The 72,089-nt window shown below is 35.7% G+C and overlaps 4 protein-coding genes across 10 annotated transcripts; 1 reads left to right on the plus strand and 3 right to left on the minus strand.

Annotated features, from left to right (window-relative positions):
* Positions 1-7,587: 7,587 nt before the first annotated feature.
* LOC115987472 (interactor of constitutive active ROPs 4-like) lies at positions 7,588-14,963 on the minus strand. Of its 6 annotated transcripts, none has more exons than XM_031111017.1 (3): positions 14,641-14,963; positions 9,736-9,812; positions 7,588-8,961 (listed from the first exon to the last, which is right to left on the minus strand). In XM_031111017.1, the coding sequence occupies exons 2-3, from the start codon at positions 9,747-9,749 to the stop codon at positions 7,821-7,823; spliced, it is 1,155 nt and encodes a 384-aa protein (XP_030966877.1). In that variant the 5' UTR covers positions 9,750-9,812; positions 14,641-14,963; the 3' UTR covers positions 7,588-7,820. The 6 variants fall into 6 exon arrangements, with proteins under 6 accessions (XP_030966877.1, XP_030966878.1, XP_030966884.1 ...); XM_031111018.1 differs by lacking the exon at positions 14,641-14,963 and adding an exon at positions 10,288-10,417; XM_031111024.1 differs by lacking the exon at positions 14,641-14,963 and adding an exon at positions 10,189-10,209.
* A 12,727-nt stretch (positions 14,964-27,690) lies between these two features.
* Positions 27,691-46,814, minus strand: LOC115986361 (E3 ubiquitin-protein ligase DA2L). 2 transcript variants are annotated; one of them, XM_031109264.1, is made up of 9 exons: positions 46,420-46,814; positions 44,888-45,086; positions 44,381-44,432; positions 44,252-44,297; positions 44,096-44,177; positions 43,835-43,979; positions 43,634-43,748; positions 35,689-35,755; positions 27,691-28,852 (listed from the first exon to the last, which is right to left on the minus strand). In XM_031109264.1, the coding sequence occupies exons 2-9, from the start codon at positions 45,077-45,079 to the stop codon at positions 28,307-28,309; spliced, it is 1,245 nt and encodes a 414-aa protein (XP_030965124.1). In that variant the 5' UTR covers positions 45,080-45,086; positions 46,420-46,814; the 3' UTR covers positions 27,691-28,306. The 2 variants fall into 2 exon arrangements, with proteins under 2 accessions (XP_030965124.1, XP_030965123.1); XM_031109263.1 differs by having other exon boundaries at positions 44,888-45,090; positions 46,420-46,800.
* Positions 46,815-60,405: 13,591 nt separating this feature from the next.
* On the minus strand, positions 60,406-62,154 carry LOC115985716. The gene is made up of 2 exons (XM_031108629.1): positions 61,843-62,154; positions 60,406-60,927 (listed from the first exon to the last, which is right to left on the minus strand). The coding sequence occupies exons 1-2, from the start codon at positions 62,152-62,154 to the stop codon at positions 60,406-60,408; spliced, it is 834 nt and encodes a 277-aa protein (XP_030964489.1).
* Positions 62,155-70,333: 8,179 nt separating this feature from the next.
* On the plus strand, positions 70,334-71,730 carry LOC115985717. The gene is made up of 2 exons (XM_031108630.1): positions 70,334-71,273; positions 71,315-71,730. The coding sequence occupies exons 1-2, from the start codon at positions 70,334-70,336 to the stop codon at positions 71,728-71,730; spliced, it is 1,356 nt and encodes a 451-aa protein (XP_030964490.1).
* The last annotated feature ends 359 nt before the right edge of the window (positions 71,731-72,089 follow it).

Here is a 72,089-nt window from a genome sequence, read left to right on the forward strand (position 1 = left end):
TGAGACAGATTAGTGCATGCTCTATCCTATGCTAGCTCAATCCCAATCGATATATCTTGTTCTTATTTTAAAAATATTTTTAAAAAAAACCTAAGGAGAATTAAATAGCAATATTCTGATTGCCCATTTGAAAGTGAGAGAACCATGCCCATTGAGATAGCCAAATACTTATCCTTCTCTTTACTCTCCCTTTCACCATTGCAATATCAACGAAAGAGAATATTGTAACCATCACTATATACACCATTCTTGAGGGTTGAGAGTTGACTGGAGTTGGAAATCATTAGAAAAATATCATAAATTTAAGGAGACTTGGTTGCTTCTGGTTGGCAGCTCAACTTGTGGATCCGGCAACTAGATTGAGAAAAGACTCAACATAGTCAGTTGCTAGTTGAAAATTGAAATGATCCACTGGATCGTTTTAGTGTTGGTGATACAGAGAGGTTTTTCTGCCCGGTTCTTGAGTTTTGCTCTTCGATAACACATCCGATGTTAGCTTGTGATTTGCTTATTTGCCCTACCCAATTTTATATGCTTTAGATGTTTATATTTAAGTCCATGCAGTATTGAATTAGTTAATCACTTATATTTGGGATAAATTGATGATATACCATAAAAAAGTGATTAAGCCCTAAAATTAGAATTTAGGGTGCAAATCATTATCTAGGTTGTTAAGTAATCTCTCAAATATTTTCTACATTTAAGAAACCAGCCTTTCTTTTCTCCCTCATTTCATTAACATCACTAATTGCTTAGAAGATTTTGGTCTTCCATGCTTTTTGAATAATCATTCTTTCTTTCTTAAATTTTTCCACAGGTCAAGTTTGTGCCTAACCCGGAACCAACCCAATCACTTCAAGTCCGTAAGATCTAGACCCACCACCGACCAGTAGGAATAGTTAGTTCGAGTGGGTCATGCCTTCACAAGTAGTGGTCGGTCCTTGGTCAGAGTCAGGCTAGATAAAGTAGTTTCTAATGACGTTGAGATGGATGCAAGTCACTTAATATTAGGTAGACCTTGGTAGTATGATGAAGCTACTTATAGGTGTAAGGACAATGTATATATATTCTTTAAGAATAGCAAAAAAAAAAATTATCCTTGGTCCTATTAAGGAAGGCAATGTACCCAAAGCTTCTAAAGAGGAAGGGAAATCATCTCTTCGCATTGTCAACAGTGAGGATAGGTTTGATAAGGAAGCTAGGGAGTTGAAACAGCTTTAGGTCATAGTGGTGACAGATGGGGAACCAAAGAAAGTTGCTGAGATACTTGTAATTCAACCATTGATCAATGAATTTGAAGAGCTTTTTCCAGATAAATTGCCTGCTTGCAGGTTTACTACCAATACGTGACATCCAAAACTACATTGATCTAGTTCATGGAGCTAATCTGCCACACTACCGAATGAATCCTCAAGAGGGTCAGATTCTGCAGTGATAGGTAGATAAGCTTCTGAGTAAAGGACAAGTTAGGGAAAGTATGAGTCCATGTGCAATACCAGCATTATTAAACCTAAAGAATTATAGGAATTGGCACATGTGTATGGATAAGTCAACCCATCAACAAGATTACAATTAGGTATGGATTCCCTATTTCCTGATTAGATGATATGTTTGATATGTTGAGTATGCCCAAATGCTACACTAAGCTGGATCTCAAGAGTTGGTATCTTTAGATTCAAATTTGATGTAGGATAGAATCTACTATTCAATTTTTGTAATTATATAATTTTGGTATTTTTATGTAATTTTTGTTATTTTAGGTTTAGATTATTTATTTCCTTGTTTTTAGGTGCCTTTAATGATTTTTAGGTCAAATTTGGTTCTTGTTATGGTTAGGTATTAATTAAGACTTATTTTAGAATATATTTTCTTGTCTGTCAAGTTTTACAAAGCCCCTTAAATAGGTCCCTAAGTCTGTAAATGTTTTTTTGAGAGATTATTATTAATAAAATTTAGAGTTTTTCTCAAACTTTTCTCTGGTGAATTCTAGACCTATCACCTTATGGATTCAAGAAATCCCTTATGGATTCGAGGTTTACTACCAGAAACTAACAGTTTAGTTTCTAATTCATCAAAGAGAGCATTGTGTGTGCTTTCTTCAAGCTTCTGTGACATCAATTGTAATCAAAGCCTTGACTTACCCTGGTCTAATGGCTAATCGGCATGACAGTAACCACTACAACAACAACAACGAAGTTGAAGATGCAGCTCTCACTACAGCTGAGTTCCACCAATTTCGTGAAGAGAGACAGCAAAATATGCATGAAATTCGGCAAGTGTTGCTACTCATTTTGCTAGGAAATCATATCACAACAATAATGATCAACATATTCAAAAACATGCTTCTAACTACAAGAAAAATACATTCCTTGATGGAGATATGTGTAAGTTGGATTTTATTGACTAGCTTCTTGATTTGGAAGAGTATTTTAATTTTTGGAAGATTTGTGATGAAGAAAATCTACAACTTGCATCTAATATATTGGGCGATGAAGTAGAGGAATGGTGGGAAGACAAACAGAAAGCGTCAAGATAAACATCCAGTTTGATCTTGGCAAAGAATGAAAAGGGTATTAATTGATTTATGGTTTCCTAATGACTATTATGATATACTAGATTACACAAGTGTTTATTATAAATCTATAAATTCATATGAAAAACAATATGTTCAAAACATAAAGGTCAACCACAAAACCAAAATTATCACAGCCAAGTCCATATGTTAAGAAAAGACAAGTTTGAGAGTTGACAAGATGCAGCCAGTTTCTAAAGAAAATTTTGAAGTGGTTAAAAAAGATCAAGATTTGCAACAAGTTGTTGAATTGAAGGTTGAAGATACCACTTGTAAAAAATTTGATGAAGAGGTCAAAGAAAAGAAGGTTGAATTGATTGTGGATAATTACAAAAATCAAGAGATGGTAATTATTGAGAATATCATGGAAGATTCAATTGAAGTCAAATATGAGGATGAGTCCACAACTCACAATCCCCAAGTTTTGGTTGATTTGTTGAAGATGACTACACAATATGTTGATTTTCTTGGAGTAGAAAATTTTAATTTTCATATCAACTCTTTGTTGATTGATGTTGCAATTAAAATGAAGGCCAATGAGAAAAACTTTTATGGTGTATTTCAAAACTTGAACAAGCTACTACAGCATTCAAAGTATTCAAATTATTTGTTTATTTGGAGCAGAAGATTTCAAATCTCGACTATCAACTCGAAGACAAGTTTGTTTCAAGTGGAAGGGTCTAATGTAGGACAAAATCTACTATTTAAATTTTGTAATTATATAATTTTGGTATTTTTATGTAATTTTTATTATTTAAGGTTTAGGTTATTTATTTCCATGTTTTTTGGGTGCTTTTAATGCTTTTGAGGTCAAATTTGGTTCATATTATGGTTAGGTATGAATTAGGACTTATTTTAGAATATATTTTCTTATTTATTAAGTTTTATGGAGCTCTTAATCGGGCCATAAGTCTATAAATTTTTTTTGAGAGATTCTTATTAATAAAATTAAATAGTAGATTTTGGGGATGAGTGGAAGACAACATTCAAGACAATTGAAAGGTTGTATAAATAGATGGTAATGCCTTTTGGATTGTCCAATGCTCCCAGCACTTTTATGAGTCTTATGAATCAAGTATTAAAACCATTTATTTTGAAGTTTGTGGTAGTTATTTTGATGGTATCATGATTTACAATAAGACGTAACCAGCCTACTATAATTATTTGCATGCAATACTGAAGGTGTTGTAGGCCAATAAGTTGTACATCAACTTGAAGAAGTGCAACTTCTTGACTACTAAGTTGTTGTCCTTAGGGTATGTGATTAGTGTTGATGGGATTCATGTTGATAAAGACAAGGTTCGTTCAGTCAGGGAGTGGCCAACTCCAAAGACAGTGAGTGGTGTACGAAGCTTTCATGGCCTAGCAACCTTCTACATGAAGTTTATCCGAGATTTTAGTAGCATAATGGCTCCCATTACTGAATGTCTAAAGAAGGAAAGTTTCTCATGGGAAAAGAGGCATAGCCAAGTTTTGCTTTGATCAATGAGAAGTTGAGCACTGCTTCAGTTTTGGCCTTGCCCAACTTTGAGAATGTATCTCAGGTTAAATGTGAAGCCTCTGTGATTGGGATATAAGCTGTTCTTTCACAAGACAAAAAAACTAGTAGAATTTTTTACTAAGAAAGTTTGTGAGGCTCAGAGAAAATGGTCAATGTATAAGATAGAGTTCTCTGTTGTATTATGAACTCTTAAGCATTGTGATCATTAATAAGAATTGGGATCTCTTTGTGATTCACAAGCCTGGTGTCACTAATAAAGAGGCAGACATGCTCAGGAGATGAACATATCTGCTAGTCAAACTATGTGTGGAAGTTGTAGGGTTTGACTACCTCAAGGAACTGTATGAAAAAGATGAGGAATTTGGAAATATTTGGGGTAAGTGCCAACAAACTCTTACTAATGTGGAGAGCATGTACATCTAGGATGGTTCTCTCTTTTGAGGTAATCCCAAAAGTTCATTAAGAGAGCAGATTATTAGGGAGCTACAGGGTGGAAGTTCAAGTGGACATATAGGTAGGGACAAGATGATAGCACTTGTGGAAGAAAGGCCAATCTTAGAACACTGGTTTTTAAATACTATTACTGGTTCCACAAGCACCATAGGAGGACCTATCTATAGATTTCATAATGGGTTTCTCTTGAACCCAACAAGGTATTGATTTTATTTTTGTTGTGGTTGACAGGTATTCGAAGATATCCCACTTCATAGCATGCAGGAAAACCTAAGATACTACTCGAGTAGCTTATGTGTACTTTGAAAAAGTTGTGCATTTGCATGGAGTGCCAAAGTCCATCACCTCTAATTGAGATGCCAAGTTCCTCAATCACTTCTGGAGGACCTTGTGGAAGTATTTCGACACTTCCTTGAATTATAGCAGCACCAATTATCCTTAGACAGATGGCCAAACAGAAGTGGTTAACCGCACTTTGGGAATTCTTATCCGGTATATATTTCAAGGGAGAAACTCAAGCAATGGGATCTTGCCTTGTCACAAGTAAAGTTTGCCTACGATAGTATAGTTAGCAAAAGCACTAGTAAATCCCCCTTTGTCATTGTCTATTGTGTGCCCCCAAAACACATTTTGGAACTTGGTCCCTGTATTTGAGCTTCCAAGAGTGAGTCAAGATGCAGAGAATATGGTTGACTATATTCAAGCCATTTAAAAGAAGGTGAGGTAGAAACTTGAAGCTTCGAATGCCAAATGCAAGGAAGCTACTGATAAGAAGTGAAGTGAAAAGATCCTGAGTGTTGGGGATTTAGTATTAGTCTACCATCGAAATGAGAGGTTTCCTATTGGTACCTACAACAAATTGAAGGATGGGAAGTATAGGCCGTTTCAGATTACTAAAAAGAACAACAACAATGCTTACATGGTACATCATCCACCGAACATGAATATTTCTTCTACCTTTAATGTTGCTAACTTACTTGAGTATCATCCTCCTAATTAATGCGCCAGGTAGTGGGAACTCAGGGTTAAGTTCTTTCCAAGTGGGGGGAACTGATATAAAACAAAAAACCATGGCCTTCTTGGAACAGCAAGGGTGCCCGAAATCGCGACACAAGGCAAAAAGGTACTAGTAGAAATCATCGTGGCGACAGTGTAGGAAGTACATAAAATTTGGCTCACTGAAGGAAAACGATCTTCTGATCAAATATCATGGCTTTGCCAAGTGGTGTGCCTTAATTTTGGCGAATTCCTTCGTTTAGGCTCCGAAAACAATGGTTTTGCTGTTTTTAGTCATTTTGGTTTCTTTAATAACTTTTTGCTTAAAAGTTAGAATAAGGCTACGTTTGTTTTTGGGAGACCCTTAAAGTGTGTATTTTATGATTTTGCATTTAACTTAATTCTTCCATTTTTTGGTAAAATTTGATATTTTACTACATAATCTCATGATTAGTGCAAATTATGGTTTTGAACGGTTTCTTAGTCGTCTTAGGGTTTTATCTTTTTAGTATTTATATGTTTTGTAACATCCAGAGGCAAAGGAGATTATTATTAATAAAATTCGGACTTTTGTCTATTGTTTTCTCAAGTGGATTCTAGATTTATCACATTGTGGATTCAAAGGACCCCTCATGGATTCGAGCTTTACTACCAGGAACTAGAAGTTTAGTTTCTATTTTATCAAATAGAGCATCATGTGTGCTTTCTTTAGGCTTCCACGATATTAGTTGGTATTAGAGCCTTGCCTTACCCTAGTCACCAGTGAGACAGTAACCACCGCAATGACGATGACGAAGTTGATGACCTATCCCTCACTAGGGCTGAGTTCCACGAATTTCACGAGGAAATTCAACAATTACGTGATAAGAGCCAACATTTTCTTGAAGAGAATCAGCAAGAACTGTGCAAAATTCACTAAGAAATTGCTGCCCTTCTTGCTCGAAACCCTAATCATAATGATGAAGAGTAATGTGATAACCAAAGTGCATGGCCCTCCCCATGGCAGTCCAAAAAATCAATGTAGTCCCCGGAGATCGCTGTAGTCCCATAAGGGATTTTGGTCGTAATTATCAAGATCAGAGAGATTATCGTATGAAGATAGAATTACCATCCTTTAGATTAATTGTACATGGCAAATAAATGCATGGTTTATCCTTTAATTTATGTGCTTTTAATTAAGTTTTGTGCAATCCTTTTATATTTTCTCTTGTGGGTAGAGGTGTTAAGATGCTAACTTCCTAGTTATATTAAATTAGAAACGAATTAATCCATGCATGAGTATAAAAAGCATAGCAGGGATAGGATGCTTTGAGATCTAGAGTTACACATTAACATTAAGCCTCTACTAACCCACTGTATCAAATAAATGTCATGTCTCAAATTGGACTAAAAATGATAGTCTTTTCCCAATCATCTAATAGTTCTTCTTATGGTTTTAAAAAGTGGAACAGCCAAAGAACTGAAAAAGAAATCGGTTCTTTTTTTTTTTTTTTTCTGGTTTTTGACAAGTTTTTGGGTTTTTATCGGACTGATTCTGTGTCTAGTTCCCGATTAAAACGGCCGGTCCGGTTTGATTTTTAAAACAATGGTTTTTCATGCTACTTTTGGGTGGGATTGCTTATCCGTAACCTATCATTTTACTCTTCTTTTGTTTCAAATGGTGATATTGGCGTTTCAAAGCACATAATTGGACAAACAAATCTTTTCTTATGTGCTTGAAAATAAATTGCCAGCCTTCCCAATGTCTTCTTGGTTGGCTTTGTTTTATAACCATACCTTACTTGCTGGCTTCTCTATGCCAGATTTGCATCTGCCATTCTCAGTATGTGATTTATAATCATTTTGAACACATTGGGAATTCATCAAATATTCATATTATTGGAATAATTATCGAACCGACTGGATGCACAGAGAAATGAGTTACTGATGTGTAATCATTTTGCACACATTTGGAATTTCAAAATTTTAAATTGTTTAAACAATGATTAAATTTATTGTTTCCTAGTAGCTAGGTTTTAAGTGGTAATTTCTCATGTTATTAGGCTACAACAAAATAGACCAGATGTGATAGAAAGAAAGGGATTCCCAAAACCTAGTCCATAATATGATGTTCAGCATACATCCGTTAAATGTTTGAATATACAAGCACCAAACTAGGAACAAGGCGGAGAAAATTATGGAATAAAAAAACATTTCAACTGCGAAACGGTAAGCAACCATTTCGCTCCATCATACATACATACATAATAAGAGTGAAGCAGGTTCCATGTTCCAATGTCACTTTAGGCAGAAAGGGTCTCATTTCTGGCCTTTCTTTTTCCACAAGTCTCCAAACATTCTAATCCCAGAACCTTTCCGCTTTCCACTTCCGAAACCATCTAAATCATCATCCATCCCAGGTGATCCCACAAAGCTAGTGTATCCACCAGTTGGTGGCTCAAACACGCCGCCAAAATGCTTATCCATGGATACACACCTCTCAGAGATCCTTCCATTCATCTCCACACCCCCAGCAAGCACTGCTGCTGCAGCATCTGCAGCTTTTCTCCACTGCTCTGTCTGTACTCTCAGCTTCTTCATCTCTGCCTCCAATGCCTCCTTTGCTTCTTCCACAGCTTTCAGCTTCTCATTCTGCTGAGCTGCAGTTGCTTTACTTGTTTTCAGCTCTTCTCCCAGTTGGCTCAACCTCAAGGCTGTTTCTTCTTCTTTGGTTTGAGTTGATGATACTTTTAAAGCAGCTTCAGTCAGCTCATTTCTCAGCTTCTCATTTTCTTGTGTGAAGACCTCCAGTTCCTTTTCCTTCTCTTCTAACTTGGCGTTTAGCATATTTATCTCGTCGTCCTTCAGAGCCAAGTCATGGCAGGATTGTTTCTCCACCTCAGGATTTGCTGGTGGAGCTTCAGTTGATAAGTCAATTGTTTTGGTTTCCTTTTCAACTTGATCAGTCAGCTGACTGTGTTCAATCTTGGGCTCATCAACTGTAACTTTCTCCACTGGAACTTCAAAAACATCAGTTCCCTGCAGGTTCTCATCCAGACCTTTATCCAGAGGGCTGCTGTCACTTTTGTTACATTCTTGAATTTCTGTTGGAGGATCCTTTCCTTGGATTTCCACTGGTTCTGGAACAACCGGCTTCAAAGATTTCTTCTCTAATTCTTCCTGTGCTTCTTTCTTTGCAGCCTCAGCTGAAGCTAATTGGTCTTTCAAAATCCTTAGCTCTTCTTGTGCTTGCCCAAGTTGAGATTCTAAATCTGCAATGCGGGTACCAAGTTTCTTCTGGCTTACAGGATCAGATTGGGCACCTCTTGGGGACCTACGATCCCCTAGTTTAGGACTCCGGTCAGTAATTGGTCGATGATGCAGTGAATCTGAATCTGAACTTGATGTCCTGAGTGGATTTGGGCCTCGAGGAGACTGCCTTTGAGGTATATCTGTCCCCCTATTTATGATTAAATTTGAAAAAATAAAAAGAATGAAAATAAGAAAATTCAATTACATTGAAAGGAAATCATGACTCCCTAAATATACTAACAAGAAAAAATTTATAAAGCAAGGAAATTATATGCATTTAATTTAATAATTATTATTGCATATTTTACTGCAACAAAAATTAACATAGCCAATTCCACTCCATTGTTATAGGTACAAGAAATCATGTGTTTTTTTTAATGAAATCAGGAGCTTATAGTGGTCCTTGTAATTCATATTGACCGGGGATTCCATACAAGATATGAACCATGTTGAATTATGCACTTGTACATAAAGATTTCCAGCCAAATACACAAACCCACTCACAGAATCCATTCTTCCTTAAAGACTGCTAGAAGTGTTTGCAAATCCAAGAGATCAGCATTCAATTTTTTGGGAGAGATTTTTATAAACCAGAACATTGATAGAATGACATTGTACAGCTCAATCAAAGGCTAATTTTAATTGCACCGCAACCATTGTGGAATTCAATGTGGGCATCCTCCAGAAGCAATTATAAAATAAATCATCGAGACATTTTAGTCTTGCCAATAAAATTATTTACGATATCAAAATATTTTTATGTCAGTTTCAATTGGCTTGTAGTTAGAGGTTATATGTACAAACAACATACATGTCGGATTTGGAAGTTGGAACAGAATCTACTCATTATGACAACTGGTTTTGAAACATACATCATCTTTATTTATAAATTTCATATTTATGGAGGACTAAGTTCTCTAACCTTGATCTTGGCATTTTTGCTCAAAGACTATTGAGTGAAGAAGAGAGAAAAGCAAGTCCTTGTTTGAAGCTTCTGATCTGCAAAAAAATAAGGAGTTAACAAAATGAAAGAAAATCCAAGTAACAAATTTATTGTAAACTTCAAACATGTTCTCTCACAAAGAAAATCCATAGAATGTATTAAAGTTTATAAAGTATGATAGTTAGTTGCCACTCTTCTCAAAAGCAAGAAAAACCAGTATTTCCAAAACACTAACCAAACCAAAGTACATTTAGACACTACTTTTCTAACCAGAAGGCTCAAAACTCCACATATTCAACAAATGAAAGAAAAAGGGTGGCAAGTATGGCCTTGAGCCTTGTCACCTTCACTTGGCCCAAAATCAGAAGCATGTGTAACTTGCTAATCAGAATAAATAAACAAATGCTTAACGTACTAGGCCTCCTTACGCACCAAACTTCGAAGTTTTTATCGCCACTTTACAAAATTCATAAATAGTTTCACAATGTTCTACAACATAAGGCATATCATAAATGATCCACCACTACCCACCTACTTAAATGAAAATTTCAATTTTGCTCCCAACATTCCCCAAACTATTACTCCAATGTTGTTTACTGTACTTGAATTGGAGTTAAACCCATGAATTTATGCAACCTACTTTTGTTAGGTGACACTATTGTCTTTCAGATGTCCTTGCCCGACCCACTACCAACCTACATGGCCATTTTTAACCAACATTATTGAGACACTGTTACTTATGGACCCTATATAGCATCAACTTGTTCAAAAGTTTCAGGTAATAGTAATACTATGCCTTTGGCCTTGGTTAAAAAGTACATGGGGAGAAAAATTGACAGCAGATTCAAGAGGTGTAAATAATGCATAAGACATTAAAATGAAAGTTCCGAGAAAGAAAAAAATACTATTACTACCATATAGTCCAACTAATGTATAGACAATCCTCCCACCCACCAACCGTGGGTAGCCCAATTACAAGTTCAATTTACTTGAACGTAGAGACAAATTTAAACAGGCAATCAGAAAGTGGTGGAATCAGTATTTTATGTAGGAGTTAAAATTGCCTATAAATTACCAAATTACACTTTACCACTTTAAACTATACCTCATATTACACTTTGCACCCCAATGTCAAATTTACTATTAACTTGAATGAAAATCCAAAGTTTAGGATGCAAAATGTAATCAAGAGTATAGTTTAAGATGATCAAATGTAATTTCTCTTTTGTTTTTAAGGAATTGAGAAGATGGACCACCGAGGGTGGTTGGTTTAGTAGTTATGGACTCACTCCTAAGAGTTTGGAAGGTAGAGGTCTTAAGTTTGAATCCTGCAATGGGAAGCGCTTAGAAAATAACTTCATGCTCTCGGCTCATGCTCACTAGCATCTTCGATGGGACTAGGTGGACAACTATGGCTCATTCGAATCCCCTGTTCCCATAGACCCGAGCCCAGCAAGTAGAGTGTCACTATGATCACGCCCAGATTGAAAACGTTAACTCAAGTCGCTCCCCTTTACCCATTTTCCATTTAGCAAAAAAAAAAAAAAAAAAAGAGAGAAGAAGGGCAATTAGGTCTTTTCACATGATGCCATACATTTCTGTCCAAATTAATAGCAAACTTGACATCATAATGCAAAGTGTAATAAAGGTCATAATTTAAGGTACAAATTATGCATTCAAAAAGTTTAGGTTACAAAATATAATTAAAATTATAGTTTAAGATAGTAAAATATAATTGCCCCCTTAACACTATGTTTGGAAGTTTGAAGGAAAAGGAGAGAAGAAAAGTTTAAGAGGGGAAGGGGTATAGTTTTTTTTTTTTTTTTTTTTTTTTTTTGGAAAATCATTGTAATAGTTATCCATTCACCTTGTTTGAAAATTTTAAAAAATTTGTAGAGGAAAGGGGATTAGATATCCCTTCTATTTGTTTGAATGTTTTAAAAATTAAGTAGAGAAAGGAGAGAGGATAATTTTATATAAATTGACAATTATGGCTTCTTTTATTAATTTTAAAGAAATAAATATAAATTGACATCTTTTCCTATTAAAAAAAAAAAAATTGATATTGTAAGGGTAGAATTGACATTTCAATTTTTCAGACAAAAATATTATTTTAGTCCTTACATTTTAAAGTCATTATTAATTTGGTCTCCCTACATTTTGATAATGGTCAATTTGCAAATTGACAAAAACAAGAACCAAATTAATTACAACCAAAATGTAGGGACTAGGGACCAAATTAAAAATTACACCAAAATGTAGAGACAAATAATATTCTTGCCCTCTTTTTAATCCACTCCACCTCCAAATTTTCCTAACTTGGGGAATTAAAAATGAGAGGTAAGACACCCCTGCAAACCCCTCTCCTTGACCCTGATCTCTTTCAAAAAATTCGAATCAGATTCATTAAACCATATCCCTCCTAAAACCAACTTCTTAAGTCAATTTATTAAAGTAAAACACAATTAATGTAGCAACATTAACAGACAAGGCGAGTGTCAAAGTCAACCTATCACCGCAGACTCTTGGTGTGACGATCACTCCACAAATATAAGTGCTTATGAGGTGTGAAGTGCAAGAGGTAAGGGCTAAATCCAAGCCTCCAAGAATGAGATTTATACACATACACTTAAATTAGACTATAGTATAATTTTTATCTTGTATAAAATAAATAAATAAATTTTTATAAAAATGTCAATGTCAAGCTCAACTTCCGCGTTCTTCCCTCTCAATAATGCTATATCTGAGCTGGGCTTACAAAATTTTCAAACTTATGGGGCAACCCATTAAAATATAAATAAATAAAAAGAAGAAGAAAGAAAAATCCTATTTATTTGAGCAAGAAAGTGAATGCAATTGAAAAAAACTTGAAACCATGTATACTGGAAAAATCAGTTGACATAAACACAAATCGCTGGATCAAAAAACAGTGTTTTCTACTACTTTTGAAAGGCTCATTTATGTAAGAGCACTGAACTTGATTTGGATACAAAGAAGGTACAATTTAATCAATTTTTTTTTTTTTTATCTTATAGCTTCTTTTCTTTTTCTTTTTTGAGAAAAGAAAAAGGCTATAAGATTTGATATTGGATTTTTTTTTCCTCAAAACAAACTTTGATAGTTATAACAGATGAAATTAATAATATTAATCCAAATGACCAGACCTCTGCGGCGTTGCAAACAAAATCAATTCAATAGATTTTTTTTTTCTTCCCATTTTAGCCCAATAATTGACAAGGGTCTAGCTTTAAAATAACACGTGTTGAAAAATAATCACATGTTAAGATCGTATCATATGGAGGTCCATTGAACCTAAGTCTTAATTGGATCATGAAAATGATCAATAATAAATTAATATCTAAGCTTATAATACTTACGTCTCTTCAAACAGTAGTCAAATATGAGCACTAGGCTTGTCCTTTCTTGGCAATAGCAATAATAATAATAGTAAAATACTAAAATCATCTTATCAAAAAAAAAAAATAGTAAAATCAAAACTGTATAATTTGAAATTTGAATGCTCGATTCAAGGTAGGTTTTCTCTTAGTATTTTTTTTTTATTTTTATTTTTGCAAAACACTAGGCCCTTATATTTTCTAATCTTCTTAGGTGGTGTGCGCTTCTGGGACAGTGTAAAAGCATTCTCAGAATGTGGGTCTCTTTTATATAATCCCCCTTGTAAGTCCATAAGTCCCCTCTATCTTTTTTAACCCTTCCACAAAAATATCTTCACGCTATATTGTTCATAGCAATTTAAATTTTGACAAGGGCACCACTGTCATTTCAGCATCTTCTCCAGCTTTTCAAGACAAAGCAAGTTTATATGTAGTGGTTGAGGTTGAAAAAACTCGTGCCCTTTTTTTTGAAATGGTGAAAAAACTCGTGCTCATGTCTCAGTCTCTCGTAATACTAATAATTAAGTAAAGTAAAAGCCCACTTCACGCGCCACCACCAGCGTCACAATTTTTTTCTTATACCATATATTGTTTGTGATACAATAAATGAAAAATCGTTTTTTTGGCCGGAGGAGAAAGAGAGAGTAGATTAAAATAGAATTAGTTTAAAATAAGTTAATTTTTTACCAAATTTACTCTACTACTCATTCTTTCCTACAATCCAAATAGACCATAGTCTAATTTTACAACATGCTGACACGTAAAACTGTAAGACGTGAATACTTTTTACCAATTCTTGATTACATGAAATCATAAATTCACCATTTTTGGTCGATTACTTTCAGCAGCACAAATCATCAAATTGTGATATTAAGCATGAAATTAATTTATCCATGACATTGAGTATAGATTTATTAACAACTAGAGCATGACAACAGAACTGAACATCGAAGTTTATATTTATATATTTGATTTAGTAACATTCAGTATAGATTTAGTACAATTATATTCTCGGGTCATAGATAGGACCAATAAAAAAAAAAAAAAATCAAACGAACAGATCAAGACGCCAAGATGGTCCGCCGCGAGATCTGAGGAATTAAAAATATAAAACTGCATTGTTTGACCAAATTAACATCTTTTTGTTGTTCTTTTGTTTCTTTGCTCATCAGTACGTGTGTGAATGTGTCTGTATGTGATCCTACTAATATGCCTTTGGTAGCTCAGGAAAGTAAACAAAAGTCAAAAAAAAAAAAAAAAACTTTGGACTATTCAGAATCTAACATAGTATTAAGGGGGGGAATGGTGGGTACTAATCATTAGATTCCACCTTTTAACTACGTACTAATCATTTTAAGCAGATCAAAGACGAGCCAAAAAAAACACCAAAAAGAAATAAATAATTGGTAAACAAAGTTTGTGCTGAGCCTAAAATAAAACAATGGGAGATATTCATGGCAAGTATGAGCTAAAAGAAAGTGAATCTGACCTTGATATCTTTGTACAAGAACAATGTATCGTTCAGTTAGGTAATTCTCTTGTGGGATCTGAGTGGCATCAATTGAAGAACTCCATGAGAAACCCAGTTTGGAGAAAAAGAGAGAAGAATGAGAAATGTTATAGGTAGAAGAAGAGTGTGGGTGGGGTTTATCAATGGGGGCAGCTTTTGCCACTTTTTGAAGGACAAGGACTGGGCGGTAAAATAATCCACCAGCAAAGCTATTAAGCTAGAAAGAGAAAGATAGAGAAAGTCTTAGAAATAAGAGAAGCTAGAGAGAGAGAGAGAGAGAGAGGTTTGAAGTTTGAAATAAAGCTGGTTACTGTGATAGTGGAGTTAAGAAACAACAAGAGGACGAGGACAGAAGTGTAAAATTAATGAATCGGACTAATAAATGTGTAGTGTAATATAAATCTTGGGGAATCCAACCTGTATCTTGCTTTTTAACTCTTGTCTTTTTGTCTCTTTTCAAAGTTCAAACATTTTTATTTTTTTCTATGTTCCAAACGCTTCCACTTGTTTTCTAGTATCAGACAACAGTAAGTGCATTAAATTTTTTATGTTTTCATATTTTAATGATTACTGTTAATGAGCGTCTTAACTGACCAATTTTCACACAAAATACCGGTGCATCAGCCTAAACATGATAAAGTTGGGCCGAAATTTATTGACTTGACCTGAATCCGCTCGTTTTGACTCGGCCCGAAATTGAATTTTTTGGCCCGAATAAAAAACAAGCCAACCTGTGACTTGTCATTTTTTTTTTCGGCCAACTCAACCCGACTCGACTAACTTATGACCCAACCTCTTTTTTTGAACAAATTTTTTTTCTAAAAATATCTAGACTACATGTCAAAGTACTAAGTACATAGACATAAATGCATAAAAATAATGCACTTACATTATCTAGCCATTTAGTAGCCACCATTGGCCATGGTCATGCCCCCCTTCATTAAAAAAAAAAGTTAATTAAAAGGGAAAAAAAATACAAAAGGCAAAAGCATTTACAAGTACACATCTACATCACTAAATGTCTAACACTAAGTTAAATACTAAGTAGTAGAGTTAAATTTTACTCAAAAAAAAAAAAAAATGTAGTAGAGTTAAATAGTAAGACTAAGTTCCACACCTTTAATGCGATGGTCACTTCATAAATATAAGTGTCTGTGGGGTGTGAGAGGGTAAGAGTCGAGGTTCAAGTCTCTAGGAGGGAGTTTCACACATATATACACTTAGATTAGGCTAGAATAGAATTTCTATCTTGTATATTAAAAAAATAAAAATAAAAATAAAGAAAAAAAGTCTAATTAGCACAAAACAAAACTAAGTAAAAGAAAAAGTCCAAGTCCATATCATCAATGAACTTCGAATCTGAAGTGTGTAAACTTAAAATATATACTTTTTGTGCCTCTTAGAATCTATCTCTCTCTCTCAAGTTGTAAATTTGTAGTTATAAGCATTCTAACTGTAAGTTATTAACATAGAAGATTTTGTTATTATAACTATAAAGAATTTTATTAATGTTCAAAACTATTGGAATTGGAAGGATATGGAATATTTTATGTTTTTTGGTTTGTTGTTTTTTTTTTACCTTCACATGTATAATAGTAACACAACTTGTCTAATAATAGTAGGTGCTCACTTAATGAGAGAGAGAGAGAGAGAGAGAGTAATATGTGCGATTCATTTCCCTGATTGATTTGATTCATTCTCCCTAAAAATTTGGCTAATTTTTTTTTTTTTTTTTTCATGTGAAAATATGGGTTAGCCCGACCCACCCACAACCCGATTAGCCTGACCCATTTTTAAACCTAGTCCGTTTTGACCGGCAACCCTATTGACCCAACCTGACTTGACCGTTTGCTATGTCTACATCAACCTCATAAAACACAAAGACAAACTTGTTCTTGAACGATGGCTAGATAGATGAAGTGAGACTACAGTAACTTAATATACCTTTTAGGTCTTTTTTTATTCTCTCTCTCTCTCTCTCTCTCTCTCTCTCTCTCTCTCTCTCTCTCTCTCTCTCAACAAAAGTAAGAAAAACTATAATGGGTTGATTGATTTGGCTATCGTCGTTGGTCATCTATGTGTGGGTTGGTCGATTCGCCAGTAGGTGTGGGATAGTTAAGCTAGTTGGGTCACGATATGGATCAATTTGGTGGTGGAGGACGATGGTTGCGTCATGAAGTGGTGGATGACAATTGTTGTGGGTCATCATCGTGGTGATACTTCAATGTCTTGGTTCTCTATTGACACGTTATGGGTCTTTTCTTTTCCTTTTTTCATTGATCTGGATCTATTTGATCTGTGTTTGATTTGGTTGTTGACGTTGTGATTTGATTTTTTGATTTGGTTTTAAGGGATGGCAAAAATTGTTTGATTGGGTTGGAGGCATCAAGCATGACTATGATGTAGTAGGTTTTGTTTGGATTTATTGATGTTGGAAGATTCGTTGAATTAGGGAAGAATGATGAGAAAAACATAATATTTTAATAGAATAATTAAGGCAAAACTCCAAAACTGACCCTCTAACTTTCAGCCTTTTTCATTTCAGTCTTCTAACTTTCAATTTTGTCATTTCAGTCCTTTAACTTTCAATTTTTGTTAATGTGGTATTCCATTAGAGCTCAATTAGCTGCTGCTGTTAAGGGTGCTAAAACAACGCTATTTTGGCTTTTTTTTTTTTTTTAACATTTAAGGGGAACAACGGAATCAATGACTGACTAGGAATCGGCGATTTCAACATCTCCAAGGTGGCACTCTTGCGAGTCGCGCTAATCCCAAAGCTCGACTCGGCCGAGTACCACCAACTTAACTCGAAGACATCATTCAAGGCCCAACTCAGCACCCTTGGCGTCCCTTACCTCGCTAAACACCTCCCTTTTTGCATTGTGTCCGATTGGAAATACTCGTTTCCGCCATCCAGTTACAGCGTTCCAGTGGCCGCAATTTCGAGCCCGGGCCCACTCAGTGGGGCCAAGTGCACGTCGTGCACGCCAGCGTGTTAAGACACATGTGTAGCCAACGTGATGTTATCGCTTTACAAATGATGGAGCTGGACCAACTAGAGGAATGGGACGCTTCAGATCTGTGACGCTCATAGGGACTGGGAAAAAGGGTGGGAGAAATTTTTTGATTTAGTCGCTGGAAAAAAACTTGCTAAGTCAAGGAAGCGAGTTAAGAAGATGAAGTTGAAGTAGTGTGTGGATGATTTTGAGAAGATGAAGAAAAAGAGGGGTGGAAGTTGGGAGAGTCTAGAGGTGGAGGTGATGAAGTTAAATTTTTTTTTTTTTTTATACAGATTTTTTTTTCTTTTAATTCATAAATTAAAAAAAAAAAAAAAAACCAAAACGGCATCGTTTTAGCACCCTTAACAACAGCAACTAACTGAACTCTAACGGAATACCACATTGACAGAAATTGAAAGTTAGAGGACTGAAATAAAAAATGATGAAAGTTAGAGGGTTAGTTTTGGATTTTTGCCAATAATTAATGATAGAGTATTGAAGTTTTTTTTTTTTGAGAAATAATTACAACATGCTGCTAATCCCGCAACTTGAACCCTTTCTCCCCTAAACCCCCAAGCACTTTGTGCATGGGAAGGTACCAATTCAGCTACAAAGCATTTGGCTATAGTAACAAAAGTTGAGTTTTTGGGGGGTTAATTTTGCTAAAAATGCATTAAGGCCGATGCTAATGCTATAAGTATTAATAAATACTGAATTATGAATTATAATACACATTTTTCAAAGAATAAAATATTTGTTAATAATTCATTGGCTTATACAATGTGTTTGTGTATAATTTTATGAATATTTGTATTTACTTTGGCTATTTTTTAAAATTTAAAAAATATATTATTTAATTGAGTATTAAGTGCAATTTAATCACTATCTTTAAGGCATTGTGGAAAAAGAAACTTTTCTTAATTACAAATTTAGTACTTTAACAATTCACAAGTGTGGTTCCTAAAATCTCATGATATCCATAAGGTCTTGAGTACCCTCCTTCATTTAAAAAAAACAAAAACAAAAAAAAACAAAAAACAAAAACAAAATAAGGGATAAAGTTAGTCTTGTCATTTGTATCATTTTAGACATTCAAATTTCAAAATTAAAGTTAAACACACCCTCATATCGCCTCTCTCTTAAATTTTAATGATATAAATAGTTGGATATTGTAATATGGTAAATCAGATCATTTGAGTGTATGTTGTGCAGACATTTATTAAGTTCCTATCAAATATTTTCTAAGGGTCCGTTGGTTGTGGATGGAAAAGTAGGAGGATAAAAAATGGGTAAGGGACGGAAAACTGAGGGGATTGAAAATATTTTAGTTTTCTCTAATGGTGTTTGGTTGGGGTGGTGGAAAACTAGATGGATAAAAAAAAAAATTAGTTTAGTTGAGAAGATAGAACGTGTAAATTATATAAATTTACTGCTATGACCCTAGTACTAAAAAAATTTAATAGTATATAAGGAAAAAAAAAGTTCAGGTAAAGGGGAAAAAAAAAAAAAACCGAATGTAATACAATGTGAAAACACCATTATGTAGATGGGTAATTTTCTGTCAAACTCACTCATTCCCTCCCATTTTCTCCCCAAATTGGGGAGAAAAACATTTCACCCCAAGTAGTGGGCTAGGGGAGAAAACTCTTGAGCCCTACCATTTTCACTCCATTCCAAACCAAACACATTTTTCTCCCTTATTTTCTCTTCTTTCCACATTTGTCCCCAACCAAACGAACCCTAAGTGTATCTTAGATTTATAAGTGATTGTGAGTAGTCTCAATTGCAACTTTTTTTTTTTTTTTTTTTTTTTTGAGAAGGAAAAACTTGCTGCTTAATTATTCATGAATGGGAAAATCAAACAGTATGAAAAGACAAAACGTCTTGTGGAACAGACTCCATCTAGATGAGTAAGGGAAACAAATGTTTTGCTCTCTAGGCTAAGGTACATGCAACTGCATTGCCTTGCCCAACAACATAAGAGAACGAAATACTCTGAAAAGAGTTTACAATAGTTGAAATGTCTTTAATGAAATGGCCACCCTTGGAATTTTCTATACAACCATGTCGAAGTGAATTGATAACAAATTTTGAATCTCCCTTAATGACAGATTTGTTGAAACCTGTTTCTAGGGTGAAATTCACAGCTCGCTTAGCAACAAGCAATTCCAGAATTTTGACAATGGGCAGCTTCTTGATCTTCTCAAAAAGTGCAACCATGACTTCGCCTTTGGAGTTTCGAATGACCACTCTAATTCTGGCCTTGTTAGACTCTCCAAACATAGCACCATCAAAGTTTGTCTTCAGGAATTCAAAAGTAAGAGCACACTTCTTTGAGATAGTCCGTCAGTTGTCATGAGAAACACATACCAGATTTTTGCAATCTCGAATAAAGTCTCATGCAAAAACTGATATTTTATCCAGCAACAAGGAAGTCTCGTGGAGACGAGATTTATTACGATGATACCATACAGACTAGGCTGTTATTGCAAATAAAGCTACTGGCTAAGGCCTTTTTTGCATCAGCTTCAACAACTCCGTGAAAGAGCCCAAACTGGCTCTTATTCTGTCCACCCAGCCAAACTCCACAACCCAAACCGATTGTAATTTATCACATCCCCACAGAGCATGAAAAACATCTTCAGAATCTCTAGCACAAAGATGACACATAGATTCTTGGAGTATTTTTCATTTCAACAGATTCTCTTTGGTTGGTAGTGAGTTCGAGCATGCCTTCCAAATGAAATGCTTAATCTTGCCTGTCACTTTAAATTTCCACACTCTCTTCCAAAAATTTCTCTACGATTCAGAGACTTGAGACCTATCAACAACATCGTCTTGCCATTCACAGAGAAGCTTATAACCAAATTTAACTGAGTAGTTACCTGATTTTTCTTTAGGCTAGATTAGAATATCGAGTTAAGGAGTAGAACACAATGGCAGTGATTTGATATGTTGAGCTTCTGGTGGATAAAAACATATATCAATCAGATGAGTATTCCACCAAACTGTATCCAAATTAATGAGAGTTTACAGATGCTTCAGGATGCAACAGAGTTTGTGGGGAGGAAATTATGCCATTCTTTGTTGTGAACAACCATGCATCTTGGAAGATCCAAATGGATTTGACATCACCTATTCTCCACCTTGCCCATTTATCAATCAAACTCTAAGATCGAAGGATACTTTTCCAAGCATAAGAACCTGAAGAAGAGTTAGCTTCAAAGATAGAGAAATTAGGGAAGTACTTTGCCTTAAAACCCCTATAAAATAGAGACTCCATGTCATGAATCAAGAGCCAACCTACTTGGCCAACATAACTTCATTAAATTTACAGAGATCCTTGAAGCCTAGACCGCCTTCCGCTTCTGGTTGGCATAAAACCTCTCATTTCTTCCTATGGATTTTTCTCCTATCTCCCCTTTAACCCCACTAAAATTTATGAATAAGCATCTCAATATTTTGACAAAGCCCAACCAGTAGCTTGAAGCAACTCCTAGCAAAAATAGGAATTACTTGAACTACTGCTTTCAATAAAACTTCTTTCCCCGCTTGAGAAAGTAATTTCTCCTTCCAACCCTGTAACTTTCCCCACACCTTATCTTTAATATAATTAAGGCTCGCCTTTTTATTCCTCCCAACCACTACACATAGACCTAAGTATTTTTCATACTCTTTTATCTTCGGAACCAACCCCCCCCCCCCCCAAAAAATTTTTCACTAACTCTTTTTCCAATTCAGAAACATTCTTGCTGGAAAAAAAAAAAAAAAATGGTGTTGTCTTCTCAGAGTTAATTTTTTAACCTAAGGCTTGCTTTTATTTACACAAAGTTCCTGGATACTCCTAACATCATCCAGTCTTGCCCAACAAAAGAGAAGGCTGTCATCTACAAATAATGGGTGAGATGTTTTTGGGCCATTACAAATAGAGAAGCCCTCAATATGTTTATCAGCAACTGCATGTTCAATTAAGCCATTTAATCCTTCTAAGCAAATAAGAAAGAGATAAGGGGATAGAGGGTCCCTTTGGCATATACCCCTAGGTGGGACAATATGACCTTTGGGTTCACTATTAACCAAAACAGAGTAAGTGACTGAACAAATACACTCCAAAATCCAAGCCCCAAGTAGGATGGAATCCCATCTTCTCCATGATCCGTTGAAGAAAAACTCATTCCAATCTGTCATACGCCTTGCTCATATCAAGTTTCAAAGCCATATGCCCAAGTTTCCCCATTTTCTTCATTTTCATATGATGGAATGTCTCAAATGTCACCAGGATATTATCTGAAATAGCTTTATCCGATTAAAAAGCACTTCGAGACTCCGAAATAATATGAGGTAAAACTTTTTTTAACCTATTAGCCAACATATGATGAAGTGTCTCAATTGCAACTTGAATAGTCCTTTGGGGTGCAAATACAAATGTAAGTAGTACTTTCCTCGAGTCATTACAAAAATATAATTTTGATTTTTGTAAGGAATGACATCAAATTTGTAATAAATGAACTTTGGAGGGAAAATGGAGCCAAAATTTGAGTCAGCTAGGGCCAAGTGCCAATTAATATTTAGGCCAGGCCAACCCAATTTCCTTCCTTTTTTAGTTCCAATTTGCAACTAATTTTGATTTTTTTTCGAATTACTGCCTTTAGACTTTGGCTTGGACCTTAATACCAGCTAATTAGTTCCTAAACTTCCTTAATTATGAATCAATCATCGTCAATATAAAGCAAATTTAGGGATTATATAAATGTTAACTATTGGATTCTAAAAGTTTAGAACAATTGGCAAACCACAAGTACAAACTTGTCTAGATATAAAATTTAGAGTCTATAGGTTTTATTAGACAATGATCAAGGTGCTACAAGTCAGAATACAAGAAAAAGGAAGCTGCAGAAAGAAGAATTCATAGACTTGCCAAGTTCGACCAATCAAAGGAACATGTTCGACCAATCGAAACACGGGTCTACAGAATTTTAATTAAGCCCATCAGCCTGTTAAGTCCATTAAGTGATTAGGGTTTTAGATCTATTTCACATAGTATTTAAAGGAAACTCTATGGTACATTTTCATAGATCTGAAAAAAATAAATAAATAAATAAATAAAAAACTATGGAGGTGCTTTTGTGAGATCTAAAAGGTATTGTACCTTCCTCTTTCAAAATCACCAGCAGAAATCATTCTCATATCATTAGAACTGGTAGATCTCAAGTTGTTGCAACAAGATCATATATAGCTGATGATTTAAATTTTTAAGGGTGGTCTTGAAGTCACAAACTGGAGATTTTGTGTTGCTAAACTTTTGAGTGAGATCTCAAAGTCATAAACGTGGGTGTTTGTGTAAAGCAAATCCAAAAGAGAATGAGTTCGTAGATTCGGAGCTTACACATGGTCGTGTCAGTAAGTTACTACTGGAGATAGCAATAGATTTAGGGTTAAATTTTTTGTAAAAACTTCAATTCTCTATTAGTGGATTTGTTTGTCTTGAGGATAGGTTAGGTCAAATACTCCCCAAGTTTTTTAACCTTGAAAATAAACAGTTCCATGAGTTTTCCTGGATAATCATATCGTAGTCTTATTTATTTTTCCGCACTGCATGATATGATTTATTACTTTTTAACCTAGATTTGAATAATAAACCTAAGTAATCACTTAGCTAATTAATTAGGTTAAACAATTTGTGTGTTCAGGGGTCTAAACAAACAAACAAACATTAACTATCCAAATTAAATTGTTTGCATGCAATTCCATGATTATTTTTAGTCTTGACACATGATTAATTTTAAATTGGACTTTAATTGAAACAATCAAAATTAATTGTTCCTAATCACATGTGGTTGGACTTAACTCCTACAAATGCATCTTGTTAAAAATTAATTTGATGATATCTTTAAATCCAGTGATTTGATTGAGGCCTATGACATGTTGTTTTGATTATTATGACTCCGAAATTTGTTCTATGTGAAAAAATTGAAAATTAAATTGTCAAAATTATCATTTTACCCCTCCTGATGAGATTAAATGCGGGTTGTAGATTAGGGCGTCTATAGTTGTGTGGATTGAACCCACACAATGAGCAAGCAAAAGGAAAAATTAAAGAGAGTTGGATTGGAGGGCAAAAAAGTCACTTTTCATTAGTTTTTGGGATTACAACGGAAATTGTAATATTTTTTACTAGAAATAAAATGTGTTGTAATGGAATATCTAAACATATTTATAAGTTTGGTTGTGAGTTGTAAAATTAGAATAGAACTTAAAACTTATTTTTGGAAATATCTTACTTATATAATTATATATTTTTTAAATAATATTTTAAAATTTGAGAGAAAAACAAGTCATTTTTTTTATTTTAGGAAATATCTTGTATTTTGATTCTCTTGTATATTATTATTATGATAGGGAACAAAGACCTGCGCGTATAGTTGCTGCCATCAAAACTTGCTAGCATAAATCCTTGGGCCCAACTTTACCTCGTGTTTGCTTTGCAGTTGTTTTGGCAAAGAGAGAGATTGGCTACTCCTTATCTTCGCCAATGCATGTGATGTGACTAAGATAAGTTTCACTCACATACTCTCCTCTTTTATTACTAATAATTTCATATGAAATTACTAAATACATTTATTAGCTTGGATTTTCCATTGATTATGCTTCCTTGAGCATTGACGAATATTTTAATTTACTCTCTCTAAATATTTTAATTTACATTGAGAGTGACTCATTGTTATAGTATCCTCAGGATCTCAGCATTACGAACCTTGGAAACTTCCTTCACCAGCTATGGACACATCATTCAGAATATCAAGGAAGTCGCTGCCATTTTACGTTATGTAAACTTTCAGCATGTTCCTTAGGGCTGCAGAATACGAACGCCCTTACCATTGAATCTATAAGAGACGAGAGAGACTACAGAGATTTGTTTGGGGGAAATTCCTCCCAGTATTACCCAACAAATACTTACTGATGTAAACCTTTTCAACTTTCAAACAATAAAACTATCGTTTTCGCATTAAAAAAGAGAAGTTTGTGAGTCATGACTCCCACAAGCTACAAATGAAGCAGTTCTCCCTGACCATTCACTACCTAATCTGAGTTAAAACTTGCAACCAACAAGCCACATGCAGTCAGTAACCACTGACCACCATCTTCACTCTTCAGCTCTCACCTTACCTACTCCACCACTTCATCAAAAACGCACTATTGGTGTTTGACAAATTTGGAGATGTCTTTATGTACTATGTAGTACATCGGCATTATATGCAAACAAAAGGCAATTCCTCCCATCTCCATTTTCTTCCCCCCTTTTTTTTATTTATTTTTATTTTTTAATTATTTTTAATTTTTTATTTTCTTATGTATTTTTCAATTTTATCTTTTTCTCTCATTGGTGACTTATGTTTGGATTTTGTAAAATTGAGTTATATAACTCAGTTTTCATCACCCAAAACTCACAAAACATAGTACCCACCAAAAACCAAGTTGTTTGAATTGATTTTTTAGTTAAGTTTCCATAACTTAAAACTCAAAATTTTGAATTTGAGTTACGGAAACTAAGGGCTTGTTTGGATGGTCCAAAAATTGAGTGATATCACTCAGTTTTCATGACCCATCATCCAAAACTCGTGGGTCCCACAAATGATGCAGTGTTTGACTTGGTTTTGGATGTTTGTTTCCATCACTCAAAATTTTGAGTTTGGATGATGGAAACTGAAAACACAATTTTGGTGTTTTCACATTTTTAAGTTATGAGTTACATGACATTTTAGTAAATACATAAAAATAATGAGACTCACCTAAAGTCTTGTAAAATCAATTCTCTTTCTTATTTTTCTTTCTTTCTTCCTTTCTTCTTTAGGTCACATGCCTAGTTCTCTCTTTCTTTCTTCTTCTTCGTTTTTTATTTTATTTTTTATTTATTTTAATTTTTCTTTCTTCCTTCTTCACTTTAGCACCATTCTTCTCCTCTTTTCTTTCTTTGTTTCTTCACAGCTGCTGCTTCTTTTTTTCTTCATCTCTTCACACCAATTTTTTTCTTTCTTTCTTCACACCAAATTTTTTTTTTTTCATTCTTTTTTCTTGATGGGTTGTTACAGTCTTTTTTGTGCATTTTTGGCTTTGATTTTCGGACTAGATTATTTTAGTTTTTTTGGGGTATCTTCTGGGTTTGTGATGTTTGTGCTATCTACTGGCTTTATGACATGAGATCAGAGCTTCAAATATTAACACCAAACCCTTAAAATGGAGATCTTTTGGCTTCATTTTCTGGGTTTATTTTATGAGATCAAAGTAAGGTTTTTTTTTTTTTTTTTTTTTTTTTTTTTTTTTTCCAGGTTGTAGCCGTTGGGTTTTGTTTAAAGAGATGAAGATGTGAAGTGGAGAGGATGCATTTTGCTAAGCATTAATTTTTGCGGGTCTCACAACTTTACTTAAAATTGAGTTTTTGAATTGAAATATCAATAAGAATTTCCAGCCAAACACATTACCAATAGAATTATCGGAAAATTGAGTTAGAAATATGAGAATTGAGTAATGAGTTTGAGTATTGAGATATGAAAATTGAGTTAGCACCAAACCAAACAGACCCTAAATACAAAATTTAAATGTTTTAAAATTTTGAGTTAAGTATTTCAGTGACATTATTATAAATAACTCAATCACAGTAGAGTCCACGTCAATATGATAATTGGAACTTTACTCTTTATTTATTTTTTATTTTTTTTGTTCTTTTCAAGAAGCTTCTCTTCTTTACTTTTACAAAGCAAGTCCACACCCACCTCTTCTCATTTTGTAGAATGAGTGAAAAAGTAGAATTAGAGATATGAATTATGGTAATTGAGTTTAAGTTTTGGGAACTAAGTTATGTGTAATGCTCAAACTAAACACTCTTAATTTTTGAATTTTAATATTTTGATTCGCAGATTCAAAACAAATCCACAAAATTGGCCTTGCACCCATTTTCAATGCACCAGTTCGCACCTAAGGCTTAAGGGCTATCCATCAGTATTTGGGACTCTTGGCCAATACAACCCCCTTCCATAAATTTAAATTGAAGGTAGTCTGAAACTGCAAATTTATTTATTCCATTTAAATATTTCTTTTATATATTTATTTATAAATATATTTTAGTAAGTTGATTTCATATTTTATGATGTAAGAGAACTTCACTATGATATGTTGCATGTCACGAAATACTGTACAACAATTTTCCTGTTAATCAAACTCTTACGAGCAACTAACCCTATCTACTAGAGCCAATTACCAAATAATCCAAGAGCATTCATAAATCATTTGGATCACAGTCAAAATATTAATAGGCAACGCAATTGGCTTCCCGTGTACCTTCGTAGGCAATATTTCAAAAATAAAACCATAAAAAGTGGGATGTTTCAATGGAAATTTATCGTTCAAAGCGTTCAAGAAAATATATAAAAGATAATGACCACATTTCGGATAGAGACAAGATATTGTTGCAATGGTATTTTTAAATCGAATGAGTTCAAATATTTCATTGGCTTCTGTCTTCAAATGTGTCAAACTCACCACTTTCGGGAACTTTCAATAGAAGCATGCTCACAAATCATTAAGAATCTGAAGACAAGATAAAAAATTGAGCACCAAATAATTAATCTCCCTAAAAAATCTCACTGTTTTGCATACATTAATGGTCACCTATCCTGTCGTTTTAATCCCAAAAAATATTTAAGAAAAAATGGCCTATCCTTTTGTTCCACTTTCAACTAAATTTTTGCACGAATGCAGAAAGGGGCACAACCAGGTGACAAAACCGTGATGGTTACCAAAAAGTTAACCCTACAAACCACACATTTACGCAAGCATCAAGGTCTATCTATGATGCAAACTAGCAAAAGGAAATCTAGCCGATAAGCTTCTTTCCTGTAAGAATCACAGGCACAGACTGTCTCTTCCTTATAGTTTCTTACCATAGTAGGTAGTATCACATTTCTACAACGGGCCTATCTTTTTTAAAATACTACAGGGTCCAATCTAACCCAATTTACAGCTGAATTTCATGTTTGATGTGATAAATAATGAACTATTATTATGCAAAAATGTATCACGCGGTTGCAAAACATAAGAATCTAGTATCCCATGTCCATACCTTACAGGAAATTCTCAGACATGCTCTTCTTATTCCATCAATGTGATGGGGCTTCCAAGAAGTCCATGAATGGGCTAGTATGGGACGGGTAGCTATATGTACAAGGGTGTAGAGTCCATTTGAATCGGTTCTCCTTGATGGCACAATTGAAATGATAAATATGGGCCATACACAACTATAAAACAAACAATTTAAGCAACAACGTTTCCAAGGGATTACCAGACATGCTGGAAATATTAGACTAGAATAGGAGGGCATATTAATCACTATACGAGCATAAAGCAACAGGCTTTTTCATTCACTAAAAGAATCTATTTTCCTTTCACATTTCTATATAGAAAGAGAGAGCGAGGGAGAGAATCATCACTACCTTGACCCTGAACAAATTTCACACAGGTTGCAGCTCCTTGGGCACTCATCCTGGCACGAGCCACAGCTAGCTAAACAGCCATGGCCAGCACCATCTGTTTGAGCAAGACTTAACTAGTAGCTAGTCGTAAAACTACTGCCAGGAAGCTACCGGTTCACGCTAGCCATATCTCCGAGCTTCATCCAAAGAAACTGCCAAGGCCAGCATGATCTGTTCCTCATAACTATCAGGAATAATGGTCTCTGTGGCATTTTGAAGGTTGCCCACCATTTCATCTGCTTGTGGCATTGCAGAAGCATCTTCTGTGGCGTCAGAGCTTGCATAGCTGGTTCCTGCTTCAGCCACGTCTGATCCACGGTCACCATAACATTCTCCATCATCCCTTGTCAATGTCATCCTACCATCAGTTGATGCCTCACTGGAGCTCGCTGCAGTTGGGTAATTTTCTATATCTTCATGGTCCCTGTTGTAAAGCCTGCTAGCTTGTGGAAGCATGTTGCTTGCTGACATATTTCTGTTAGGGTTAACAGAAGATTCTCCAACTATTTGCTGACGCTCTGCCAAGGCAGCTATGGCACAAGCAAGACCTCCAGATGGGGAAGATGAGGATCCAGCTGCTGTAGTCATCGCAGGTACATAGCGATCTGTAGCATATTGCTCAGAAGGAGCATCACCATATACAGGATTTCTGTGTCTGCTGTTCTCCTGTAAAATTCATTTTAGTAAAATTTATAAGAATTGTGGATCAGCAGGCATTATTACCAGAAACAATATGATAGTCTAGTCACCGACTTAAATTATAAACAAATGTCAATTCAAAACCTACAATGGTCAATGGCTACATCAAGTGATAATAAAAATATTAAATTTCCATTCAAGGGAATCAGAATATTAAGTTTCCATTCAACAGAATCAACAATATGACTCAACCTCACCCCTAAACACACACAAAAAAGGGTCAATAGACTATTTAGTCAACATCTCCATTTTTAGGAGGCACACATACATCTTGAAAATTCCGTGGTAGGCCAATCTAGGAGATGGTTACATGGCCAGCCTTTTATAGAGATATGTGTTACCATTTTTTGCCATCTTCAGTTTGTGAAAATTCTATGCGCATAATATGCTACCATCAGTGCATGGAAAAGCCAGTCAAACTTACTGCTAAAATTAGCTGACAGATTAGACAAGACTTCAATGGAAGAGTATAAACACCAAAATATTAACAATTGAAAAAGAAAAAATAGTGGCCAATTAGACTATAGACAGAAGGGCACCCTCACAAAATACATGAAGCAGATGTGTGGCTCTCATGCAGAAACTTGAGGGCAAAAAGACATTCTGGACAAGAAGAAATTCGAAACCCTAAGTTTGCCTGGTTTTATAAGTGTTGACAAAAAAAGAGTATATATATGAAAATAATCATAAGGATGTAACCTATAAAAACCCATATTTCGTATCTGGTGTTCACTAATCAATTATAAACAAGGGAAATAATGCTACAAATGTATGGTCACTTCCACAGAGAAGATAGTGTCATAACGTCATGGTTATTTGATAAACTATTTATACTGTAAGGAAGATTCACCCGTCAAATTTAAAGAGTCACAATGATACAAACCCATGGATAAAACTCACCCTTGAAAACAGGCTTGCAAGGGAAGGGTGCCCAAGTACTTTTTTTTTTTATAAGTAAAATTTTTTATTTGTAATTTTTTTATATAATTTCTCTAAAGATGATAAGTTTTTCACTAAAATAATGTCACTTCCATACGATTTAATAACTGACCATCCAACATTCCACCACTTTAATGCCCCCATACATAGGTTACAAGGTTGCATTACTAAACTCAGCACTCAAGTGCTTATATACACATGGTTAAGCTTGCACTTAACACTTAGATCGTAACATACCACCATGCTCCATAGCCGACGTCTACGATGGCTCACTCTATCAACATTGACCTAATAGTAGCCCTTTTTTTACGGCTCCACTCACCTATCAGTTTTTCAATGACTTAGCAAGACATTTTAATCTGGCCTCTAGGCTTGCCCTCTCCGAGATTTGATCACAAAGGAGCAACTCATTTAATCTCATACTCAACTAGTTACGTCCAATTACTTGACGTGGTGGTTGACTCTGATAACAATTAATACAAACCCACGGGTAAAACTCAACCTTGAAAACCGGCTTGCAAGGGCAAGCTGTCCAAGTGTTTATATACACATGGTTAAGCTTGTACTTGATCCATTTGGAACACTTGGATCGTAACACACAAATACAGACTAAGACAACTAAGAAAAGCATCACCCCAATTTGGGGAATGAGAGGGGGCAATAGAGGAATATGTATACTAGTAGATGGATTGACAGGAAAAAATACAATACACAAACCCACTCACTAAACCCAAAAAAGGAAAAGGTGCACATCTTGTACCATACAATAGTAAGCGGTAGAATGTGGCTAAATGCCCATCCAAGTTCACCACAAAAGGGAAGGAAACAATAGGTAACAAAAATTTTATGATAATGGGGATGTTCCTTCAAGCGGATTGGGGTGAACAAAATGTATGCCCAGTATTGTTAAAAGCACGCTTAAAGCTCAAGGCCCCAATGTCTAAGCACTTCACTTGGTCAAAGCAAAGCTCATTTAATGAAGCATAGCTTAGGCACGCTTTTCTGGCACTTTTTGAATAAGTGTCTATTTTTTTGTTAAAAAAAATATGAATCATTAAAATTAATTGCTCAAACTTAAAGGAAATAACATGGAGTATTAATTTATTATAGAACACTATTCTTAAGCTGCTGTTTTACACAAAAAAAAATGTTTACATATCAATAGATACTAACCATGATAATTTACCATTCTTGTATATGCCTGTTCACAATGACAAATACAATCAGAAATAGCAAAAGTAATCCAAAATACAAGAATATCCTCTATTGCCTCCTATTAACTATCCTAGGCTTTCCATGACACAAAACTTTAAATCTGTTCTGTTTGTAATTATAAGTCCATAAGCCAGGTAATGAGCTAGCAAAAACCCAAGATATTTCATATCATCCCATTAATCAGATAGATGCAATGACCAAGCAATCAGAAAACCATCACAGGTTCATCATCAAACCTATAAGGAACATGTTAGGTTTTAGAATTAACAAATTCCTTGTGACAAACCATGTGTCAAAGTGGGTTATAAGGTTGGTCATGCAAAAATCTGTCAAGAAGCTGATTAAAGAAGTAAGACATAAAATTTGGCTGAACAAATCCAAGACTTGCTCAGCATGTAGAAACTTCACCTGACACTCACTTGACCCTCACTTGAGTGAGATTGTGAAAACCTGAATCCAAGTTCTTTTACAATTCTGATTTTGGTGTACTAGGGAAGTTCAAGGGACCCATGGCTGTGGCCTGTGGAAGAATATTAGAGCAGGAGCTGAGAGTTTTTTTAGATAAGTCGAGTATGCTGTGGGGGAAGGCCATCGTATTCGTTTTTGGTATGACCCTTGGAGTGGGCCTATCCCTCTAAAGGATCTCTATCCGGATTTGCTTGCTTGTGCTGTTTCTAAAGAAGCTTGGGCTTCTGATTTGGTTGTTTCTAATTTAGTAGGGGGTAATAGAAACTGGAATTTATAGTTGCGTCAAGCTTTTCATGAAAGGGAGGTAGAGAGAGCATGTTCTCTGCTTAAGCATCTTTATTCTAATATGCCAAGGGGTGAGAGAGATGATATGTTGACTTGGAAGTTGAATCGTTCTAGTGTCTTTGATGTTCACTCATACTATAACTTGCTAGCTGATCCGGATGGCTCTTCTACCATCCCTTTTCCCTGGAAGTGCATTTGGAGTACAAAGGTACCTAAGAGGGTGTCTTTCTTTTTATGGCCAGCAGCTAGAGGTAGTATTCTTACCATTGATAATCTGGTTCTTAGGCAATTACCTCTGGTTAATTGGTGTTGTATGTGCTGGTGTGATGAGGAAACTGTGAATCATCTTCTACTCCATTGTAAGTTTGCCTATGCTTTGTGGAGTGAAACTGTGAGATCCATAGATCTTTTGAAGCCTATACTAGTTGGGACCTTATTTACGTGGGCTAAAATTTGGGGTTTTACACAATGTATTTCCATTTCCAAATTTCTTCTTTCTATTCATACCTCTTCCTGAGGTACTTGTCTTTGTTTTAAGGTCCAAGTGTTCACCATCGTGAACATGATGTCCTTTTTATGAAATAAATCTTTGATCACCTATCAAAAAAATAAAAAATAAAAAACCCTCTTAAGCACATTTTTCAAGGTAGAGAAAGCAGTCGTACCAAGCACATCTAGAGAGCCTTTCGCCTTGTTCTCAAAATAGAAAAATACCTCTTTATACAAATTTTTTCCTAAATAGATAATCTGCTGTGTGAATATTTACCCTTAACCTTAAAATGCTATTCTTGAAACAACATAGTTTGTTGTTGCTGTCCAGAGTTCTAGTGTTGTGCACGAGGTTCATTCGTCTGTAGAAGAATTTTATAGTTCTAGAGTCACTGCAGTAGGAAAGCAAGCGGGCCATTTGCTGAGGTTTCTTAGTGAGTCTAGGCTACAAAGGTTTTGAATATTTTTATTGATTGTAAATGTTTCTTTTATAATGAATTTTCTACAATTTTGGATCCCTGAAGTGGTTTTTCTTTAAAGAGGTTCTTCATTGGTTTTTCACTTTGTTAACAAATTTGTGTGCCTTTTACTGCTTTACATCATTATGGTTTGATTTGGTAATTATAACTGTGGTTGAAGATAATAGTTTGTGTTAACCATACTAATAAACCATAACTTGATCAATTATTTAGAAATAACTTACTGAATCTGATCCTTGACACCTATTGTCATAGATAAAGCACAATCACTCAAAGTCCCCCCTCACTTTAATGGGAACAATTATGCCTATCACAGGGTTCACATGAGAGCATTCCTTAAATCCTTTAGATGAGAGGGTGTGGCTGTCAATAGCAAAAGGATGGACCAAACCACCAACCAAGGTAGAGGAATGCTCCAAAGATCAAATGAGTGAGTGCCCTTGAACTAGTAAAGAACTGAATGTTATCTTTATGGTTGTATTCCAAGTAGAGTATAAAAGAAATTAAAATTTTAGAATTCCAAGGAGGCTTGGGATATTCTAGAGATAACTCATGCAGGGACAAAGACTCTAAAATTTCAAAAACTTCAGATGTTAACAAATAGGTTTGAGGAGATTAGGATGAAACCTTTGATGAAATTTATGCCAAATTGAATGACACAGTTAACTCCAGTTTCAATCTAGGTAGAAAGATCCAAGAGCAAAGAATAACGAGAAATATCATGAAATTCATTGCAAAGTCACAGATTTAAGGTCTTAAACCTGCTCAAGAACAAAAGACCACACACAACATGCAAGTATTATGCCTGCACCTTGCCCGCTAATTCTAACTTCTAATACTAGTACTACAAGAAAATGTCTTCATATATATATCCGTGCACAATGTACTCAAGGGATAGATGGAGTTGATTAATATAAAGATTGAATGTTTTTAGTATCAAGGCACATTGGCCTCATCGTTCCTTTTTTTCTCTTTCTTGTGGTATTGTACATGGGTAATGTTCATACAGCCCCCCAAACACCATAAAATTCTATCTTTTCCTTCTTCCTTACAACCCCTCCAACCCTTTCTTTAACCTATCAAAACCCTAAAACCCCACATACTTTCTTCTACCAAGTAACCATCAAATAACTCATCAGACCACCTTTTAATTCCTAACACAGCCTCATAACCCTTTCTTCAATAATTCTAAACCATAGATCCACAAGTACTACTATCCATAAATCTATGAGACCACCTTTTAATTCCTAACACAACCCCATAACCCTTTCTTCAACAATTCTAAACAGTAGATAAAAAAAAATACTATTATTCCTAAACTACCACAATTATGAGTAGAAAAATTCCCCTATTTGTCCTATGTCAGGCCAACATCGACCACATCAAAGGCTAGAAGAAAAGTTCCTATAGGAATTCCAACAACTAGACTCCTAATCTTATTTTCACCATGAAAAAAAGATTATGCAAAACAACTACCTATTGATTTGTATAACTTTGTTCATACGCCAGCATCCTTACATGTGACACAGAATGAGAATGAGGAACATTGCCTAGAGAGAAAAGATCATTCAAGAATTGAATCTAGCATATCTAACAAGATCAAAACCTTCAAGCTATATGACTTAAATTCTCCACGCATGCCCTCACTAAAATCTTCCTTTGGAATGAAATAGACTATAAATAAAGCCTATAGCTTTGTGGAACAAAACCTCACAAATGGCTTTCAAAATTTTTTTTTTTTTTTTTTAACTTCTTTTTTATTGCTGACGACCAACCACAAATATTCAACCATGTTCATCAAACAAACTTTTGCAGAGATAAAATTACTCCAAAGCCTATTCTGCTTGACCGATAACACACAACAGCTTGGCAAGAGAAATAACAATAGATTTTACTTTAATGTTATGTTTTTTCTGGCCATAATATGTTGTTGGTCCCTAAACTTTAGCCCATGAGGGATTTTAGTTCCTTAAATTTAAAATTATCACTTTTAGTCCCTAACAAACTTAAAATGATTGTTTTTAATCCTTGAAGTTTAAAGTGACAGCTTTTAGTCCCTAAGCAACTTAAAGCGATTGTTCTTAGTCTTTATGTGTCAGGTTTTAGTTTAGCTCCATTATCATTCCGTTAGAGAGATTTAACAGATGTTTACAAAAGGATCAAAAGAGATCATTTTAAACTACAGGACAAAAATTGCTAATGGGCAAAAGTTTAGGGACCAATAGTATATGTTGCCATTTTTTCAAGAAACCTTCACTAAGAATCAAGAAAGCTCAAATGATAGAGCTTCCTAAATAATTAAAATCATAAGCTGCGTAATGCCAAATTGTCTACTCCCTTTTTAGATTGCATAGACCATTCTGCAGATCATAAAGTAAAAAGGAGACAACTCTTAATGCAACACAGTGCTGCAAAAGGTACACAGTAGCCTCCAAAGTCAAACTCACAGATCATAACTCTTTATTGCAAATGAACCACCTCATCAGGTATTATATTCAATCAATCAATCAATTCATAAAGCCAAGCGATAATTGCAGCAATTACTAGGCTCCTATAGAAGCACTTAATTTCTCTTATTATCTTAGTAGAACACTTGAAGTAGTCAAAAAACAACATGCTTTCAATTTGTGTAGTATACAAATCTAGATATAAACAGTTATGAAACATGAGGTTTCCAAATCTCAAGAACATGGATTGAAACAGTTTTGAGTTCATTAAATGATTGGATGACTGCTGTAAGCAGTGCCCATCTTCTTCTATTCTTTCCTTGATTTTCTTGACTTTCTTCAGATTGTAAATCTTTAAGGGACTCTCTTGTTCATATCCTGTGTACTTCATTGTCTCCTTTCCATTAATAAATTATTCACTGATAAAAAAAAATTAAAGCTAATTTTTTTATTTATTTAAAATAAGACTATATAATCTTACCTGAATGGAAAGCCAAATTGCTTCCATGACCATTATGTCCTCAAGATCCAGGTCAAACTCATCGTCCCTGCAATTCCAGAATTTAATATATATAAATCTCCAAGATGCCATTAAATTAATCACTTAAATTAAAAAGACATCAATATCAGATCAATCACATGATTTACTAAACCAGTCATACAGCATCCAGATTTAGATGTCTGAAAAAAACAAGCAAAAGTACGCCGAAATCGGCCGGTACCAAAATATTCCATTCCACTGGACAAACCGAAATGGGGTCCGAAACAATATTAATAACAATGAGCAAAACATCAACTTATGACATTGCAGGCATATGCAAAAATGAGTGTAAAAAACAAATGATCAAATTACTATGCACCAAAGTGAAACTAAGAATTGTAATAATCACTTTGCACACTCTCTCTATCATGTTCACTAGAAGTGCTAACTAATATTCATTGTTTCTTGCTTTTTTCTTTTTTGGAAGGTGCTAACTAAACTAATATTCAGAGTACCATAAAAGCAACTTTTTGTCAGTGACTTTTTATAAAGTTATCACATCAAAGGTGCTAAGCATCAGGCACTACAAGTACTGTTGCATATGCATTGGGAAAAGCCCCCATGACAGATAAATGTCAAATTCCCAAATCCAGACAACATTTTCGAATTGCATCTCTATTATTTTATTTCTCACATAATCATCTCATGTACCAATCTTCATTATATGATCAAAAAAATTATAAGATATTTGCCAAAGAAAATTTTTACAATATTTATTGGGTTGTTTGTCTATCAAGGCATGCCTTATTAATCAATCAAAATCAAATAACCTAAATCTCTCCTTTTACCCCATCTTAATTTATTCAACATTAACTTCAATAACTAAAATCATACATACAAACACTCAACAAATATAACACCAGAGTTAGTAGCCATGTGGTAATTTTCAAATTGCACCGCTTTCATTTTATTCTCAAATAATTATCTCATACACCAATGTTCATTATACGATCAAACAAATTATAAGATATCCAACAGAAAATTTTCAGAAAATTTATGGAGCTGGCTGTCTATCAAGTGATGACTTATTAATCAATCAAAAACAATTAACCTAAATCTCTCATTTTATTCCATCTAAATTTAATATGTTAATCAAACTTTGCTTCCTACAACCTAATCTCTTAAGTGCTACATTCAACATAGCTTCAATGACTAAACTTTTACAAACGCTCAACAAATATAACACCAGAGTTAGTAGCCAAGTGGTAATTATCCCTCTTGAAAGGGAGAGGACATAGGTTGAACCAGCACAAGGGATTCTGGATACGGAAGGCCTACTGCTCATGGTAGCGTATTAAAGTCACTTCTGATATTTAGCATTTGTTGCCAAATAAAATGACCCAAAAATATACCTACTCTGAAAAATGCATGCAACACCTTGTTCTAAAAATAAATCATATAAGCCAAAGGCCCCTTGGCCTAGCAGCGTTTCTAGCTACCCACATAAGGATGAGATCGGGTTTGATCCACCAGTTTCCCCTTTGGGGTGAGCTTGTCTTCCTCTAGCAACCATATATATATATATATATATATACACATCAGAAATTCATTGACTAACAAGAAGCAAGATAAAAATCAATGCTATCAAACTTCTTCAAACTAAAACACTGGAAAAAGAAAAAAAATGTTCACTGCTAAAAATTCAAATTAATTATCCTCTTCACAACTTCCTTTGGTATCCAAGGGTTGAGATTGTTGACTAATTCATGCTTTTATTTGCATTAAGGCCTTCCACAATGCAGATAACAATAATAAGTTGAACACTCAAAACATGAAGGATATGAAGTTGAGCCTGAATGAAGAAGCATCAACGGAAAACAGGAAAAGAGTTTCGTTTTTTTTTTTTTTTGGGGGGGGGGGTGAGGATAGAGAGAGTGGGAAATAAAATGAGTACTAGTGACCCCTAAGAGTGAGAGGAAGGAGGCCCTGGTGAACCGTCATAATTAGAGAACAAGTGTGAGCTTTGCTGCCTGACAGTATGAAGTACTGACCACACCGAGGGAGTCGCATCTATTAAATTTTAATTCCCAACCTGCTAATATAGATAGCTGACCCATAAAACTTGACTGAGGATAAAATAAAATAAAAAATCTTAATATTAAGCACATGAATGTAGCGGCACCAAACAACTAGAATTCTTATTGCCTAGAGTTTATCTTTCTTTGTTTCTCATTCTATTTGCTGTTTAACCCCAGGCAGCCATCAAACTCATTCAAGATCCAATCATTTTTCATTAGCTAACCCTACCTAAACCCTTAATATCAAACCCAATTCAAGAACCCTTCAACATCCCATCAAGAGTCCTAAATTTAGTATTGAGTTCTTAAAGATCCACATTATTCTTATGTCTGTCTGCAACAGTCTTATTTGCATAGGCATCTTAATGTTACAGCCATTGGCCTTTTGCCAAAAAGCTTATATTCTATTCAGTTGCATTTCATTATTCTTAATATAAACCAGTAAAAAGGAAAAAGAGGAGAACTAATGCATCACTGATCTTTGAGGTCTACCACAATATTTCAGATCATGCAATAATCTAATAACTGATGCGGGAGACGCAAGAAGATTTTTATTTGGTATTATTTATGTTTGCGAGTCAATTGTATTTTTATATTTTATGACCTAGTAGTTTATTAGGCTATTAGTATTTTAATTTGGAAGCAAGGTTATTTTTATAATAAGGCAATTAAGGTTTCCTAAGCCAATTAGAACTAGAGTTTAGCAATCTTTTATAAGCAACCTATTGTAATCCTTGAGGAGATAGATGATATTTTGATTAATGAAAAAAATTGTCTTTGGTCTTTCTTTAGTCTGGTGCTGACTCCAGGTCCATCCTAGATGCTAACTCCTAGTAGTTTCCCCGCTTCATACTGACTCCAAACAAGACCTAGGTGCCGACTCCAAGGTCATATCCTTTATTTTCCTATTATTTTATTTTGTTCTGGTTGTCCTGCGTCATATTTGGTGTTAGAACAAACACCGATCTGTTTGAAGCATCACTGCAGTCAATCCAAAACCAAAAAACTCATGTAAAAAAAAAAAAATAAAAAATAAAAAAAGGCAAACTGACCCTCCAACTTTTACCTTTTTTCATTTTAGTCTTCTAACTTTTAGTTTTGTCATTTCAGTCCTCTAACTTAAAATTTTTGTAAATGTAGGACTCCGTTACAACTCAATTAGTGGCTGCCGTTAGAACTCCTAAAACGACACTGTTTTGCATTTTTTTTTATTTGGAATTAAAAGAAAATAAGAAAAATCTAAAAAAAATAAAATAAAAAATAACATTAAGGGGAATGACTTCCCCTTCCCCTGAAATCAAAACAAAGATCTGAAGAACACCCAAGCTGAGCCGCAAGCAACTGAACCAGCAATCCCATGGCGGTGGCCCACAAAAGCAGCCAAAGCAATGAGTACCCAGCAATCGCACTAGCCTGGAGATCCCCCTCCAAATTCCTAGGGTCCAGAAAAGCTATGCTCATCAAGAACCCAGGACCCGTGAACAGCCAAAGCTTCTTCCACGAAAACGGTGGAGCCCGACCCGAGTCAGAGTCCAACCCTTCTGATTTTCCATCGATCCCAATAATCAGGACCTTCTTGTCGGACTCGTAGGCTGTCTCTTCTGGCTCCTTGTCAGACTCCACTGTTAACAGTGGTTGTCGCTATTGCTCGGTCTCCTGTGGTGGCATTGTGATTGGGTTCACATGGTGTCACACAGAGATAAAGTGTGTGTCTGTGTTTCAGAGAGTTGAATATGTTTTTTTGGGTTACTGTGTTTTATGTTTTTGGGAGTGGTGGTTTATTGCGCTTTGCTTGCTTCTAGTTTTATCGTCCCAAAACTTTATTGTTACAGGAAAGACTAAAGAGAGAACTCTCTCAGATTCTTCTGGTTTTGTGTTTCTATGTTTTATATTCTTCAGATCTTTGTTTTGATTTCAAGGGAAGGGGAATGAATGTTTTGTTTTTTCAGATTTTTCCTATTTTCTTTTAATTTTGAATTTAAAAAAAAAAAGTTCAAAACGGCATCATTTCAGGAGTTCTAACGACAGCAACTAACTGAGTTGTAACGGAGTCCTGCATTGACAAAAATTGAAAGTTAAATGACTGAAATGATAAAATTGAAAGTTAGAAGACTGAAATGAAAAAATTTGAAAGTTAGAAGGTCAGTTTTGCATTTTTGCCCCAAAAAAAAATCTGTTGAACCGCCGTCACAACCCATTAGAAATCCCAATCACCGTTGTCTTCTTAACACCACAAGAAAACCCCACAAAAAAATCCTGCCAGCACCAACCACCATTGACAATTTGACACAAACATCCCAGCCACTCCAAGACCCCAACCCCATGGCCACAAATCCTAAGTCCATACTCAACTCACCAAACCCATTGCAACCACAAAGATAGAGAAGTACTGTCACCGCTGACTTTGGTTCATCGATTTTTGGTCTTCCTCGCGCCGAAGATCAACCTCCATCAGTTCTCGCTTGCCACCATGACTACCTCTATACACACTCGCAAGCCCCAGTTGTAGAGACTCACCGCCAGCAGCTTCGATCCCTTCCATCCTTGCCTCGCATTGCCATGACCGTCACTTGCTCTCCGCCATGCCGTAGCAAGTCCACCAGCAACCCCTCAACCCAATCTCAAAAGTTAATTCGTCACCTAGACTCTTCATTTTAACTTTTAAGACTCCAGCACACTTGTTTCTAAAACACTATCCGATCCAGTGTGACCCAAACACAGTTTTTGTTTCCCTTGAGAACAATATTAACCCACCATTTCCTGACTTGATACCAAAAAAAAAAAAAAAGGTAAACTAGAAGCTCAAACTTGTCATCCAGCCCAGTCTATTCAGCCCAATTAAAACCATAGGTCCCACTTCAACTTCAACCCAGCATTTACCTGACCCAACTACCCCATTAAAAAAAAAAAAAATGCTCACAATATCATCAGTCCAATAAACATCAGTCAATAAGATTCTTGTTCATTGAGTTATTATGGCAATATTAAAAGCACCTTATTTTGATGGTTGTAAAAATAATCCATGGGATTTTGTCAACTGGTTAAATGGGATGGAGCAATTCTTTGAGTAGGCAAATTTTGCAAATGACATAAAAGTTAGGTATGCAAAGTTGAAAAACAAGAAGAGCAAAAATGTTTTGGGAGGATCTTGAATATTTCCGCTATATAAAGTATGAACCTGCCATTAGTGTGTGGGAAGATATGAAAGAAAAGCTTTGTGATGAGTATTTGTCACCATACTTTCAAGCTAAGTATCTACCCCAATCTCAATGTGGTACTTTTCAAGTTGAAGCAAATACGATGAATCCTCATCCCATTTCATGTCCTCAATGCACTTTTGAACAATGTACCTTTCGTCAAGGCAAGGAATTAAAGGATTTATCTGAAAAGCTCATGAAAGGTGTTCAAGACTTAATTGCTCAAATGAAGCAAACGAAGATTCAAACCGATTCAATTGGGAAACCAAAGATAATTGATCACAATGAAATTATTGCTGCCCCCATAGAAGACAACAATGATGATGATATCTTGGTAGAGGAGAAACCTCAAGTAACACCAAAGCCTAATGTTGACAAAGACGTACATGTCATGACAAGTGTTGCTAATGAATCTGCTTTTGATCAGCCTTCCAAGGTGCATGAAGACAGATAGTTTGCTAAAGTGGAGAAAGTGGATAACATAGTGCTTCCAATGGTTCAAGATAAGATTGTGTTGATTCCACATATTGATTTTGTTATTCCAGAAGAGTTTGACATGGTGGAATTCAAGGTTTTTCTTTTCTTTGTGCTCCCTAAGGTGATTCCAAACTTGAAGCAAGTGTTAGTTATCAGCATCCTAATTCTTCAATGTTTTAAAACTCGAGGTCAAGTTTTCTCCAACTAGAGTAGAATGATGTAGGAGACGCAAGAAGATTTTTATTTAGTATCATATATGTTTGCGAGTCAATTGTATTTTTATATTTTAGGTTCTAGTAGTTTATTAGGCTATTAGTATCTTAATTTGGAAGCAAGATTATTTTTGTAATAAGGCAATTAGGATTTCCTAAGCCAATTAGAAATGGGGTTTAGCAATACTTTATAAACAACCTATTGTACTCCTTGAGGAGATAGTTGATATTTTGATGAATGAAAAAAATTGTCGTTTGGTCTTTCTTTGGTCTAATGCCGACTCCAGGTCCACCCTAGATGCTAACTCCTAGTGGTTTCCCCGCTTGGTGCTAACTCCAAAACCTAGGCGCTGACTCCTAGGTCATATCCTTTATTTTCCTATTATTTCATTTTGTTCGGGTTATCCTGCATCAATAATGCTATCTAAAGTCTTCCATTTAAGAAAATATATATATTTTTTTAACTAACTGGTAATTTACACAAGCATCCAGTGGGTCTTGAACGCATGACTTCACTCATTGGCATATTATTCTAATAACTAATACTCAAATTCAATTCAGCCATCCCAATTCAAGCATAAGGTAGCTACTGAGAAGAAATTTTAGAAATCAGATCTAGGGAATCCCAAGTCTAAACATCAACTTGTCCTTATCAAGTTAGGCACATCTCCTTACAACAGCAAATAGGGAGAACAAAATGTATCAGCAGTGATAAGTGACTGCTCTAAACTTCCATTCTACTTTTTCCTTAATAAAGTGCAAATTGCCAGACTAGCATGCTGCCAGACCTGTTCACAAAGCAAAGACTTATCCACAACTTATTTTTATGCCAGATTTTTTTTTTTTTTTGGTTTGTTTTTGTTTTTGGTTTAGTCCTGTCCTTGATTGGTTTCCACTAAGATGACACCTACTTTACAACCCTTATGCCATCTCATTTTGACCTCCAATTGAAATTCATAAGCATGTATACCAACCCCTCGTGATCTCACATTTTTTATTTATTTATAAGTAATGGTGTTTTATTGAGGAAAGAGTCAACATGTACACATAATGGACACAAAGTAGCCTAAAGACTTGCAAAAATTAACTTATACACAGAAGTAAAGTGACTCTTTAAAATTGACAATGGAATTGCTATTGTTAAAGCCCCACGCACAAGACCAATCAAACAAAAATCTAACACAGTATTTTAATTGAGTCACCAAACTTTCTGCATTGTCAGAAGTGCGACAATTTCCTTTCTTCCACAATGTCTGCATCACACATAAGGGAACTAGATTCCAAGTATCAAATGAATGTTTTCCAACCCAATTACTCCAACCAAATAAGAGATCAATTACACTCTTTGGTAACACCCACTGAATCTCAAAAGCTCAACACCCCCCCCCCTTCTCTTCCCCCAACACACAAACTTGCTCTCACATTATTATCACAAAGATGACATAAAATCTAATGGTACACATCCATAGGAATCACAGCTTCAGAATTCTTACTGCTTTCCCAGTTTAAATTAAATGGAATGAAATAAGATTTGAGATTTAATATCTAGAAACACAGGCATGAGATGTCCATAATCTATCCATCCATATGAAGGGTGACCGACGTAAATACCAATGAAAGACAGCATTCTTCCATTTGAAACACAAAACATCTCATTCTCATTAGAAGCTACATAAACGTAAATGCGTTCGAAACTATGGAAACTTAGTATAGAATTATTACAGGAATAGTCAACTATTTTGATTTATGAAGAAAAGAGTATTATATCAGATATTTTTGACAGCTAGGTGATGTCACATTGTCATCCTTTTTTTCCCATTGATATATGATTAAATTATTTATCTATTAATTTAAAGAACCACACACACACACATAGGAAACACAACTAGCATACAAACACATCAATGACATTGTAACTTTTTCTTTTCTTTTTCTGTGCCAATCAGAATATGACATTGTTACAATTAGGAACACTGCATACCGATTTGTCCTAGGTAATGGGAGTTGTGGTGGAGGTGGTCTAATCATTGGGGAAGGAGATGAGTCTACCGAAGCAATGATTTCCTCACTTTCGACAGGAGACCTAGAAGATGTAACTGCAGAATGGAAAAGAGACATACAGATTATGTAATTGCACCATATTGAACTAACATACACACCAAGAACAAAATCAAAAAGATACCTGCTACTGAGCTGTATTCAACACCCACAGGTTCCATATTTCCACTTGAGAAGCTGAGTTCTTGCCTTTTCAGCACTCTCTCTTCTTCATCCTGAATTTCCTGCTGCCGCATCTTAATCTTCGCTTCTATGACACGTTGCTCTTCCTGCATGATTTCAGATCAAATCGATTACATTCATGACCCATCATGTGAGCAAAATTACCAGAGAAATCAGACCCAAAAAAAAGAAATGAAGCTAAGATATGCAAATTAATTCTTACAATCTGCTCCAAACACTTCTCTTCCTTTGTTTTCCCACCACGATACTCCACAGCATAATTTGCAGTTTTGCAAAAAGGACACCTTACAACTGTTAAGCAAGACAATAGAATAGGAATTGAAAAAGGAAAAGGCATAGCATTAATGATGAAGGATACTGTGTAGGACGAGTTGAATTGGGAACTTTCATCTGTAGAAAACACTCTGGTGCAAAGAAGACTATTCAAATTGCAGGCATATACTAATAATTACATATATCATTTGTGACAATTGCTGAATTATATCACCTGTGCAGATGCTTTTCAGGCAACATCTTGACCTGTTAAGACTTGGATAATACTAAACAGGGAAAAAATAGACACTGATAATTAGAAAAGTAACACATAAAAATCCAGTACATATCAAACTTAATTAACACCGAACTAAAGAACAGAAAACTAATTAATAGATTCAGCTCTCATGGATCTTTGGAGCGATTACCTATATATGCAAAAATTAAGTATTGAAATTTTAAGTTCTATTTCCTAGCTCTCAGAAACCATAGTAAAAACCTAGAGCAAATAGAAGTACTAAACCATGATTTTAAAAACTGGATCGAACCAGCCAATTCAACCAGGAACCCCACCCTAAACCGGTCTGGTAAAAAGGCCAAAACCAGTGATTCAATTGAACCCATTCCGATTTTTAAAACCATGCTAAACTTGAATTTTTTTTTTTCTTTCGTTTTTAGGTACTAAACTTAGATTATCTTATGGTTTCAAAAAAAAAAAAAAAAAAACCTTTTATTATCTTACCAAAAAGCAAATCGGACACTCTTCAAGATCACAAGTGCCATCTTCATCTCCTGGATAGCACGGAGCAAGCTTAGATTCAAGTATAAGCTTCCGAAGCTTCTTCTGATCTACATCCTTATGATTGTACAGCCCCTGTGGTCTAGTGTACTTCTCATCTACCACTTGTCTTCTCCTCCCAAGCTTATTACCCATCCCCAATCTTTCTACAAATCATGAAACCAAAGAAACAATCTCAAATTTTGAACAAATTATCCAAAATATAACAAAATATCAAAAACAAAAATCACTCCAGATTAAGTTCAATTCACTTCTCAAAAACAGTGCAAGAATCATATCAGTAGCAAAAATTGAGCAGGGAGCCTGTATTCATTCCTAAATTTTCAAAGGAAAAATAACAGAAAATAAAGTAATTGCGGCTATAAAAATACAATACTTAAGTAAAACAAATATAACCCAAAATTAATTTTTCTTTTATAAATAAAAAAAGAAACAATTCTTTAGGAAAAGTGAAACAAGAGGCACAACCTTGGTAGATGGAAATAATTACAAGAGAGAAGAAAAAAAAAAAGAATCAAGAGATCCAAAAAAAGACAATAGCTCAACCACATTCTTAGACATAAGCCACATCGTCATTCGAGAGAAAGAAAAGATAACGTGATCATAATCCACAGGCGCTATATTTGTATATTCCGCTTCCTAAGATTTTCCATTGTTATAATTTTACACATGGCGGCTGCAGTCCACATAAAAATGGCAAAAACGAGCCTAAGTTTGCCAAATACTCCTCCCTAGTAAAGAGGAAACCACTCTCTTCTTTAACCCCTTTAGAACTCATTGACAGGTCTAGTTTGCTATGATTTCCCAACAAAATCACAACAAATTACAACACTCTTATATCCAAGTTCACTATCATTTCAATCCAATTTTGTTAAAATTCGATGCCAAAAAACATTGCTAGAATCACGCCAGAAATAAATCATACTAAAAAAATAGAAATTAAAAGCAACAAATGAGCTTTAAAGCCTTTTTATTTGATCCACAAATTTAATTCAAAGAAAATAATAGAATCATCAGAACCACCAAATAAAGCAAATTATCAGATAATATACCATGTGTTTAAACCAAGAGCAAACTATGATTAGGTATCTTCTCTAAAAAAAAAAAAAAACTATTATTAGGTAAAACTGCCATTAACAAACAAAACACTGCGTTTCGAGGTCCAATTGGCTTTCATTTCTCTATACTACAACAACCTTCAATTCACCATCAAAAACCCTAATTTCCCGAATTACAACACTCTCAGCCTCACAGGTCCAATTCTCTACGATTTCTACACTATAACGCTCTCTAAACAAGCCACAATTCCATGCCGAAAGAGCAATGCTACACAGAGACAACAAAATTGACCAAAAATAAAGGAAGAAAAATAAAAGAAGCCATAAACTATGCTTGAAAACAATGCTTCGATGTTGAAAATCAAAAGAAAACGTGAACAAAAAGCAAAAGCAAAATTAGAGCTCGGAAAAACGAACCTCGAGAAAATTCCAAATAGAGAAAGAAAGAGAGAGAGAGAGAGAGAGACAGTCTCTCTGAGATATCAGATTTGGCAACAGGAACAGAAACTTCTCACAGGCGTAATTTATAGACAAAAAGAGAGAGAGAAAGAGAGGAGGTTTCTCTTTTCTTTTCTTTCCTTTTTTTCGTGTTTATGGTTTTTGGCTTTGATTTACATCTATTTCAAAGAAGAAGAAGTAGAAGGAGTAGATTTACAAATTATATTAATTAATTCAGTGTGCGCTCTTAATATACGTAATTGTGATCAAAGCAAAGGAAGACTTTTTAATTTGTAGAAAAGAAAATGTATTAATATTAATATTATTATGTGTGGTGATGGAGAAGTAGAGAGAGAAGCAAGGCATGGACGATAGAGCGCTAGACCAAGAAAAGAATCACCATTTCTTTTTTTCTAACATATCATAATGATGATATTATAAAATATAAAAAAAAAAGCGGCCGTAGCTGTAGCCGACCGCTTCCTCTCCCTCCACGCGCTGCTCTCACCGAGTGTGTCACACTGTCATTGCCCCTTCTTTCTTTCTTTTTTTCTTTTTTTTTGTAATTTGTTCCCAAATCAAATTGATTTTTGCGTTGTCTGAGTCAATGAGTTTACATTTGAGATTTTTTTTTTAATTGAAAAAATTAGATAAAATTCAAAAGAAGTTTTTTTTTTTTTAATCCCTTTTTTGGGTTGTGTGTGTGTGTTTTAAAACCTGGTTAATGAATGTTCTTAGAATATTTTTAATTCAAAAGAATTTTTATAATTTGTTCCCAAATCAAATCAAATTGATTTTTGCCTTCATGGGCGTAGAGTTGATGAGCTTATATCAGAGACTTCATTTTTTTAATTATTAAAAATAAAATAAAATTTATTTTTAATAAAAAATACAACAATCCAAAAGAAATGTTTTTTTTTTTTTGGCTTTCTGTGTTTTTTTAAGGTTTTGGTTAATAGATTAATAGATGTCCTTAAGACATTTGTTAATAGATTAATATTTTAAGAAAGTTTTGATGTCATTTTCATAAAAAAAAATACAAAAAGTTTTCAAAAAAATTAATTATTTTTTCTAAAAATATTTCCTAAGCCAACGCCCTCAAGGATTTTGTTAATTTTTATTTCTTTTATTTTTTGAAGAAAGAAATTGTCATATTTTTTTAAGTTGCTTAAGATAATTTATGAGAGAAATGATACACTTATAACATTTTTCACAATAAATCCAAAAGGATAGACTATTGCTACTAGGTAAAAGAAAAAAGAGATATTAGTGATAAGCCCAGACTATAATTAATAATATTACTCAATTATAATTGGGGATGAAAAATATATTTTTTTATTTTTATTTTTTTTTGTGTTGATAAGAAATAGATTGCTATATTTTTTGATAATCAAAGAGATTGTTATATTTATTGCGCTGCTTATGGGATTTTTTTAATATGGTTTTAATCTTTGTTAAATATAAAGAAATTACTTTAGATTCTCAAAAAAAAAAAAAATGCTTTATTTATTGAGTTAAAGTCAACTTTTGAATTTGACCGCGATCTTTGTTTGAGATTTGGTTTAGAAAAAATAGAAGAAAATTTTATGATGTTGGTTTGTGACCTTTGGTCATTGTGAATCAGTATTTGGGTATTTGGTAAACTAGAGAATTAGTTCAGCTTTTTATAAATTGAACAATAAATAAAAAATAAAAAAATTCAAGATTGCGCTCTTTTCATTTTATGTATTTGTATAAACGAATGTGATAACTTATGATATCCGGAATTGTATGAATTGGGATTGATTAGATTATATGAATGTGTTGCCCATGTATGTACTAAATCTCAAATTGAGTGTTTATAAGCAATTACAAAGTAGTAATTACTAAGTAAAGTTATATAAACAATTACAAAAAATCCTAAATATAACACTCTTTTTTAATCAGTATTAGAGCTTTTTTTTTTTTTTTTTTCATTTTATATATATATTTTTAACATAAGTGCTTACTAAATATAGAGTTTTTTTCTTTTCATTTAGATGGGATTATGTCTCATTGCATGCATGACCACCTATTTATTACAGGCGGTGTTTCCTCAATAACCACACAATGTGATCTTTCACATGCTGATCAGAGCCAACAAATTGACAGACATTTTATTACTAGCCTTGTTCACATGACATATTCATGCACACCAAGAGTTTCCTCGTGCCATTGATTAAATGTCTCACTACATTAGTGTTCTGCTCTTCTCACTGTAATCAGAGAAACAATCACCTTCTTGCTTTCTGAAATTCTTTGATATATACGTGTGTGTGTGTGTGTCTCGTGTGGGGGGGGGACTTAGATACGATGCCTTATGTCCTTTACTTTAGGTTCCCCTCTTGAAATTCTAACACGTGACTATTTAACCAAATTCCTATACGGCGTTAATTTAAAATAGTTTTCATCGAGTGAGAAACCCATCTCTCTCAGCCCCCTTCTTCACGTGAGGAACCTTTCTCTTCAACCCCCTTTTTTGCTCTTTGCTAGAGTTGTACTGCACCTTCCCACCACCCAATACACATATTAAAACCTCATCAACATTACGCTATCATCATTACTAAAATCAACAATGTTGATTAAGACCAAATAACACCATAATCGATTTCGTGAAACTAAAGTGGAGCGCTTTGGATTTGATTTGGGACGAGAGGGAGTCAATTTTGCAAAAGGGACATGGAGAGCAATGGATTTCAACAGATTTTCGAAGGAAAGGGAAGGAGAAGATGAAGACAAAGGGAATGCGTGTTGTGGAGGTGTTGGATTTGGAGGTTTTGCAAAGCCTAGGTTTAGGGTCTAAGTCTGATGCGGATTTTTGGTGTGTGTGTGTTGTGGAGGTGTTGGATTTGGAGGTTTTGCAAAGATTTCTGCCATTTTAGAATTGAAAGAAACTTTTTTTTTTCTTGTTACGTTTTTTCACTAAGAAAATGCACAGATGATCCGATTCGAAATTTTATTTTTATTTTTTTGTATAATCTCTATTCTTTAGCAAATGAAAGAAAGATCAAGTTTTCTTTTCTCACCAAGAAAGATAAATGTTTTTAAGTTAACGCAGTTTCAGAATTTGGATAAGTTGCCACATGTCATTATTTTAAGAGGGGAACCTAAGGTACAGAACATAAAGTACTGTATCTAAGTTTTGCTCTCTCTCTCTCTCTCTATATATATATACCCTCTAAACTATGCAATTGTTTATTTGTTTTGCTATAAATGGTATTTCAATTATTTCCACAAGCTCCAAGCTATTGTAATGAGTAATTTTAGATCAAACTCAATCCCTTAGACAAGCAATATCCATATATAACAAGTCCAAAAAAGATAAAGTTTAACTACAAAATTGGTTATAGTCTTAGACTACAACCTTACTCAATATCTTTTTATTGGAGGTGAATGTTGACAAATTCACCATTGGATTGTATCTTCTTTTTATATCCTCTATACTTGCAAAATTTTTAGAAAATTAAAGATCAATAGCTATGTCATCAATAAATTGTTTAAATTGCAAGTTTTTGTAGTTTAAAATTATGCATAAAATATAATTTTATAGATTATATAATAAATAATATCCGATTGACACAAAATTTGACATATATGTATTAAGAGCGTAAAGAACATTGTAAGGACAAAAATTGACCCTCAGCCCAAGAGAAGTGAGTGATGGCCCAATAAGCCCATAACAATAAATTTATCAGAGAGTGGAGTTTACAGGTAAAGACTTAATGAATCAAGTGTGGGCCACAGTAGATTGGTTTAGTGTTAGAATGATTAAGAAGTATAATTTGAAGAGAAAAACACTTATCAGTCAAATTTAAGGAAGATACGTTCTTATCTTTGTTTCAACTTTTTCTAAGTACAAAGAGTTCTTTTTTTTCTTTTCTATAGACCAGATGCCCTCTCTTTCATGGAGGTCCTCCCCTTATATAGTCTTCTCTTCTACCTTCGTGGCCTTCCACTTGTTGATCATGTAGATGATCTCTTGGATGCTTGTCCCATCAGAACCCTCTTAGAAGATTTGGGTGTAGCTATAAGACTAAATATCCATGTTCTGGCATCATTTCCACATAAATGCGGCTAGGGGATTAAGTGCAGAACATTTAATATGATGGTAACAGCTTTCTTCTCAGATATTTTTTTAGTTCACTATTGATTCCTTTCTCTGAAGCTTATCCTCAAAAACATGGTTACCTCTTGCATAGTATTCTATAGGTGGCTAGACTCCACCCTTCCACAATGCATACCAAGGAGGTTCGGATCCTCAGGAGACACCACCTGTTCGTCGCTATTTGTCCTCGTCCTCAGCCCATTAACCTGCATGCTTATCCTATTGTCTGATTATCCTCGGGTTCCTTGGCATCCTTGGGCATGGCCCACGGCTCAATACTCTTACTCAGTTCTTTTATCCCCCACAAACATGCAATTCAATAGTATATATAATGATATTTATTTTATTAAGGTTGTAGCCCTATGCTACAACCAATTTTGTAGCTAAACTTTGTCCGTTCAAAAATTCAGATATAGGAACACATAATAGGGTTCATTAAGCTTCAGATTACACCTCTTCCACCATTCAATCTGTTCCACACATCCTATGCCATTTTAAAACTCCAAAAAATGTGTTCCAAAGTCTGTTGATAGAATCCCAATTTATGCCATATGTCTTGTAATCTCCTAATAGTTGTTGTATTTCCTTTAGTTAGTTAGTTAGTTGAGATAAGGATGAGATAGTTAGGGATTAAGCACATATAGCTCATTCATACAGCACATGTTGAATTAACTAACCAATTATCTTATGTCATGTTTACAGATTATCACGTCATTTAAATATCCCATCTCATTTGCTATATCTTTATTAATTTTTCTTCTAGCATTATTATACTCATAAGAATACTTTGGATGAGCTCCACCTCATGGGGAAGGAAGACCTATTGTATCAGGCCACTTCTCCATTGACAATTTCATAACTATCAATTGTTCCACCTTCTCTTCTTTATTCTTTTTTTCTTTTTTTTTTGTGCGTGAGCATGGGGTTGACATAGGTGTAAATTTATTTATTTATTTATTTTTATAACATAAATATCTAGGAATTTGAACTTTGAATTTTTTTTTTTTGGAAAATATAAAGAAGTATTAACCTGTTAAACTACAATACTCTTGTTTCTAGCTAGTTTTTGTTGTTTGCTAGACACCCGATTAATTACCTATTTAAAAAATGTTAGTTGATTGTGTTGCAAATTACCATATAAAGTAGAAAGAAATAATTCAAGCAAAAGAAATTATATCTTTTTTTTTTCTCATATTAATTAGAAAAAAATACAAATAATACATTTATATATCTCTTCTTTGTCTCCACTTTCTTTTAGTCAAACATAATATTATTAAAGAATTTTTAACATTTTATATATAAAAAAAGGGAGAATATAGCATCAACTTTTATCTTTTTTTTTTTATTTGCTTATCTTGCCTCCGAGTCAAAATAACTGAAGAAAAACTTTTTTTATTATTATTAAAAAGAAAAACTATCCTTTGAATTTGATATTATGATATATATTATATCATAATTTAGAAAGGAAGAAGATTCCTTACCCGTAGCTTTTTTTGGTCACTCACATATTAAACTCGTTATGGGCAGTGCTTTTTACGCTCCATGAATTTGAGTGGGCATCTTTTATTTTTTATATTTTTATAGAGCATGTGGTCTGGCCCATGAAATGGTCGCCTTTGTCGAGATTTTTCCCGGGCTAGACTGGATTATTATTTCTTTCTCTCTCTCTGTTTTTTTTTTTTTTTGGCTGACCGTTAAATTTGTTGACCAAAACTTTAGATATTCTAAGACTCATGTCTTACACTTCGTTTAGATATAAAATATCCATGTACATTTGCATAGAAATTAAGGTTTCTGCATGTTAGTCTTTGTCCTTTAGGCTATGTTTGGTTGCACCTACGAAAAGGAAAGAGAAATGAAAATATCAGGGGAATGGAAAAAAGAAAACAAATTCTTGACCTTGTTTGGTTTTCAAAGAGAATGGTAAGGAAAATATTTGTTTTACTTTTATACCCTTGAGACTATATGATTTGTAACATCTATAGAAGGGCATATTAGTAATTTTATAATAAAAAAAAGTTAAAATAACCCAAAATTTCTCTTCATTTTCCTATATTTTCACGTCATTTGGGATGAAAGTAAGTTTGGTACCACAACCATTTCTACAACTTTTTTACAACTTATCTAACTTGTGAACGGTAGAATTATGGATTTATATGAACTCATTATTTTTTTCCACTGCTTATAACTCGCTATTATGACAAGTTATGGCAAAAGTTGTGAAAATTGATTGTAATAGGAAACTTACTCTTTGGGATGATAACAAAATGGTTGGGCCCCACAGAAATTTAATCACCCCAAATCAACTCACTTTTCTATTCTCTCATCTAACCAAACAAGGGAAATGACTTCCTTCATCTCATTTTCTTTTCTGTTTTCTCACCTTCCCCCCTCCCACCCCCCAATCCAAACATAGCATAATTGCTATTATGATGTCTTCAACAAAAATATTCAAAAAGTTTAATTCTCTCCCAACTATGGATTTATTAAAAATTGTAAAAAGAAATAAAAAGAAAAGTTTACCCATAACATGCAACCCAATGCTATGGTCCATGTGCATATTTTAATATAACCAGAAATACCTTTTAGAGGGACGATCAAAAAAACAAAGGGGTTATTTTTGTTTGTTTCCGTAAACAAATGTTAATAGGATAGCGTTAGGTTTAACCAATTGGTTATGGAAGGTGTAACAATGCCATTATCTGTCCTATGCTCATAGGCAGACTCCTTGCCTAATGAAACCTAACCATTGTGCTCCTAACAACACTTGTACACAGATGATCTCATTGTGAAGAACATTAATTTGTCACTTAGTTTTCAAATTTAGGACTAATAAGGCGGTGAGATGACTACATAAATAAGAAATTTAATTGTAACTACAATGTGAGCATGACGAAGAAATGGTGAATTTTGATTGCTATCTTTTAAAAAAAAAATTTGAGTGCAATATTGTTGTATTATTTTGATTGATTGATTTTTTTAGATAAAAATTCTACTTTAGCATAATTTAATTATATATATGTATGAAGTTCTTTTTTGGAAACTTGAAGTCAAACCCTTACTCCCCATTTCACAAAAATTTGTACTTGTAAAGTTACAATCACTTTAATGAGATATTTGCCATGCTTTTGAAAGGAATTAGTTTAATCATTTATCCTCAAATAACATTCTAAATACTAATTAAGCGACATTTTATAATTAAAAAAATTAATAATTTTTTCACACCTTAAGTTTTTTTTTTTTTTTTTTAAATAGTTTCAACTTATAACATCCACTTCTAATAATTGTTTTTTTTAAAAAAAAAAATTTATCATCAGATCAAGACACTAATTAGTTTTTTATGATGAAAATAAAACCTAGATCACTAATTGGAAAAGTCTTTTTTTTTTTGATCATATCTTAAGTTAGGAGAATTCAAATCTTTGATGTCACAGTTAGAAAATGTTAGTTAACTTAAAGATTATTGGCTAAAACATTTATAACTTATGTCTATTATTAGTACCTTTAATCCTAAATCACTATATTAAAGGGAAAAAAAATCCACTCATAAATTTGATCTACTTGTATATATATATATATATATTTTTTGTTTTTTGGTTGTTGCTAAACTTGTATTTCTTGTTAGAATCATAATTTTTAACTATCAATATATCAATCCCTGACTCCATAAATACCATGCATAAGTAAGTAGAAATTTTTTTCCCCGAAACAAGTAAGAGCTTGTGATATTTGCATACAACTGATACAAGTAGTACTATCTTACAAATTTTAGTTCAAATACATCATAGTGTATGTCATCCTACGAAAGGTATAGGAAAAATTGAATGACATCACATAGATCTTCTTTGATTCGCTTTGTCCTCTCTCCATGTTTTGGAGTAGTTTTGGAATCATAAATTATTCTACAACTTTTTTGTCACAACTTTAACGTGGTACACTGTGAGTGGTTAACCATCACTTACATATAAATCCACTATTTTTTATTTATCAATCATATTCTAACGCGTTACAAGTGTGACAAAAAGTTGGGAACAATTTTGTATTCCTATAATTTTTTCCTCCTTTGCTTATTGCCCTGAGCTAAAAAACAAAAAGGCTTCTTAACACCAACTTCGAATCTCTAACGATCAATTCCTACGGTCAATATACAAGTACAGATATCTAGGGGCTGTTAGCTTAAGCTTATCATGTAATAATATGAAAAACATAATAAGAATTTAGCTGGAAGATAATATTCCTGTAATCCTTACCCTGTGAATGTCAGTCTTTCTTTTATTGCACAAAGCTTGATCAGTTAAAAAAATGTGGTTCTAGGACCACCAAGGCTCAAACTACTACATAATTTTTTGTCACAACAACCTGACGTAGTAGACTGTGACTGATTACTTACTTATCATTTATATATAAACTGGTCATTTTTTCTTCATTATTAACACCCTGTGAAATTATTGTTCTGACAAAAATAGTGTAATAATTTAGGGTACTAAATTGTTTTTTCATAAGAATGGTACGGTAGTGAGGCCCAACCAAAGGGAATAAAGTCCCAACTAGTTTCTTATATGGTCCTAATAAAGTAGACTCTTAAACCACATATGCGGCCAGAGTTGCGTTTGAAGCTACCATCGTAGTTTAGCTTAACCCATCCATAAAGGAGTAAAATACAAAAACTATCCTTGAGGATTGGGCTAATTCTTAGGAATACCAAAAGTTTTTAAAAATATATTTCCAATGCGTTCCCTAAGTACAAACATCACTTCACACCGATTGAAAATTCTACACCTACACTTGCTTCTTTGCAGTCATTGTGAGACCTATGCTGTAAAGACAAGTTGTTGGTAGTTTTCTTTGTGAATAATATGGTATTATTTTTTTTATTTTTTTTGGAGCTGATAATAGAAATACTATGTAAATTCAAGGTTTTTTTGTTGGTGAATGTGCAAAAATGTTACCCCCACTCTACAAATTACATTAGGAGGAGAGGCATAGTCAACCATAGTGAATGCCTGAACTGTCGTAGAATGAAAGAATCTCTAACAGACAGTGATGGCATGGAGGCAGTTCTTAAATTGGGTAAGCTGAAGCAAGGTCATTAAAGAATATCATAAATCTAAATCTAAAACTATATATCATGATTGAAGCACGATTTAAGGAAAACAGATCCTCCAAAAATTTGATGCTTGTCTGCAGATCTTTGCTCCATTGATGATGATTGATGCAAAACACAATATGTAGATGGATGTAGATGTTTGAGAAAGAATCGTATGAAAACTATGGTGATTTTTCTTTGTGAGTGAGTACGTTGGATGCCAGTGGATCAGCAAGTGCCAGGCCTAACATGTGCAGCCATGGTACCATCTTGCCACATCCTCCCTAAAAGTTTCCTAGCACTTAGAAAACTCTAACTAATTAATTAAGGTAAATACATTAACTAAAAGATAGAAATAATTATCTTAAAATAATTAATAGGATGACATTACCTGCATGAAATTATTTAGTGCTTATTGCTTGTCTACTGATGATGCCGAAAAATCACCAGTGAGCCACACAGCCCTTGCACGCTCATAACAACACCTGTACAACAACAAGAAAAGACCTTATAGAGAACACCGGTGTGGTGCCGGCCAAATACTCTCCGAAGGTTAAGTTAGAATCTTTTCGCAAATCTAGAGTACCAGAGCTGGGATCAATTATGCGTACCTGTTTTCTGAGGGTCTTTGGGTTTTTATAGTAGTGTAGAGCCAAACTCCTTTGCTTGCGTCACAAGTCTTTTCCTTATAGAGGAGATCTCCATCAATGTGCGTGTCTTCCAGAATCCTCTTCATGTTAGAATTCGATTCATATTGGGACTCTATGGATTAGGGCTAATCATGAGACTCAAGTCGTTTCCGTTTAGGGTTCCTTGGAGACCACATAATGAGCAATTGAGTGCCACGTGGCCTTTTGATCCATCCACCCTGGGTTCGTTCACATCAGATCCGTTTACTTTAGCCCATTCGTCATACATTGTCAAGTCCATCTAAATGGATCCGTCACCTCCAATTTTCTCCCTCTTCAGTTGGCCCCTCACCCCATGGGCCCGTGATCTCTGAGTGGAACGACCTGTGGGGTGACGGTTCAATCCGGCCTCTTGAGGAACACCCTAAGCCTTGACAGGCTGGCCTAACATCATTAATGGCGAAGGACATGTGGCATTAACTGAATGGTTGCTCACTTGGATCGAAGCGCCCCTTTGTCTTCCGTGCCATTCCCTCTATATAAATCAAACTCCCTTCCTCTCATTCCTTTACTTTCTACTAAAATCTACGCTTAGAGCGCACCCGTCATTATTGTCAGAAGAACTTATCACTTAGCTGTTTCATCTGTCATCAACGCTTTTTTACTATCCAACCTAGTAAGCATTCTTTTCCCTCAAAAAATTTATGCACTTTTTATCTCTAGACTTTGTACTACCGTCATCCATTATAGACCTGTCAAAGTCTTAGGATTTACCGTCATGTGTAGGTCATGTCTAGTGTGTTGAGTAACTAGTCATTTGTCCACGACGGGGTGAGCTACGATGAAGTGTACCCGTCAGGTCATAAAGACACTAATAGTCCGAGTAAAGATAGGAGTCCGTCAGCCAGTTCTCCTTCCTCAAGAGATGAAAGTTTGGAGACGGAAAGGCCAGAGGATAATGACGTTGTAGATGATGCTGAGCCCCCAATTTAATCCGTCATAGGTCCTGATGGACACAAGGAGTTCATCATGTTACCCATATGGACTGTTAATGACTTTACTTCTACAATTAAAGAATTTCACTTTAAAACACTTAGGGAGAAGTACCAAATACCCGTCAACGTACCACTTCGTCTACCTTACATGTCAGAAAAGTGTTACTACGAAGGCGTTGAGGGCGTCGAGGTCTATGAGCAGATGCTGAAGGCAGGGCTCAGACCCTAAGTTCACTTCACCGTCAAATCCTTCAGTACCTAGGCTTGGCCGTCACCCAGATCTCCCCAAATGCCTGGAGAGTCTTCCTTGACATGGAGGTTTTGTACGGGGTCATGTCTGACGGAGCACAGAGGCTGATGGTGAAAGAATTCTTTCATTGTTACCGTCCAAATGAGATTGCTCAGTCAAAAAGCATGTATAGCTTTATGCCTTGGAACCCATTGTTAAGGCTTGAGTGTGAGACCCCCGATTCCAACAGGAACTGGAAGAGTCGGTATTTTTTCATGGAAGGTGACAAATGGATGTGTCGTCCGGGTGACACAGATTATATGCCCGTCGACAAAACATGGGGCATATTGCCCCCGTCTAGTATGAATCCGTCCATATTTAGTATATAGTTTTTAATTATTGTATCACTAATTGTCTTCTTTAATAGTTCGGGACCATCCACAAGTTTCTCTAGAGGAGTGGAGCTTTTTGGAAAGGATTTTTAGCAAAACTAAGTTAGAGGAGAGGACATGGGCAAAGTTGGTCACGCTAGATACCCTCTATTGGTATTGTGAAAGTCCAGAACCAACAGTAGCTGCCCGTCGATACGACGCTCAAGTTCGTCAACATAAGTCTGTCACCCTATCTTTGGGTTTCTTAATACTTTATTTCACTCTAACCATTTGTCTTCCTTTTGTGTAGAAATGGATGCTGCCAAGAGAAGGGTTGTCATCAAACAACAGGCAGCTAAAAAGAAAGAGGTGGAATGGTAACTCCCTAAGGAGACGGGTTCATCCAACCCATCCACAAAAAAGAAAGCTGCCGGAAAAGCAAGGTTGTCTCCCCAAGAAGCCCAAAACCATCTTGGAGCTCGTCGTGGGACTAAAGGCTGAGAGTAAGAAGACGGTTACCCTTGCCAAGCATGGAGTGGGAAAGGGTTTTTTGAAGGGTCCATCTACTACCCAAGAAAAGCCACTTGTCCTCCTCCGTAAGGATTCTTAATATGTTTTGGAGAAACTTTCGTCCATTATAACGTCCGAGGACTATGAGGACTTAAGCAACCATGCTATGGAAGCCATGGGGGGAGATGGGACTCTTTTGTATTGCTCAGGTAAGTCATGTCCGTCCATACACTATCCTTCCAATCCACTTACCTCTGTCACTAACCCACCTTTGTTTTCAGGCGATGGTGATGATGAAGGGATTGATGGGATGGTGCCTAAACCACGAGACGACGTTGGACCGTGTAAGGGCGAGGGCCAACGAGACGGAGGATGAGTTGAACAATCTTAAGGCTTGGAAAATTGGCATGGAAAAGGCCAAGGAAGAACTTGAGGAACATATGGAGACCTTGAGAAAGTTCCTAGAGGATAAAGAGAAAGAGATCAAAGATGCCAAGGACCAACTCCTTCAAGCAAAGGAGGCTACGATCCGTGAATATCGCGACTCTGACGCCCTCCTAAAGGAGCTCAGAACCTCCTATGCAGACGGCTTCGATGACGCTATCCGTCAGGCCAAGAAAGCCTATCCTGACCTTGACTTTTCTCAACTCAACATTGATACCTAAGCCCAAGCCACTGCTTAGCCCGTTGCCTCTGAAAGTACGGAGTATCTGTTTGCTGATGATGCAGCTCTTGGCGACGTAGAGTCAGCTCCTATTCAAAGCCCAGCTCAGCCCGTCGAGGGTGATGCCCGTCAGCCTGAGAATGTTGAAAACACCCCCCCTCATCAGTAATTTATTTATTTATGGAATTGTAACTATTTAGGGAACAACATTTTAACTTATTCATCATGCATGTAAAACATTTCCCTTTAAGGGCTTTAAGTAATATTTACTTATTCTGTAGTCTGACTACTTTTATGACCTTAAACATGTAGTTAGTGATCAAACAACAACTATCTTTTAGATGGATCCGTCCTCTGATGAATGTGTAGTGTCAATTTTAATTTTACATTGAACCTGTCTATTATAGGGATCTTATAATTATCCTCTTCAAGAGGGCCCGTTCACTTGCGGACTAGTGAGGAACATTCAACAGTAAGTTGGGTCCGTCCTTTAGGATGAGTTTGTCCACTTAGGGACTAGTAACACTAATCCAACTTTATGTTGAATCCGTCCTCAATATTAACTAGTTATCATCTTTTTAGGATGAGTCTGGCAACATTAATCCAATCATAAGTTGGATCCATCCACTATATGGGCTTTATTTTGAATTTCTAAATGGTGTCCGTCCACTTTGTGGATTTTATAATTTAAATCCGTCCACTTTCTACGCTTATCTACTAGCTTAATATTTTATTCATGATTATAACGGGTCCGTTTTGTTGAACTCGTCCATTGTGTGGGCTAGAAGCCTTTGATTCTAACTTATATGCTCCCATCTATTTTATGGACTTGATAACATTTCATCTTTCCTGGATGAATCCGTCCATTGTAGGAGCTTAATAATTTTTATCCTTCTTGGTTGAATCCTGGGATGAACCATCCAGAAGGATTATAGTTATTCCATCCTTCACGGATGGATCTGTCCACTTTATGGACTTGATTAATAACTTGTCCTTTTCATGGACTTTAGAATATCCTATCCTCTTGGGATGAACTGTCCATTTCATTGGACTTCGTAATAGACTTGTCCATTTGTTGGACTAATATTTTCACCCTCCTGGGATGAATTCATCCACTTTATGAACTTGATAAAATTTCTTACAAAAAACACACTAGTCATATCCGAATACTTCTCTTATTATATAGTCATTTATTCGTAGGAGAGTAATTCTCAAGAAGAAGCTTAAAAAGATACTTAAAAATAATTGTAGCAAAAGTAAATTGTCTAAATAGTGAACTGAAAAACTGGAAAATGTAGCAAAAATTAACTAAAAGTAAACTGGAGGTTTGGTGGATGTTGCTCTCCATGTCGTCATCTTTACTGATAGTACTTCCGTAGGTGCTTAGCGTTCCATGGATGTTGCAATTCCCGCCCATCTAGCGTCTCAAGGTGATAGGTGCCTTTCTTTTGCCATGATGTAACTCTGTAAGGTCCATCCCAATTGGGGCTAAGCTTTCCTTGGGTAGGATTTTTTGCGGCACCCATTACCTTCCTCAAAACAAGGTCTCTGACCTGGAAGTCTCTGTGTCTGACTTTGGAGTTGTAGTGTCTCACCATGAGGTTCTGGTATCGTGTCAACCTTTGCTCAGCTGTTGCCCAGACCTCGTCTACCAGGTCAAGCTGTAGGCGTATAGCTTCATCATTCTTGTTCTCATCATAGTTCTCCACTTGGTAGCTAGTGAGCCCTACTTCTGCTGGGATGACTATCTCGCTTCCGTATGCTAGTCGAAATGGTGTCTCCCCCGTAAGTGTCCTTGCTGTTGTTCGGTATGCCCATAAAACACTTGGTAGTTCGTCTGGCCATATGCCCTTTGCCCCTTCAAGCCGAGTCTTGATGATCTTGAGCAAGGATCAATTTGTAACTTCAACCGGTCCATTGGCTTGTGGGTGGGCAGGTGACGAGTAGTGGTTCTTGATTCCTAGTTCCGAACAAAAGTCTCTAAATGTGCTGTTGTTGAACTGCTTTCCATTGTCTGAGATAAGCACCTTGGGTATCCCATATCTACAAATGATGTTATTCCAAACAAAACTCTGAATATTCTTTTCCGTGATAGTGACTAAGGCTTTTGCTTTCACCCATTTGGTGAAATAGTCGATACCAATACCAACTACTAGGAACTTTAGCTGCCTGACTGCTATTGGGAATGAGCCTATGATATCTAATCCCTATTGGACGAACGGCCACGGGGTCGTTATGGGGGTGAGTTCCTCGGACGGTTGTCTGATGATGTTGCCGAATCTCTGGCAATTGTCGCAAGCTTTGACATAAGTTTGCACGTCCTTCTGCATAGTAGGCCGATAGTATCCTGCTCAAATCAGCTTATTCACCAACGATCGTGCCCCCAAGTGGTTTCCGCAGATCCCCTCGTGGACCTCTCTCATGATGTAATCTGCCTCCTTGGTGCCCAAACACCTTAGGTATAGGCGGGAGAAACCTTTTTTGTATAAGACGTCTTTTATTAGAACAAACCGTGATGCTTGGACCTTTAATTTTCTAGCGGCATCCTTCTCGTCTGGTAGCATGCCGTTTCTTAGGTAGAAGACTAATGGCGTGGTCCAGTTGCTTTCAGAACCTATCTCTTGCACACTCATAACCTCATCTATAAGTGAAGAGATTTGGACCAAGGATAGTACTTGATCGGGGACGAGCATGTATTATGCTAAGGTGGCCTTAGCTATTCAATCGGCACATTTGTTCTCCTCCCTTGGGATTTGAACGAATTTGATTTGGAGACTACCAATTCGACCCTTCACCTCCTTAAGGTACTTCTTCATCCTTTCGTTCTTGCATTCGTAGTTGCCATTAATCTGACTGGTTACGACTTGGGAGTCGCTGTATGCAACCATGTTTTCAGCTCCTGCTGCTTTTGCGAGGTCCAATCTTGCCACTAAAGCCTCGAATTCTGCTTCATTATTGGTCGTAGGAAAGTCCAGGCGGATCATGCACTTAATCTTATCTCCTTCCGGGGTGTGGAGTACTACACCAGCCCCTCTTGCTTGCTTATTTGAAGATTTGTCTGTATGGACGCTCCACTGTGGAACCACTTCTGCCCTCTGGCCTTTCATGAGAGTGAATTTGGTGATGAAGTTAGCCACCAACTATCCCTTTATAGTTGTACATGGATGGTACCGTATATCAAACTCACTTAGCTTGACTACCCACAGCACCATCCGTCCTGTAGCTTCGAGGTTACTCATGGCTCTTCTCAGAGGCTTATCCGTCAAAACAACAATAGTATGTGCTCGGAAATACAGTTTGAGTTTTCGTGCTGCGATCACCAATGCAAATGCCAGCTTTTCCATCTGGGGGTATCTTTCTTCTGCTCCTCGAAACCCTCGGCTTGTAAAGTAAACGGGTCTTTGTGACCTATCCTCTTCTCTTACCAAAGCCGCGTTGACAGTGGCTTGCGAGACGACTAAGTATAGATAGAGCTCTTCCTCTGGCTTGGATGAGCTGAGTAATTGAGGAGATGAAAGATACAACTTTAGATTTTCGAATGCCTGCTGGCACTTGTCCGTCCATTCGAATGATCTCTTCAATACGGGGAAGAAGGGTAGGCATTTATCCGTCGCCCTTGAGACGAATCTGTTTAGTGCTGCTATCTTGCCATTCAGGCTTTACACCTCCTTGACCGTCTTCGGTGGGGCTAGCTCCACTATAGCCCGTATTTTCTCTGGATTGACCTTGATACCCCTTTGGGATATCATGAATCCCAGGAATTTCCCGTAGTAACCCCGAACACACACTTATTTGGATTTAATTTCATGTTGTATGCCCAGAGGGTGTCGAAGGTCTCTTGGAGGTTGCTTAAGAGTTTTCTTCTCGTTAGCATTTCACCAGCATGTCGTCTACATAAACCTGTACATTCCTCCCAATCTGGTGTGCAAACATCTTGTTCATTAATCTCTGGTACATTGCCTTTGCGTTCTTGAGTTCGAATGACATCACTTTATAGTAGAAGAGTCCTTGGTTGGTAACAAAAGAAGTCTTCTCTTGATCAGCCTCCTCCATTTTGATCTGGTTATATCCTGAAAACGCATCCATGAAACTCAGAAGCTAATGCCTCACGGTCGAGTCTACTAAAGTATCTATCCGTGAGAACGGGTAACTATCCTTAGGGCAGGCTCAATTGAGGTTCGTGAAATCTATGCACATCCTCCACTTTCTATTGGCCTTTTTGACCATAACCACGTTTGCCAACTAGTCAAGGTAGTACACTTCTCGAATGGAATCTACTTCAAGTAACTTACGAACCTCCTCAGCTCTAGCTTTGTCTCATTCCTGAGCGAATACTCGCTTTTTTTGTCAGATGGGAGAGGATGAGGACGACACATTCAATCTGTGAACTATGACTGAAGGGTCAATCCCTGGCATGTCCTCGTGACTCTAGGCGAATACGTCTTGATTTTCTCTTAGAAACGTCGTGAGTGCTTGACGTATCGGCTGACTAGCCAACGTACTCATTCTAGTCATCCACTCGGGCCTTAAGTCATCAAGGGTCACTTCCTCTAGTTCTTCCACCGGCTCCGCTGTTGTTCATTGTTCTTCTATGCACATGGTCTGCTGGTGATCATCCATCTCTAGCATGACAATGTAGCATTCACACATTGCCACTTGATTCCTTCTTACTTCTCCTACCCTGTATTTAGTGGGAAACTTGATCATCAAATGGTAGGTTGATGTCACAGTCTTCCATGAGTGAATACTTGCCTTTTCTATTAGATAGGAGAGGATGAGGATGACACATTCAATCTGTGAACTATGACTGAAGGGTCAATTCCTGGCATGTCCTTGTGACTCTAGGCGAATACGTCCTGATTTTCTCTTAGAAACGTCGTGAGTGCTTGATGTATCGGCTGACTAGCCAACGTACTCATTCTAGTCGTCCGCTCGGGCCTTGAGTCATCAAGGGTCACTTCCTCTAGTTCTTCCATCGGCTTCGCTATTATTCGTTGTTCTTCTATGCACATGGTCTGCTGGTGATCATCCATTTCTAGCATGACAATGTAGCATTCACGCGTTGCCACTTGATCCCCTCTTACTTCTCCTACCCTGTATTTAGTAGGAAACTTGATCATCAAATGGTAGGTTGATGTCACAGCCGTCCATAAATTCAAAGTAGGACATCCCAATATGGCGTTGTACACAGAAGAGTAGTCAACGACTAGGAAGGTCACGTCCTTCATGATCTGCTGAGGGTAGTCTTCGACTGTCACTGGTAGGGTGACCGCACCTAATGGATACACCCTTGTTCCTCTAAATCCTACAAGCGGGGCGTTGGTTGGGATTAATCGTTCTCTTTCTATTCTCATCTGCTGAAAGGCTGGATAATACAAGATATCAGCGGAGCTCCCATTGTCTACCAGCACCCTGTTAGTGTTATAGTCCCCTACCCGTATACTGACTACGAGTGCATCATCATGTGGGTGGTGGAGACGTCGGGCATCTTCCTCCGTGAACCCAATTATGGGATTGTCGACCCGCGCCATCTTTGGGGCATACCTTGTTAGTTGAATACTCTGAACCATCCGTAGGTATATCTTACATGCCTTCTTAGAAGAACTAGAAGTATTGCCCTCTATGATCATCCTTATGTCTGCCAGTGGTGGCCTAGGTCGCTCGTTTTCTCTCCAGGTTGGTTCTCCTTAGTTTTGTTCTGTTCCTTCTTTGTTGACGAATTTTTGTAGTTTCCCTTGCCTAATGAGGGCCTCTATCAGTTGCTTTAAGTTATAGCATTCAGACGTGTCGTGACCGTGGTCTCAGTGGAAACGACAATATTTATCCCTAGATCTCTTGCTGGGATCACCCTTCAATTTGTCGGGGAATGTCAAGGCTCCTTCGTCTTTAATTTGCATCAAGACCTGATCAATCGGGGTATTCAGGGGGGGTGAAGTTTGTGAACCTCCTTGTCGGAGGTTTGGACCGTCGATCATCTCTTTGATCTCCCGTTCTTGCCATCTTTCGGCCTCTATCCTGCCGGGCTTCCTTTTGCCTCTCTCTCTTTTTGGGCTTCTCCTCGCGGGCCAGTAGCGCATCTTTAGTATTCATGTATTTGGTGGCCCTGTAAAGCACATCCAACATGATTTTTGGGTCATTCTTGTATAAGAAGAATAGAAACTTACCCTTTCGTAGCTCGTTCGTGAAGGTTGCCATGAGTATCTTGTTGTCGGCTTTGTCAATTGAGAGTGCTTCCTTATTGAAGCGGGCTATATAAGACATCAACGTCTCATCCTCCCGTTGCCTGATGCTCATTAGGCATGCGGTTGACTTCTTATATCTATGTCCCCCGATGAAGTGTGAAGCGAATTGGGCGCTTTGGTCCTTGAAAGTACTGATGGAGTTGGGTGTCAACCTACTGAACCAAATTCTTGCAAGACTCTTTAGTGTGGTAGGGAAGACCCTACACATGATCTCGTCTGCCACTCCTTAAAGGTGCATTAGGGTTTTGAAGGATTCCAAGTGATTTAAAGGGTCCTTGGCTCTGTCGTAGTTTTCTATCTATGGCATGCGGAACTTTTGTGGTATGGGGAAGGAGTTAACGGATGTGGTGAATGGTGAATCGGTTCGGTGGACCAAATCGTCGAGGTCACTGGACACTCTCCCCTTGAGAGCGTTCATCATAAAGTTCATCTGTTCTTTCATCATATGCAGCTCTGCAACAATGTAGGGTAGAGCCGTATCAGTGATGGATGGACGACTTATGTCTTGTCGTTCCAGTCTGCTCGAGGTGTTACTACCTTTCGGCCCTTCTTGGTCTCTTCGTTCAGCACTAGTACCTTCTTGGTCTTCCTCTTGAGTACCCATTGCTGCGTTCTTCTGTCGTAATTGTTCCTTTAGGTCTTGATTCTGTTTGGTGAGACGTTCCACTGTTGCTGTAAGGGTTTGGACTTGCCTCTCTAGGGAAATGGGTCGCGGCTCGTCTCCCTAAACGTAGTTGGTGGTTGCCAAAGAGCGAGTAAGTACCATGCAACTCTTTTTCCGAGAATCGTTTGTATGGCCTACAAGTGTTGTCGTTCCCACAGATGGCGCCAATTGATGATGCCGAAAAATCACCAGTGAGCCACACAGCCCTTGCACAGTCATAACAACACCTGCACAACAAAAAGAAAAGACCTTATAAAGAACATCGGTGTAGTGCTAGCCGAATACCCTCCGAAGGTTAAGTTAGAATCTTTTCGCAACTCTAGAGTGCCAGAGCTGGGATCAATTATGCGTACTTGTTTTCTGAGGGTATTTGGGTTTTTATAGTAGTGTAGAGCCAAACTCCTTTACTTGCGTCACAAGTCTTTTCCTTATAGAGAAGATCTCCATCAATGTGCGTATCTTCTAAAATCCTCTTCATGTTAGAATTCTATTCATATTGGGACTCTATGGACTAGGGCTAATCTTGAGAAGCAAGTCATTTCCGTTTAGGGTTTCTTGGAAACCACATAATGAGTAGTTGAGTGCCACGTGGCCTTTTGATCCGTCCACCCCAGGTCCGTTCACATTGGATCCGTTTACTTTAGCCCATTCATCTTGCACTGTCAAGTCCATCTAAATGGATCCGTCACCTCCAATTTTCTCCCTCTTCATCTACCATAAATAAAATTACTAACCAATATATTCAATCTTTCAATATAATTTATTTAAATTAATAATTTTAGGACCAATTATAATAACCTAAGATTATTCCATGCATGTATGTGTATGGTTAGATCATGAATCAACTAATCAAATTTAAGCTCTTATAAAGCAATGATTCGGGCCTATTCTGAGCATAAAAACAATCAATTTACCCTTAATTGCTTTAGGATTACTTTTGATATGAATTATAGGGTGAAATTTACCACTATATACTCTTTGTGTGATGGTCATTCCATAAATATAAGTGCTGGTAGAATGTGGGGGGTAGAGACCGAAATTCAAGTCTCAGGAGAAAACTTCACACACATACACTTAAATTAGGTTAGAGTAAAATTCTATCTTAGAGTAGGGTCAAGTTCATTTATGTAATTTTCACTTATGCTTTATTTTCTAAGTATCTCACTTTTTTTAAGTTTACAACAAAAAATAAGCTAACAATAAATAAACTCATCAAACACACAATTTTGTTTTCCACATTTTACTTTTTACCACTTGTAAAGGTGTGAAGTTATGAATGGAGTAATGTTACTTTACATGAGCTCGTTACTAAAACCATTTTAGTATGTACTAATTAATTAATTATAACATGTTATGTCAACAGTTGTGAAAAAAATTATATAAAATTTTATATCACTTAGAAAAAAGAATTCGAAGTTTACGTTTGGTTGGGGTGGAAATGGAGATGATGGTAAATGAGAGATGGAAAATGGAGATGAAAATGTAATTTTTCCATTGTTTGTTTGGAATGAAAAGGAAGATGAAAGAAAAGCCCACAATTTTTTTTTCTACAAACTAAAAAGAAAAGAGGAAAGAAAATGGTATTAAGAAGAAGAGTAAAAATCAACTCCACTTTTCCGTCACTCTACTTCTAACTCATAATAGTAATCATCTCTCTATCATTGCACATCTCTTAACCAGAGCTGGCTCTATACTAGAAGCAAATGATGCGGTCGTCTAAGACTCCAAGTAGAAAAAAAGGCCCCCATATTTTAACCAATAGAGTTATTTTTTTTCCCATTATAATAGTATTAATTAAGCCTAAATATTAGCCAATAAATAAAATAAAATTTTTTATCAAATGAAAAACAAGAAAAAAGAGAGAGAAATGTTACATCCACAATAATTTTCACAACACTTTCACAATAAATTCTAAGTGGTAAGTTGTTACAAGCTATTATTGATGACAAAAAATTAATTTCAGTGATGGGTATTAGAACCAGTAACAATTTAACACTTAGAATTTGTTGTGAAAATATTGTGAATATAGTACTTCTCAAAAAAAAAAAAATACACAAAAAAATTCACAACATTATTTACAAGTTGAGTTGACAAACTTTTACTAATTCTTATCTAAGTCTATCACTAATATCACTTTTTTACTTACCACTATCAATCTGTCATATCAATAGATATGAAAAATTTTATAAAATTTTCTGCCTATAAACTTTGTATATATATATAAAAAAACTACATGATTTATGTTAATTAATAGTAATTTTGCATCTAAAACAAATGTATTAAGCCGTCCCCACTCCTAACCAAACAAAAATGGTGAGAATCACAAATATTTTCTATTCCCTCACTTTTTTATTGTCCCAAAACTTTTTGTTCTCCCACTTCTTCATTCTTCCAATAAAATAGAGTCAAATTTGTTTGGTGAACCTTGTTTGTTTTGTTTTGTTTTTTTTCTTTGGAAAAAGAAAGTTTAATAAGAGATTTAACTCAAATAAACTCTATAACTTACTCTTTTGAATTGTTCATACGGTGGAAAAACTTTTAGGTAAGGAAGTGGATATAATCCACCAATCAGGGAAACTGGCTTTCAACCCTTGAATCTATTGGATAGGGTTGAAGTTTTAAGTTGAAAAGTCAGAGCCCCAACTCTTGAATCTTTCACGGAGTAAATGTTTTAGGTTGAAAAGTGATAACCCAACCCTTGGACTTTGTGTAGAGTAAAGTTTTAGTTTGAAATTAAAACGATAACTACACTTTTTGATTCGTGGTTGGAAGGGTGACTATATAGATATATATGAGGGTATTATATATTAACTAATGTTACAATTTTTTTAAGCATGTTTTATCAATTGTGATGTATCAACGACGAACTAAGACCAATTAGATTCACACAAATTTTCAATATGATTCTATTATGATTTATTTATGATGAGTAGTCGTCATTAGAATCTTTAAGGCGTGGTCTCTCTATGCAACAACCAATAGATCTCAAAAGGTTGTGAGAAAGAGAGAGAGATACCATGCATTCAATGGTCTATAAAAGGTTAGTATGTAGTCAGCTTAATTTGTTGATATGGTGAGTAGTGAAACACCCACAAATGGCTGGGAAATCAGTAATTATGATTAATTTCTTACTTCTATGGTTCACATATGGATTAGCAGAAGAACCACCTATCGCACAACCGGGTAATTGTAAAGCTCAATGTGGAGATCTTAGAGTTCCATACCCCTTTGGAATGGACTCTTCCCATTGTTACATGGACGACTGGTTCGAAATCGTTTGCAATAGAACTGGAGCCTTCTTGAAGAAATTTAACATGGAGAGGTGCTGGAAATCACTATTACAAGTGGTAACGGAGCTAGAGACAACACAGTTCGTGTCACAAATTCAATAATCGGTTCGAATTCGAGTTGTGTGACTGTGAGCAATGAAGGAGGTATGAACATTAAAGGAAGTCCTTTTGTGTTCTCCGACTTTATGAAAACATTCGTTGCTGTCGGTTGCAACAACTTGGCAACAGTGGCTAAAACTGATCCTATGGTGGTTGGATGCAAATCACATTGTAACAACACAAGCTCGATAAACAAATTAAGAACAACAACACCACAACTAATGTTCGGGCCTCAACTGTTGCCAAACCACAATCCCTTCAGGGCTACAAGAGTTTAATGTCGATTTTAATCTATGAAGCATGGACGCGACACTGGAGGTGCCGCACCCGCGTCGAATGCGGCGACGCGCGAGGGACACCGTTGCCTGCGCGTCTAGCCGCATCCGACCGAGTCATGCCACGTGGCAGTCTCGAATTTTTAGCCGACTCGCGCTGATGCGGCTCCGACTCGGGCCGTATCGGCAAATATCGGCCGAAACGGCCGAAATTTAAAAAAAAAAAAAAAAAACGCACATAACGCACCATTTAAAGAAAAATACTAAACCCTACTCACTCATCTCTCACTCTCATTAGCTCTCTACCTCACTCTCATTAGTTCTCTCATCTCTGCCTCTCTCTCATTCCGTCTCACTCTCTTTTGCTCTGATCTCTGCTTGGCTGCTTGCTGTGACTCTGTTCTTCAGCTCATTCTTTCTTCAACTCTCTCTCACGCATTCTTAACTCAGGTACCTTTCAATCTTAGTTTGATCTTTGATTTCAATGATTTGTGATTTGTGAATTTGTGAGACTGATTTGTGAATCTTAGACTCTTAGTTTTCAATCTTAGTTTTATTTAGTTAATACTTAATAGTTAAGTTAGTACTTATTACTCATCATGAATCTGTTTTGTGAATCTGAGAACTTGGGTTTGATTTATTATTAATTTATTTAGTTAATACTTAATACTTAATAGTTATTATTTGTAGGTTAAATTGAATCTATTGAATTTGCAATGGATGAAGTTACTAGCACAGAAACTTCATCTCAAGAAGTGCCAAATGCTGAATGTCCTCTTTGGCAATATGTGACTAAAGTAGAAAAACCACCGGGTGCTACCGTTAAAAAAGGGGGAAACACATACTTTAAGTGCAATTATTGCGGTGTGGTTTATTTGGGATCCTATTCTAGGGTTAAGGCTCATTTATTGAAAATTGCTAATAAAGGTATTAAAGCATGTCCTAATGTGACACTGAGCCATAGGTTGGAAATGCAGCGAATGCATGATCAAGTTGAGAAGGATAAGTTAGAGAGTGAACAGAGAAGTCGAATTCCCTTACCCCCACCTATCCCAAGCTGTGGGCCTATACCTATTTCCCCATTTCGGAGACAGGAAGGGAGTGATAGTACAAATCCAGTTGATGGTAAGAGGAGGAAGGTGGTTGGGATTTCTCCTATTGAGAAAGCATTCCAGAATACTACTAGATATGAATTGGATAGTAGAATTGCTAGGATGTTTTACATTGGTGGGCTTCCATTTAACTTTGCAAGGAACCCATATTATTGTAATTCCTATGCATATGCTGCTACCCATAACATCCCAGGTTATGTTCCTCCTAGATACAATGCCTTGAGAACAACACTTTTGCAAAAAGAAAGAGCTCATGTTGAAAGACTCTTGAAACCAATTAAGGATTCTTGGCTTGAAAATGGTGTAAGCATAGTTTCTGATGGATGGTCAGGTCCACAAAGAAGGCCTCTTATTAATATTATGGCTGTATCAGATGGGGGTCCGGTGTTTGTAAAGGCAATTGATGGGTCGGGTGAGTTCAAAGACAAACATTATATTGCTGGGGTGTTGAAGGATGCTATAAAAGAGATTGGACATGAAAAAGTTGTCCAAGTCATCACTGATAATGCTAATGTGATGAAATCTGCTAGAGCTCTTATTGAAGGTGAGTATCCTAAAATATTTTGGACACCCTGTGTTGTGCAGCAAAAAAAACTGAAAAGAATGAAGTTACATATGAGGAATCTAGTTGGATTACACGTATTGCTGATGATGCATCTTTCATACGTGTTTTTATTATGAACCATTCAATGAGGTTGGCAATGTTTAATGAATATAGTCCATTAAAATTGCTCCAAGTTGCTGATACTAGATTTGCTTCAATTGTTGTAATGCTGAAAAGGTTGAAGTTGATAAAAAGATGCCTTCAAGCCATGGCTATTAGTGAGCAATGGGCTTCTTATAGGGAGGATGATGTTGGAAAAGCTGTAAAGGTGAAAGATATGATTCTAAGTGATCTTTGGTGGGATAAAGTTGACTATATCCTTGAATTCACAGCACCTATTTATGATATGCTACGAGTAGCCGACGCAGATAAGCCTTGTCTTCATCTTGTGTATTAGATGTGGGATTCAATGATAGAGAAGGTGAAGACAGCAATATATCGGCATGAAGGCTTGGAAGATGATGAGTATAGCTCATTTTAGAGTGTGGTGTATGATATACTCATTGATCGATGGACTAAAAATTGTACACCACTACATTGCTTGGCTCATTCCTTAAATCCTAAGTAAGTACATTTATTTTTTATTTTCCTTAGTTCCCTTTTCTAGTAAAACATACATTTCATCTATGTTTGTTTTTTACTCTTTAATTAGGTATTACTCCATTGAATGGCTTTCGGAGAATCCAAAACGCATCTCGCCACATCGGGATCATGAAATTTCTATGGAAAGGAGCAAGTGTTTGGATCGATACTTTG

Source organism: Quercus lobata, chromosome 4 (genome assembly GCF_001633185.2).
Source record: "Quercus lobata isolate SW786 chromosome 4, ValleyOak3.0 Primary Assembly, whole genome shotgun sequence".
NCBI classification, from domain to species: domain Eukaryota; kingdom Viridiplantae; phylum Streptophyta; class Magnoliopsida; order Fagales; family Fagaceae; genus Quercus; species Quercus lobata.

What these genes read in the sequence shown, in the direction of transcription:
- LOC115985717 (XM_031108630.1), top strand. Translation starts at nt 70,334, where the DNA reads ATGGATGAAGTTACTAGCACAGAAACTTCATCTCAAGAAGTGCCAAAT. An exon ending in TGCTAGAGCTCTTATTGAAG is followed by an intron (nt 71,274 to 71,314) that starts GTGAGTATCCTA and finishes TGTGTTGTGCAG; the next exon opens with CAAAAAAAACTGAAAAGAAT.
- LOC115985716 (XM_031108629.1), bottom strand. Translation starts at nt 62,154, where the DNA reads ATGAAAGGCCAGAGGGCAGAAGTGGTTCCACAGTGGAGCGTCCATACA. An exon ending in TGAAGAAGTACCTTAAGGAG is followed by an intron (nt 60,928 to 61,842) that starts GTGAAGGGTCGA and finishes TCCTTGCTCAAG; the next exon opens with ATCATCAAGACTCGGCTTGA.
- LOC115986361 (XM_031109264.1), bottom strand. Translation starts at nt 45,079, where the DNA reads ATGGGTAATAAGCTTGGGAGGAGAAGACAAGTGGTAGATGAGAAGTAC. An exon ending in CCTGAAAAGCATCTGCACAG is followed by an intron (nt 44,298 to 44,380) that starts GTGATATAATTC and finishes TCTTTGCACCAG; the next exon opens with AGTGTTTTCTACAGATGAAA. An exon ending in TGAATACAGCTCAGTAGCAG is followed by an intron (nt 43,749 to 43,834) that starts GTATCTTTTTGA and finishes TCCATTCTGCAG; the next exon opens with TTACATCTTCTAGGTCTCCT.